Here is a 68231-nt window from a genome sequence, read left to right on the forward strand (position 1 = left end):
TATATTTGAGAGACAGAATGTGAGCAGGGGAAGGGTAGAGACATGGAGACAATATGAAACACAGAGCCCGACGCGAGCTCGAACGCATGAGCAGCAAGATCATGACCTGAGCCGCAGTTGGTCGGATGCTTAACCCACTGAGCCACCCAGGTGCCCCAGGCATTTGGATTTTGAGTCTGACAACCCCGAGTTCAAAAGCAGCTCCCTCACTAACTGGCTGTGTGTCCTCAAGCAAGTGAATCTATTTGACCTTCAGTGGCATCAGTTAAAGTGTCCTGTGTTACAGAGTTTGTGGAAGGATTAAATAAGAAAACAAATACAAAGCCACCGACACAGCATAGGCTCTGGATAAGTGTCTTCTCTCTCCACTCCTGCACAGCCCTGGGGATTTCCCCACAATGTGACCTGTAACATCCCTGAACGTGAACACACACCACTAGCACATGTCTCGGGTTGCATTTACATGCTGGTTTACACACACACACACACACACACACACACACAGCCTGTACAGTCGCACTTGGCTAAGGGCAGCCTTCCCCAGCAGGTCAGATAGGGACCTGGCTTGCTGATGATTGGACAAGCTGTAGAAGTGCCCATCACAGTGACCTGTCACATCAAAAGGCTTTAGGAAAAACCGTGTTAAGGAAACAAGGGGTGGCAATTGGGGGTAAGTCCACTGGCGTCCCACACCCCGCCCTGCCCCAGGAATGTGCCTCTCAAGGGATGCTGCGCCCACCTCTGCTGATAAGGCCCTGTCGTGCCCAGAGGTGGTGTGTCTGCAGCTGTGCTGTCCAGGAGATTGGCACTGGCCACGTGTGGCTTTTGAGCACTTGAAAGATGGCTGGTGTCCCTGAGGAGTGGAATTTTAAGTTTATTTCAGTTAAGTTAATTGAAATGTTAAAACTGATACTTGATTTGGTGGAAAACTTTTTAACATGTTTGGAACAACTTGTGTGAACCTACTTTTTCAACAATGAATTTTATGAAATCTAAGAACAGATCAGATCTTTCTGGTGAAAATTCAGTGAGATGTGCTATAAATGTAAAATATACACTGGATTTTAGAGACCTAATATGAAAAAATAATGTAAAATATTTCAATAATTTTAATATTGATAACATGCTGAAATGATAATAGTTTGGGTACCTTGGGTTAAATAAAATATAGTATCAAAGTTCATTGTATCTGGGTTTTTTTGCTTTTTAAACGTGATACTAGAAAATTTGAGATGACATGGGTGCCTCACGTTTGATTTCTGGGCAGAGCTGCTCGGGAGACTGGGACTCGGCAGCTGTGGCCCCTGCTCCCTGCGTCACCTGTGCCCCACTGTCTCTGGGGGCTTCCCTGAGATTTCTCTGCACAATATTGCTGTTTTTGCTGTCTTCTGCATTGGAGGGTGGGCAATGAGAGTGAGACCCTCTAGTACTTGACCCCCAAGTCCCAACCTAGTAAGCCGTGGATGGAGGGTTTTGGAGAGGAGAGAAAGGGCTGTGTGGGGGCTGGGGGGAAGCGTGGTGGAATCTTTCTGGTGCCTTATAAACTGGAGAGGGGAGGTTGTCAGGATGCTAAGAGAATTGTGAGTGTGTGGCGGGGGCAGGGTTGGAGGCTCAGGGGTACGCTTTTCTCTAGATTGTTGGATTCTCCAGCCTCCCTCTCCCAACCTCCTGTTCTCATCTCTGACCCACCCCCAGAAGCCCACCAGGGCCCCACTGGAGAGCTTGCCTGCTGGTCAAGTCTGGCTGCCTCCTGGATGGCGTCTGCTTCTCTCCCCTGTGGGGATAATTTGAGCTGGGAATCTTCTAATGAGTAGAGTCTCCTCGGAGCAAGGAGCAAGGAGCAAGGACGAGAGCAGCAGGAATCAGCAGGAGGCTGATGATGCTTGCATACTGAGGGGTGGGTGGGGGCCCTTGAGGGTGGAGGGGAGCTAAGGACACTGAGCAGATGCTGCTGCAGAGAGACCCAGGGCCTCGTGACTCCCCACTTCTCAGTCCTTCCTCCCTGCCCCTCCTGCCCCTTCACTCCTCCCCTTCTGAGATGCTGAAGCTGCTGCCTCTTGAATCTCTCCTTTTCCCTGGCTTGGCTTTGCCACCTATTTGAAGCACGCTCAGAGCAGTCAGCGTCTCCTCTCAGCCTGCCTCTGCGTCTGGGGTCTCCGTTAGACAGTAGCCTCTATCCAGAGACAGCTTCCCACCTGGGCTTCGCTGAACAGGGAACAAGAGGCCCCTGCAGAAGGGCAGTGGAAATTAACTAGGCAGCCAGATCCTGCTGCGGCCCCTTCCCTCTGCTCTCCCTACAGTGTGCAGTGCCCTTCCTGCCTGGTTCCTCCAAGCCTGGTCCTGCCGGGTTCTCGGTCTGCCTGCTGGGACAACTGCAGATCTGTGCTTTTGTTAGGCATTTTCTAGGAGTTCCCTTTGTACTTTCCCCCTAGGGTACTAGGGATCTGTGATTGGGGGATCCCAACAAGAACTGGAAAGTAGGGAAGGAGCCAGGTACCCCAGGCTGGAATTTCTTCAGAGGGATCCCTAGGAAGGTGGAGGATCCCTCCTTCTCTAACTCCAGAGTACAGGGAAAGGGCCGAAATGGAAACAGACTGAGAGTTTCTCCAGAACATCTCTGGGCCTCCTTTGGTGTTAAGCTTATATGTCGGGGAGGCTGCTGGGGTACATGCTCAGTGGGCAGGCAGAAAGGGTAGGAAGGGAGAGATTTGATAAAAATGAGGGGGGAGAAAAAGTGAAGTAAAGAAAACTCCAGATATCACATTAATTTAGACTGCTGCTATCATGGCCTTTTGGCAGCAAGTTTAATGATGTGACAGATGGGGCAGGTGCTGGAGGCCTCATGCAGACACAGCCAGTGTGCAGTCTACCCCCCCCCCCCGCCCCCCTGCATTGTACACTCACATCTTCTGAGCCTGAGATCCTTGGCCCTAGTTCCTTGCTCCTGGGGAGGAGCAGAAAAGAGACCAGAAAAGAGAGGTAGACTGCATGGTTGAGAAGCAAGCGGCGCTTCTCAGCCTCACCTCTGCAATAATCTCGTAGCTGTGGTTAGCAATTGGTACTGGTTGTTAAAGGGTGTCAGTGTGTGTGAACGAGTAGACTGGAGCCTTGGGGATGTTTCCTGCTTGGTGGAGGGGGGTGCAGGGAGGGCTAGACTGACTACAGGTCTACAGCTTCTGCTCCCATCCTCAAACTGCAAAAGCAGGGGGGAGGCAGACCTTCTTGAGAGGCGTCATTAGCTGTTGGCACGATGCAGGCGGGGGTGGGCCTAGGTTCTGGTTCAAGCAACCTTGGTTTTCTTCCCTTTTGGTATCCGAAGCTGTCTTGGCTGGAGCTCCGATGTGGAAGTAAAGGTCAGAAGAGCTTGGCGGTGACCCGGTTACCCCCCGAGTTCTTATCCCCTGAGGGCCGAGGTGCCACAAAGTCAAAGGTCATGTGATGTTTGACCCGGCCTTTGCCCTTGCTCCAGAGGGCAATGAGGCCAAAGCAGAGGGTCACCGAGGTGAGGAAGGGGAGGAAGCCAACTGCTAGCACCATAGCTACACCTCTGCTATCCAGGAAGAAGGGCCCTGGGATCCCTGGCGTGGTGATGTTAGGGTCAGAGAGAGTGCCATTTGGTGGTTCAACTTGGAGTACTTCGAGCCAGGTCCTCAGGGAGTCATTCCCAGCAACATTGCTGACCATGCAGACATAGGCTCCTCTGTCCTGCAGCTGCACCGAGCGGATCTCCAGCGTCCCATCCTCCAGGACCCTCACTCGCCCAGCCCTTCCCAGCCAAGGGCCCTGAGGCCTCCTCCAAGAGACCGTGGGCGCTGGGTCTCCGTCTCCGGAGCAGGAGAAAACGGCCTGCCCCCCCTCCTCTGCGATGACCCATCGCGGCCCAGACTTTCGGATCAGGGCCGGTTGGCAAGTGAAGTGCCCTGGAGGCAGGATGTCTGAGAACTCCCTCAGGCTCTTGCCCTGCATGTGCCGGGGGCTGGCACAGGCAGGGGGTGCCACACCGAAGTCCAGGTGCCTGCGCAGCCGGAGCAGCCAGAGGAGGCGGCAGTCACATGTCAGGGGGTTACCCGACAGCCGCAGGGTGACTAGTTGGTCTGGGGAAGGGAAGGCCGTTTCCTCCAGCGTCTGAAGGGCATTATCTGTCACGTCCAGGAGGTGGAAAGCGGTCAGGCCGTGGAAGGCATGGGCGGCAATGGAGGTGAGGCACGCTCCCGCCAGCCGGAGCTCCTGCAGCCGCACCAGGGGACTGAGGCTTCGGGCGGGGATGGCTGAGATGGGGTTCTGAGACAGATCCAGGACCCTGAGGAAGCTCAGGTGGCGGAGCGCTTGGCAGGGTACTGCGCTCAGATTGCAGCGGGTGATGGCCAGGTTGCTGAGATTGAGCCCAGCCAGGCTCTCAGGCTCCAGAGCCCCCAGAGATGGCCAGGAGTGGATCTCCAGCTCCTTTAGCTGCCCCAGCCCCCGTAGTGCCCCAGCTGGCAGCCTCCCAATATCCAGTTCTCGAAGCCTCAGGGCCACTAGTGCCGGGAGGCGGGCCAGGGCCAGGCCGGGCACTGTGCTGAGGTTGCAGCGTTCCAGGGTGAGGGTGCTCAGCTGGGCCAGCCCTGCCAACGCCCCTGGAGCCACGAACACCAGGTGGTTGTCCCCCACCTCCAGCTGCCGGAGGCTGCCCAGCTCCCCAAAGGCTCCGTCAAGGAAGAGGACAATGTGGTTGAGGCGGAGGTCGAGCAGCGTGAGGGCAGACAGGCCTGAAAAGACCCCGGGCCCCATGATTCGCAGCCGGTTGCCCTGCAGCCTCAGGGTCAGGAGGCTTTGGAGGCCATAGAAGGCCCCAGGCTCAAGGGTGGACAGCTGGTTGTAGCTGAGGTCCAGTTCCTGGAGCAGGCCCAGGCGGGAGAGCATTCCGCGCTGAAGCCCCCACAGGCGATTTCCACTCAGGTCCAGGAGCTCAGTGTCCGCCGGGAGTCCCCCAGGCACAGCCTCCAGTCGCCGAAGGGGGCAGAGCACTGCCCGGGGCTGGGAGGCACAGTCACACACGGCAGGGCACCCACCACAACTGCCTCCAGACAGGAGGAGCAGGAACAGGAGAGGGGGCCATGGGGGCCAGGCTTGCTTTGGAGCTGGACCCATAGCCTTCCCCTCTTCAGTCCTGGAATAGATGATGACATGGTCCTGTTTGGAAAGTGACTTCAGACGATGGTGACCCTGGACCTCCTGGGCTTCCGTAGAGGAGAGGGAGATTGAGCTACCTGTGTCAGCATCACCAGCAAGTAGGGCAGACCCAGGAACAGTTCTGGGGGACTGCCTCCTTGGGGGGCTCCTGGGCCTCCTCTCTGGGGAATCTCTGCTTTGCTCTCCCTCCCAGCCCTGGGTAACAGGCCGAGTGCCTCCTGGCTCATGGAACGTGAATGAAGCCTAACTTCAGCCGGGAAAGTTGTACGTGAATGGACAGGAAGCAGGGAAGTAATGTTGAGTCTCCCCATTTTCCTATGTCTGTGAGATCCAGGAATACCGCAGGTCCCTTCTCCCTGACACTTGTCTTCCCCAAGCTCTGCCCTCCGCTCTCTGCCCACCCTGTTGTCCCATGTTATCTATCCATAGCATTGTCTATCTGTCCATAGCTCAGGGGGAATCACATGCTTGGATTCTGATGGGAGCGTGGTCCTCACCTTGACGAAGTCCTCCAGGGCTGGGAAGTATGCTCAGCTCTGTGCCCCTGGACTCCACCTACTGCCCCTCTGCCCTTCTGGAGCCTGGCCCAGGGCCTGGGGCCCTGAATTAGCAAGACCCAATCTCCCTGAATGTCTGTGTGGATGACAGCCAAGCAACACGTTAGTCATGGCACAGGCTACCGGGGGGCACCCAAGTCCCTCATGAGAACCCTACGCGCAGCCCCTATAGATGACAGTGGTGTGTGAGGGACCCAAGGGATGCCTGGGTTTTGAGTGTTGTTGCTTGGTCCTCAGGCTCAGGCTCCTGTTATATCCCTCCTCGATAGTGTTTTGATTTAGTCCAACGTGGGAATCTGAGGGAGATCTCTTGTCCCCAAACAATACACAAGAGACAGACTGTGAACCAGGGAGGCATAGACAAGGAGGAGAGACAGCACCTGGCCAGATGGTGTGGGTGGGGAGCAAGGGAGCCCTTGGCTGGCACAGCTGATCTCTGGGTACAGGCCGTGTGCAAAGCATGTAGACTGCAAGTGGGTTTCTGGGAACCAAGGGCCTGGGCAGAATCAGGATAATGGCAGGTATCATGGCCACTGGGGACTGGTCGAGGTGACAGAGGAGAAGGGGCCCCATAGGTGGTGAACTCACTCTCACCTCACCGTGTTAAATGTCAACAGGGCATTGAACCATGGAGGGGAGGTGTTGGGACCAAGAGGTAAGTGATGCTCCCTAGGAGGCAGGATGCCTGGGTTTCTTTCTAGCTGCAGATCCAGATGGCCTTTGGGGCTTCAGGCTGTCTGTGCCCTGAAGGGTCAGCTTTCTGTCACACGCCCCATTTTCTCCCACGTGGAACTTTACGAGGTGGTGTGACTTCTTCCCATTGCAGGGTCGGGGGAGGGGGATCACATCCCTGGATCCTGACTGGAGTGAGGATCTGCACCCCTCCTCTAGAAGAGTTGTTCTGGCGCCTCTCCCGCTGTAGTAGCGGGAAACCAAAGAGCAAAAAGGCCCGGAGAGCAGAGGGATGTAGGACACCATCCTGAGGCTTGGGAGGAGAGAGAATGGTGTGGGGCGGGCAAAGGCAGCTGACCAGGCTCTTCTTGTCCCTAGACCGACCTGGCAGGTATCTCTGGCATGCTGAGAGTTCTCCAGGGACAGACGTGTCCCAGTCTCCCTCATTGTCCCTACTCCTGTTCTGAGAAGTCCACTCGACAGCTAGCTCTTTATCACTACCGCTGCAGCTACTGCTCCTCCTTTGTGCTCTGCACTCAGCAAAAGTGCACTGAAGCATGTAACCCAGCTTCCCTCCCTCCCCCTTCTGTCAGTTTCCTCTTAGTCCCCAAAACCTGCTGGCCCAGGGGCTGGGGGATCTAGGGACAACCCCTTTTCTTTATTTATAACGTGGCTAATTTAATCCCAAACTTCCCTCGCCAGTCTCCATGGCTACAAGACTGGCTTCCAGCCACTTTGCCGGAAGAAATGGGTGTCAGAACCACTTCTTTCTTTAGATGGGGTGGGGTCTTGGGCATCAACCCTTCAAGGAGTAGGAAGCTTTCTTCTTCTTGTCTCTATGTGGCAATCCAGAGACACATATGAACCTTTAAAGCAGACCTGACTGGAGACATGGGGACTTGCGTGGGGAGGGGGCTTTTAGGGGAAAGATTTCTGGAATTTCCATACTGATAGTGGAGAAACCCTTCCCAGAGGTAGAGGAAGCCCTGGGGAGACGGAGGGAGGTCTCTTTAGAGTCCTTCCCCATAGAGGTGTCTGGGACATTTTAGTTTTCCCATCAAAGTCCGGTGGGGCCAGGATCAATGGCTGGTTGGGGTGGGGTGGGGTGGGGTGGGGCAGGGGGGAGGGGCAGGAGGAGCGCAAACCCTCTAGCCTGAAAGGGACGCTGGTCTGGCCTTGTCTCTGAGAATATTGTAGAGAAGGACAGCTGCAGCTTTGGGACAGGAGGTGGGGGCACTTACCGGAGAAGCTGGAGGGCGGCATCAAGTTGGACACTGCCTCTGTCCAGGGCTGGGGGACGTCCCATTCAAGCTGCACCCCGGGCCGCCGGGCCTCACTCCCCTCACTGCCCGCTGCCCCGCCGCCCTCCCGCCCGCCTGCCCGCTGGGGCTGCTATTGCTGCTGTGGCCGCTGCTGCCAAGACCGAGGTAGAGAAAAGAGCCAGAAAGCATTTCTCCTTTTTTTTTTTTTTTTTTCCTCTGTCTCTTTTTAAACCAGGCGAGAATGAGTCTGCAGCAACCCTGTTGGTGCAAAATAAATAAATAAAGCAACCAGGGAGGGCTGCAGCAAGCGCCACTACAGGATGGAGAAGGGGAGGGAGCTCAGACGGAGACTTTGGGGTCTAGGAGGGGTCAGGAAGTGGAGGCAGCCAGCAGCTCTGAAAGGGTCTCTGGTGGACATGCTGACTCCCCTCTGGGGAGCTCAGGGACAAGCACCTTCCTCTCCCAGATGCGGCCTTTCAATCTAAATGCCCCCCATGGGTATCATTTTGTGGGGAAAGTTCTCCATCCAGAACATCTGCTGTGGTGCTTAGTTTGAGACTCCTGTGGGGGTTTCTGAGGAGCAACTCCCAAGCCTCCCTGGGGGCTGCTCAGAGTGGGGGCTTCGATCCTTTTGATGCTCATGGGTTGCTGGGCTGAAAACCTGGGTCTCCACACAGGAATGAGACAGGAGAGAGCAGCTGGTCGGTGGTCTGATTTAAGACCCTCCCCCCTCCCGGCCCCACCACACATGCCCCTGGCCTTTAAAATCATTTTATAAAGAATAGCACAAGTTAGGATTTATGTCTAGCCTATTAAACCCTCCCCTGAGAGCAATACAACCCCCTCCCCCGCATCACCTGCTGTTTATTCCTCAGAGGATGGCTCATAGCGATTTGTAAAGCCAAGCAAGAGAAGTTTTGGGGCAGCCTGAGAGGCAGGTGTCTGCCCTGTTCCCTGGTCTCCTCCCTGCTAGAGTCAGTAGTGCCCCATCACAAAGTGATGAAATTGTGTCTGTTTCCTTTCTCCATAATGACAGCAGGACTCCTCCAACGTCTGTCTGGGACCATCTGACTGACCAGTGTCCAGCCATCTCTTCTTCTCCTGGGATTTCTTGTGCTAGAAGACATCTGGGGCTGGGAATGGCGTTTGGGCCACCCCAGGTGTAAGGTTGGTGGACTGGAGCACCATGAAAATGTTCTGGGGTCCCTCAGGGTTGGGACTCTTTTCCTGAGGCCACTATGCACCTCTGAGCTGTGACCTCAAGGAAGACAGGGACTGTGTCAGATTAAATGTACTGCAGAGGTGCATAATTGCAGGTTGAGTTTGTGAGTATGTGTTTCACCTGTGCATGGGTGTGTGTCTCTCATCAGGTTTGTGTTGATCCCTAAAGTCTATTTCTAAAGTGCACATAAGAGGTTTGAGTTCTAACTCAATCTATGATGCTCTTGGCCTCCATTGTACCTTATCCCTAAAAATCCCATAAAATCCTGTAAAAGATTATCCCAGCCCCTTACCCCCATCTCATCCTTACCCTTCACATATCCAGGTTTTTTTTAGACCCTGGGTAAAGGGAAGCGTGCCCAACCACTTCCTTGCTGAGCTGAGAGGAAGAGGGAAGGCAGAAAATCTAAAGATCTGTGTTCATGTTATATACAGGTCCTTCTGGGCTCCAGCTGCCAGTCTCTGAGCTTGACATACCTCCCCAGCCAAAGCCCACAGGGAAATGCAATGAGGTATTTTAAAGTCCTGTTCTTAGCTTCTGAGCTCAGAGTTGAGTTCCATTCATCCAGGGTGTCCTGGATCCCCCTGGTGTCCTGAGGACACTGTGGTCCTCCTAGAGGTCCCTATGTGCCACCCTGGGCCTCTCAGAAGCTGGGGGTGAAGAGTCATGGTGAAGGAGACACGACCAAGCTGAGGCTGGAGACGGTGTTCCTTCATCCCTACCCTCTCTGGCTCTTGGCCCACCCCTGGGCATGCCTGTGGGCAGAAAGCCAGTCTGAGCAACCGCTCACCCCCAAAGAACAGGCAGGGTCCACCCTCTCAGAGCACAGGAAAGAAAAAGGTGAGGGTAGGAGGAGGGCTGGGGCGAGGGCCAGCGGGCTCCAGAGAAGGGAAAAGCAGTCCCTCCTCTGGGTCACTCGGACAGCCCCTCAGGTGACTCAATTTCAGTGCTGAAGAGTTCCTTGTAGAGTGGAGGGAAAGCAGCCTGGACCACGATGGGGTGCAGATGCTGGAAGGTTTGCAGCTTTTCCACGTGCTGGCTACACAGGCTCCGAAGCTTCCCCTTGGGTGGCAGCTGGACATGGGTTAACAGGGGGGGAGGGTCAGTACGCCAGCCTCCTCCCCAGAGCCAAGATCTCCTCTCGGCCCTCCCGGGCTAGGGCAACCCTCCTTGCTTTCCCCTCTGCACTTGGCATCGGAGGGGTGGCCGGATTCGATCCCATCACAGGGGAAGTATGTGTTCAGGAAGCCAGAGGCAAGCAAGGGCTGCTGCAGGACAGGTGTGTGTTTTCTGAGTGAACCCCCAATCACATTCCCGCTACTCACCTGGTAAGTGCTCCAACTCCCACTTTCTGCTCTTAAGATGGTTGGATCCTGCGACTCTGTTATGTACTATCACTGGCCTTCATTGATGCTGTTCTCACGTGGAATGCCTTTCCAGTTCTTTGCTTGGCTAATTCTTCCTCACTTTCAAGTGTCACCGCCTCTGGGAATATTTCCCTGACTACCCCTCCCTGGATTAAGGGCATTTCCTTTGGGCTTCTCTCTGTGTAGTAGCACTTAAACCTGATTGTAGGAAAACGGTCTCATTTGTCTGCCTTTCCACCCTGGGTCTAATCTCCTTAGGTAGGTTCTCTCCCTGTCTCCCTCTCTCTCTGTACCTTTTGTTCCTATCATAGTGCTTGGCACATGACAGTTGCTCAGTAACTATTTGAACTAGTTTCGAAGCAGGTACCCAACGCTACCAATACTCAGTTGGAGGGGAATAAAAAAGGCCTAGAGACCCAGGAGGAGACAGAGGTAGGGAGACCTTATTGAAGAAAGGCCAAGAAAACCATTCATCTTCTGCAGCTTCCTGTATAACCAAAGTAGGCTTGAAAAGACCGCTCTCCAGCTACCACCTCCTCTCCCACCACCATCTTAGTTTCCTAGGAAAGGGGCAGTCAGAGAGGACCAGGCAACATGGATCCCTTGATATCTTTTAGATTCATTCTTTTTTCATTTCTACTGCTTTACTTTGAGTTTGCCTGGACTGTCACAGTACCTCCATCCTTCCTTCCATCCATCCTTCCATCCTTCCTTCCTTCCTTCCATCCATCCTTCCATCCTTCCTTCCTTCCTTCCTTCCTTCCTTCCTTCCTTCCTTCCATCCTTCCATCCATCCATCCATCCTTCCATTCAATAAATGTTTGTTGAGAACCTACTCAGCTAGGCACTGTGATGGGGTGTGGGGATAGATCAATGGATAAAATAAGGTAGAATAAAATATCTGGCTTTATTAAATGCATATTCTAGTGAGGGAGCCAGAAAATATAATATGCCTGAAAATTTCTTAAAGAGCAGTAATGCAGGGTGGGGTGGAGGGCTTTTTGCATCAGAAAACCTCTCCAGAATGGAGGGATGGGGCAAGCCATTTGGAAAACTAGGGGAGGAACCTTCTAGGCAGCAGGAACAGCAGATACAAAAAGCCTGAGGTGCAACTGTGTGTGATGTGTTGAAGGAATAGCCGGGAGGTGACTGAGAGGGCAGGGAGAGGAGAGGAGGTGAGAAAAATTCAGGGTCATATTGTATGTGAGGCCAGTCAGCCATGACAGACCCTACAGGTGAGTCTCAGCAGGATGGGTGGCTATAGGAGGGCTGAGACTTATGCTGTGTGGCTACTGCAGGGCAGAGGAGGGAGGAGCAGGGGCCACTGTAACAGGCCAAGTGAGAACTGATAGCTGGGGGAGGTGGGGGGTGATGGTGGAGGGGGTGATTCTGAAGGTGGAGTCAGACCTGCTTTCCAGCTGCCCCCCCAGGGTCCAGTCAGTCTCTCCTTCCAGCCCATCCAACTGGACTTGAAGTTCTTTAGGGCCTAGACCGTTGTGTAAGTCATTTCTGTATCCTTGGCACCTAGCACTCACTGTGCCTGGCACATAGCAAGGGTCCATTGCTTGAATGATTACATAAAAGGTTCTTTTACACTGGTTCCAAATTAAATTGCCTAAATAATAGCTCTGATGATATCATTCCTCCAGCCCTCATGGCTCTCCATTGCCTGGAAATAAAGCCTTCACTCCTTAATATGGCACTCAAAGTCCTCTCTGATTTGCTACCTGACCTGATTTCCAGCTTCTTCTTGTCTTCTGCTACTTCCCTGCCCTCATCAGTCAGTGCCAGCTCCCAATCTTATGCTTCAGTCAAAATGTACTATGAGCTATTCCCCGTATATGTACTATTTTGCCTCCTTATTTTTGCTGATATTGTTCCCATAGCCTGGCATGCCTGTCCTACCACCACGAATGTCTGTTAAAATCTATCATACTTCATGGCCTACCTTAAATGCCACCTTCCCTAGGAAGCATTGATGACCCACTCTTTTTACCCCAGATTATTTTTAATCCCTATTCTATGCTCATAACATTTCCCCAATATCTCTTACCGAAGGAACTCATCAGGGGTGCGGAGACACAGTGGGAGAGCACTGGGATTCAATCTTGTATTTATTACTCGCCAATCATGCAAACGTCGGCAAGTCGCTTAAGTCTCCTCACCGCTAAAGGGATATTTGAATACCTGTCCTATTACTGAGTTGCCCTGAGGATGACAGCATGTCTGTGACAGCACCTTGTTAATCGTACTACTATCGTTATCACGTACCATATGCTACTCTGTACCAGAGTACCAGTACGAGCCTCTTCCTACCGCACTACGAACCCTCAGTGGGGGCAAGGATCGCTTCTCTGTAGCTTTCCATTCCATGGTGCCTTGCACAAACAGATACTGGGTAAGCGATGGCTATATTAAACTGAACTGATTCCTGGAGGCCCCCCCCCCCCATTCCAGGCTCTCTCATGTTCCATCTGTACGCAAATGGCAGCGATTGCTTGTCCCCTTGGTTTCCGTGCTGCTGCTGCAAGCTCTCTAACACCATATGGCACTCTGTCCCCACGGAGCCCCGGGGTCCCAGATCTCGTGCCAGGCCTGACCTCCTCCACCTTGGGGACTGCTCCTACCTTGGCCAGGATACCTTGGCGGTGGGTCTTGTAGAGATGGTGATGGAAAGCCAGCTCCAGGTTGTGCTGCAGCTGCTCTACTTTCCTCTTCTCTTGGAGCCCTGGCCGGTCTAAAGGAGGGCGCGGCACCATGGCGAGAAGAAGAAAGAACATGGACGTCAAATTCCCCCAACAGGGTGTGTCGTGTTGGGTATCTGTGCTGGAGCACGGCCTCCAGTGCGCGTGCACATGCGCATGTGTCCTGGCTTGATAATGAAAAGCTCTGGGGGGTGGGGGGTGGCGCCTGGGCGGCTCAGTCAGTTAAGTGTGGGCTTGGCTCAAGTCATGATCTCACAGTTCATGAGTTCAAGCTCCACATCGGGCTGTGTGCTGACAGCTCAGACCCTGGAGCCTGCTTCACATTCTGTGTCTCCCTCTCTCTCTCTGCCCCTTCCCCGCTCACTTTCTGTCTCTGAAAAATGAATAAATCTTAAAAAAAAAAAATTTTTTTTTTTTTAAAGAAGAGCTCTAGGGCCTGGGGCTGGGCTAGCTGTCTACAAGGCAAACTGGGGAGAGATAAGGCGGATAAGAACACCCAATTTCCTGATGCCCAAGCTGCCTTCTCCCTGATACCCTGATATTTCACATGGCCCCTTCGATGCTGGGATTCCACTATGGGGGGATGAAATGGAAGAGAGCCCTGCTCCCTGGCCAAGGCTGAGACCAGATGGGAGATTGCCTTGGTGAAGCCTCCTAAGGCCAGCATCAAGGCCTCTGCATCAGTTGGTGGCTAACTTCAACAGACAAAGCACCTTTTGCCCTGGCTCCATCAGATAGCCAGAAGTCATCTTTTTTTTTTCTAAATGTTAATTTATTGTTGAGAGAGACAGAGCGTGACTTGGGGAGGGGCAGAGAGAGAGGAAGACACAGAATCGGAAGGAGGCTCTGGGCTGTCAGCACAGAGCCCAACGTGGGGCTCGAACTCACAGACTGCGAGATCATGACCTGAGCCAAAGTCAAACGCTTAACCCACTGAGCCACCCAGGCACCCCACCAGAAGTCATCTTTTAAGTCTTTATTTCTAGTTCAAATGATTAGGTCTCTGCTCATTGGCAGAGCCAGACAACAGATCGTCTTCATCTGCAAACTCAGGTTAGTAGCTCAGCTCATTAGCCCAGGTTCTCCAAATACTTAGCATTCCCTGGCTCAGCCCAGCCCACTCCATTCCAGTGGAGAGGGTGCCCAGAGTTCCACTGTGACGGCACACAGTCTTAAAATTAGCTCACGCATGGGGTGCCTGGGTGGCTCAGTTGGTTGAACATCCGACTTCGGCTCAGGTCATGATCTTCCGGTTCGTGAGTTCAAGCCCCTGCGTCGGGCTCCATGCTGACAGCTCAGAACCCGGAGCCTGCTTCAGATTCTGTGTCCCCCTCTCTCTCCGCCCCACCCCTACTTGTGCTCTGTCTCTCTCTGTCTTTTAAAAATGAATAAACATAAAAAAAAGTTTTAAAATTAGCTCACGCAGAGCAGTGATTCTCAGATTTGGTGGCACACGACAATCACCTGTGGGAGGCTGTTAAAAATCCTGGTGCTCCAGGCTGCACCCCAGATCAATGACCTTAGAGTCTCTGGGAGTGGAGCCTGGAGAAGAATCACTTTTAGAGCTTCCGGGTGATCACAGTGTGTGGTCATGGTCACACTGGACACTCTGGCGTGAGCTCACAGGTCAGCTAATTTCTCTCTGGGATGTGGCTCACTTCCTTTCATCCCCACGGCTCCCTGGCCCCCCACTTGTCCCAACTCCACCTTGGGAGCCGTTTCCCCTTCTCAGGCTCCTCTGACCCTTCATTCTGCTCTTTAAAGCAGTTTTCCAGACTTAACCACATTTGAAGGTCCAGACCCTTCACTATCCCTTGCCCCCCTGCCACCCAAATGTCCCTTAGGCAGGCCCAGCAACACTCACTGGCGTTGATGAGCACGAGGGCTGTGTAGAGAGCAATCTCATCCTCAGAAAAGCGCAATGTGCTCAGGGAGTGGGAGAAGTCAAAGATGGAGCTGATGAGCTCCCCACAGCCTAAGGGACAGAAAACCAAAGGATTTGCCGGGTGAACGAGGCCACGGTGCCCGGGGACACCCACCCTCTTGATGTTTGGAGCAGAGGGGGTGATCTGACCTGAAAAGAGGATACCCTGGTTCTTGAAGCTCTAGGGGGCTTGCCCTCCCACCCCTCCCTCTCCATTTCCCCCTGCCCCTCACCCAAGGCTCGGAACAGCTCCGTGCCTCCGTATTTGCCTTCGAAAAAGACTGTGTGGTTGTCAGCATTGTAGGCCCGGCACATCCTGACCAGGACCACTTCCATTGCTCCTGGAGAGGGCAGGGACATGCAGGCAGGAGTCAGGCAAAGCAGGAAGCCAGCTCTGTCCCCCTCCCCCCAGGCCTGCCCACCCTCCCTGGGCACCTGCTTTGAGAAGCACAATCTGGTCATTCTGGCAGAGCTCCATAAAGCCTGAGAGCCTCTTAGCGAACTCCACCACGTACTGAATGGCCTCAGTGAGGCGGTGGGCACAGCGTTCCCACATCTCCCACATTGACTGCAAGGAAGGAGGAGGTCCCACTGTAGCCCGGTTTATGACCCTGTCACCCTCCCAAGCCCCCAGGAGCCCGGACTGATAAACATCAGGAGTGAGGTTCAGAACTTCCACACTGTCTGCTCTGGCATTTTTCAGCCTATTCTCAGCCCAGATGCACACTTGGGGTCAATGTCTGTCACGTGGTTGCACTCACCGAGCCCCCACCAGCAGCTGGCACCCGGTTAGCTGTCCATGGGGAAACAAAACCCATCTGAGATGCAGCTTTGCCCTCAAAGAGTTTGCATTTTGTAGGGGTGAGAAGGACACACTGACCCCTCTCCCAAAAAGACACACCCAAAGGTCTTGATAACCTGGAGAAGTGAAGGCTGAATGCCAAACAAGTATTTTTAGAACAGGTTGTATTGTGAGAGTGTGATGCAAAAGAGTGTAAACTTTGGAGCCCGGTGGATCCGAACGTGCCTTTGGCTCCACGACTTTGTGGCCCAGGAAAAGTCTGTGAACCTCTCTGAGCCCAGTTTCCTGGTCTGCTAAGAACCGAAATAAATGCCAAGCTCCCAGGTGGCTGTTGTAAGAATGGAAGATAATTTATGTGAAGCGTCCAGCACAGCGCCCGGCAGAGAAGGGGTGTGTAACATCAGGGTTCTGACTACTGTTACCATCAGAGGACGAGGAAGGAGAGTATGCCGAGGTCTGTACGCCAAGGTGTGGGTGCTGGAGGCGGTAGGATGAAGGGCAGGCAAAATGTTAACCAGCAGGGGCCAAGGAAGAGCTCTCATCCATTGGCTAGACACATGCACACACGCACACACACACACATACACACACACACACATGCACACCCCATGTTTCAAAGCGGGGACACCCTTGTGCGTTGCTCCAGCCCGCTCGCCTGTGCAGGTGGCCATCTCTGCACTCCCCCAGTGGAGGCGGGATGTCCCCCCTTCCCACGGGCTCTCCTGGCCTCACCTTCCTCTGGTAGCCAGCCACCTCCTCCCGGGAGAAGATGTTAGGGCGCTGTCGTAGCAGGTCCTCCAGTCGCAGCTGACATGTCTCTCGGTAGGACTTACAAACGTTCTGCACCAGGTGCTCTGGGGCCAGAGGAAGAAGGCACAGGCTCCGTGTCAGCCAGCTGCCACCCTACCCACACAAAGGGCACTCCTGGCCTGGCCTAACCCTGCTCTGCCTCCCTCCCCCCTTCGACCCCTCGGCTCCCTTGGGCTCAGGTTCGGTGTACATGGAGTGCTGGCTCGGGCCCCTCTCTTGGAAGCCCCTCCCTCATGGTCCCTGCCCTCTCCACCTCCCAGCTGCTCACCAGTCTCTGTCAGGGAGGCATAGGGCACCTCTGGGGTGCTGTGGAAGCTGGGGCTGCAGTAGCTGTCTGGGCCCTGTCCTGGTTCCTCAAGCCCAGGATGCCTGGGGTCCTTGAAATGAAGCCCACATGTGTCAGGGGGCAGCTGGCTGCCTGTGCCATAGAAGCCGTCTCTGGCCTCGGCCTTGCCCCGCTCGGGGCTGTGTCCCAGGTGGTATGAGGCCCCGTTGGGCCCCGCCTTGGCCAGGCTGCTGGGGCAGGAGGGCCCAGAGCCTGGGGCTCTCAGGAGGCCGGGGGGGCAGGCCGAGGCCTCAGGCAGGTCAGGCGAAGAGCCCAGGGGCAGCTGCCCATCTGGGAGTCCCACAGGGCATGCGAGGGCATCTGCTCCCTGGCCCCCCGCTGGCGGGGTCTTGGCCACTTGTCCCCGCTGCTGCTGTTGCTGCCGCTGTAGTTGTTTCTGCACTTCGGCGTGCAGGCTGTCCCTCTGCTTCTTGGACATGCGGCCAAACTTGACAGCTGAAAGAGGTCGGGGACCAAGAGTGTTCAAGGCAGGAGGACTTGGGTGCTGGGCGGCACCAACATGCATTTTGATCATTACAAATTCACTTGCTGTCCCCTGAATAGCTAGCACCAAGCACAGCTTCCTCGGGGGGCCCCCACTGTTGCTTGAGACCTCTGCCACCTCTTAGGTGTTTGCTGCAGGGCCGGTCCAGCCCAGGCGTTTTGGTCTCCCAGGCAAACTCTCCCGGCTGGAAACTGACTTCTGCTAATGGCATGAATCTGGACTGAGGACTCTGGCCTCCTGATGCTGGGGCAGGGGGTGGTCACGTCGGGGGCCTCGAGCTGTATTGGGGTCACCTCGCCTGTCTAGGAGGGTCGGAGGAAGAGGAGAGCTGAAAACACAGGTCTCCCTGTGGTCAGGCCTGCAGGCTCCCTGGTGACCTAGATACTCACCACAGCCCAACCCAGGCTCCGCGGCTTGTTTCTGAACATCCTCTTCTGCTCTCTCTTTCCTGCCTTTTCACTCCCCCCCCACACCCCTCCCAGGTGTGGGGGCACAGCCCCTCGCCCCGCCTGCCCCTTTGCACCCCAGCGTGTTTCCTTTCACTTTGTTATTTTGGGCGCTGAAAAGTGCTGACGGACTCTTTCTGGCTCCTCATCACCTCATGCCTCCCCCAGCCCCTCCCTGGGCTCCCTCTGGGTGGTGATGGGGGGCTGTGCTGAGGCGGGGGCGAGGACACGAGAAAGCGCCAGGGACAGCAGCCCTCCCCACGCTCATGACTTCTGGGTTGTTCTCAGGCCCACTCTGGCTCCCTTCCTAGCTACCATCCTGTGTCCTATCATGGGGCTGGCAGACCAGGAAGGGAGATGAGCTAGTACTGGAGCCATGGGGCAGCAGGGCAGCAGGGAGGATGTGGAAGCTGGATGGTATCTGGGCCACAGGTGAGGGGACTGAGGAGAATCCATCACAGGAAGAGGAAAGGGAGGAGTCGGGGATGTTGGGGAATGGAGGACTGTTCTAGCAGACCCTAAAACCGGGGACGGCAAAGTCCTTTGGTGAGGGTGGTGGGCCTACCCCACCGGGCACCCCCGTTGTGCATGGCCAGCCCATGCCCCACAGAAGGACGTTTCTACAGGGTAACCTCTGCCTAGCACAGCAGGCCAGGCTGCCTCTTTGGAGACTCCAGGGAAACCCCAGGGGGCTCCCTGCTTGGCCTCACCATCTCGGGACATGCCCAGTGCCAGGCATTTCTGCAGCCGGCAGTGCTGGCACCGGTTTCGGCTGGTACGGTCGATGGGGCAGTTCTGCTGGCGGGTGCAGGAGTAGACCACGTTACACTGCTGGCTCCGGCGGAAGAAACCCTGGGGAAGGCAGGCGAGGAGACCTTGGCTGTCTCTCCTGGCCAGGCCCAGCTCAGTCCCCAGTGCTTCCAGCCCCAGCTCTGGCCCCAGCTTTCCCAGATTCGACCCCCCATCAGTTTTCTCTCCTCCATGTCTTAGCATGATGACAGTTTGCCCTGCCATCATGTTCCCAGCTCAGGACAAGGCCCTCCTGTGCACAGGGCCTCCCAGGTAAGGCACCTCCCAAGCAGCTCCCTAGCTGCTTCAGTAGACCATCCCGGAATAAAGGCCACAGAACCCCTTCTCCTCACCTCGGAAGAGACTGTACGCGCGCACGTGCTCACCTTGCACCCCTCACAGGTGATAACCCCGTAGTGGATCCCAGACGACCTGTCCCCACAGATTTTGCAAGGAATCACTTCAATTTGTGCTGGAAGAAAGAAAGAACGGGAGGTCAGCCCAGGAGCCTTATCTGCCTCCTGCCCCCTCACTCGCCCTCACTCCAGCTTGTTCCCCTCTTGCAAGATGGAAGGAAGGGAAAAAGTGCCAAACACTGCTCCACAACAGGCCTAGGGGGGCCGTGTTTGGTTCGGTGGGGCAGCCGGGGGCTGTTGCAGCCCCAAGGGGGCAAGAATGCAGCTGCCGAGAGGCCACCTGTTCAGCCCTTCAAGTGGAAAAGCTCCAGTTGCCTCCCTCCCGCCTGGGGACCTAAGAGTCCTCGCTGCTTTACAACACCTGCTTCCCGCGCAGGGGGCTTCCTCTAGGCCCCCCTCCCCTACCAGGGCTCTGCTTCCATGGGAAGAGTGTGAAGCGTGGGGGCGGGGAGGGGGGAGATGTGGTGAACCAGCCGGGAGGCACTGGGGGCCAGGTACAGATGCCAGCCATCCTTGGCAAGGCAGTGAAGGCTCGGGGGTGGGTTGAGCAGAGGCCCCGGGGCCAAGCAGACAGGGTCCACAGAGTAGGGCCCAGGGGGTATGGAGAAGTGAGTTAGAGCCCAGGAGAGGGTTCAACAAGCCGGGTCTGTCAGATGCTGGGGACCCAGGGAGAGAATCAAACAGGGTGCTGAGGCCCCTGGCCCCGGAGCAGAGAGTGGGCAGCTCTGTGTGTATCAGTATATGAGAGTGTGGATGTTTACGTGTGCACGAGGGCCTCTGGGTCCCATCGTATGCCCACGCATCATGAATGCTAACTTTGGCTGGGACTAGGGACCATCTCATTTAAACTTTTTCCTTTCCTTTACAGGTGAGGGAATAGACCAGATGAGGTAAGTTTGCCCCAGGGCCAGGTCTACATCCTAGCTCCCCTGCTTTCCATTATGCTGTTCTGTGTACATGGCTTTTGGGGTACACACACCAGTGGGCATGTTTGAGGGTGTGTGTACACATGGAAGGTACACATAATTGTGAGCCATTGGGCATGTCTGCTTGAGCCAGCAGTCTCACCTGCACGTTGGCGTGTTAGTGTTTGTTCTCTGGGCCACAGGGCCCCTGACCTATACCTGGCTCCAGATTCTTCTCTCCTTTGCTCTGGCCCCGTCAATGCCCACAGCTCTCTCCTGAATTTCAGGGACCAGCAGTTGGCCTTCTCCCAGCTCGTCGTTGAAGAGGAGTTGGGATTCCCACTATGTCAGGGGGACTCCATCCCTCCCAAGGGACAGGGGTCTCTTGTGTGCCTTTGGTGTCCTGCTGCCTCCCCTTTGAGCAGGGAGGCTGGGGTAGAGCAGACCAGAAAAGTGGTCTAGGACTGTCCTACTCTGAGGGTCAGTGGAAGCAGCAGCTTGTCTATAGGGCAAACCTATATTCCAGTGAGCTTACCTCTGGCTCTGGCCTGGACCCTGGTCACACATATGCGTAGGGCCTCCCAATGTGAAGTGGGCGCCTTTACACCACCGACCCTCAAGCCGGCTTTGAGCTGAGTCAGAGTAAGCAGCCACCTCCTCATGGGGGACTGGGCCCATGAGTATCTGAAACCCCTCTGTGAGAAGTCCATTCTCTTCTCCACCCCAGCCCCCATCCGACTGCCCAAACCCCACACAGGAGGCTGTGATCACCTGTGGCGGGTGGGGGGGAGGGGGGGGCGGGAGCGGTGACGGAAAGTGAGCCTTTCAGATTCTTTCCAGTAAATTAGGAGTAGATTGGAATGCATGGAGGGGAAGAGAGAACAAGACGGGGGATTGGTAGCTGGAAAAGGGACAGAAAACATGGAGACACTGCATGTCAAGTCACTTAGATTCTCTAGGCCTCAGTTCCCTTGCCAGTGAGGCCGGGGTACAAATAACACTGTTTGTCCATGGGGGGATTGTAGGTAGTTTCGCAGGCGCAATGACATTACCTGTGGGAAGCGCTGTGTAAGAGGCAAAACTCTACATATGCTGTTACTACAGAGCAGGGCCAAAGGTGAAGAAGGCCAGTGGGCATTTGAGGCCTGATGGAAACACCCGTGCCCCATGGAGTCTGTGCTTGTGTCAACACCTTCCCCTTCAACAGTGTGGGTCTCCCTCTGTAGTGGCCCTCAGCCCAGAGAGGGGAGAAACCACCTTGGGTCACCCAAAAAAGTAAGCGGCAGGGAGATTAGGCCAAGCCACAGTGGGAACTCGGACTCCAGCCCAGCAGTCAACCACAGGCCTCCCTGCCTCTTCCCTTCTCCAAGAGCCACATCCGTGTGCGTGTGTGCACCAACCACACAGGTGACCCAGACACATCTCCCTGCCCTATGCCTGACCCACTGCTGGTCCTGGCCCCAGGAGCCTCGCGGCACTATAACCAAGACCTTATTCTTCTCATAGGCTGATGTGGCCAGCCATGGACCCCCTTCACAAATACCTATTCTTGAGGGGGACGCTGGAGTTTAGACCCCAGCCACCAGGCCAGCCACTCCTCAGGGCTCCCCAACCACAGTCCCAAGACAGAGGTACACAGTGAGAAGGAACACAGAGTCAGAAGTTCCGAGCTGGGAGGCTCAGACTCTTGTAGCTTCTGAGCTAGAGAGACCAAGAGGTTCAGGACTAGCAGACAACAGAGACTTAGAACCTGAGCTGGAGATGCAGGTGCAGAAACACAGAAAGACCCACACCGATGTTCTGGCCCCAGTGCCCTGCCCCTGGCCCTGTCTGCACCACCAGGCCCCTGCTCTCCCTGCTCCCTCCTTCCCCTGCCACCTGTACCCCTTTCAATGCCATCTGCTTGAAACCTCAAAGAGAAAGTCCCGTTGCACGCGCGAGGGGGACTTGTGGAGGCGGGGAGTGGAGAGAGCGGGGAGAGAACGGGAAGAACCAGCAGAGGTGGCAGTGAGGTGAACAGGAGCTGAAAGCACCCCGCACCCCTCACCTTCACAACCTACCCCCGAGCCCTTGCCTGCAGCAGCAGGTGATGGGAACCCAGGTTGGGGAGGGGGAGCTGAGTAATCACGGGATTACTCAAACGGTTGCCCTGGAGCCTGGCCTGCCAGGAACTTAGCGTCTAAGGGCCTGATGGTGCCAGGAACTTGAACCAAGCAAAGGTCAGGACTGTCTAGGCCAGCCCCTGCGGCCCCCGCTGCTTCAGGAAGATCTTTGCACCTCACTGCTGCTCTCTCCCAGGGCCCATCAAAGGAAACCCTCACACTCCCAGGAGAGAGAGGTGTCCACCTACAAACGCTCCTGAAATCAGCTAGTGATTACATGGCTCTAGCCCCCCATCAAGGGATCTTGTGAAAATTTTGTGAGCAGGTCCCTGCTCAGGTCTGAGGGCCCAGATCCTGCATATGGACAAGCTCTGCTTGGTGCCCAAGCTTGCTGGTCCTCAGTCTGTACTTTTGAGTAGCAAGAATTGAGTCCCTCTTGAAGCTTTTGTGCAGGGCTGCTCCTCCCTGGGGGACAAGGGTGGGGTTGGCTGTCTTTCCCCCAGCTCATTTTCATTTCTTCTCCTCAGCCTGTGAGGCCTCTAAAGCTGCATTCTGATAGGACACTGGGAAAAGAAAATGAACCCCTTCTCGATTGCTTCAGAGACTGAAGCATCCCCAGGGAGCTTGCTATGTGCACCTCTGATGTGGGGGAAATCCGGTAGTGAGGAGGTGGTCTTTCCCTCCCTCCAACCCCTCTAGTCTCACCCTTCCCACAGCTGTGAGATTCATTGATAGCGCTCTCTGAATGCATCCAGAGCCTGGCTCTTAGGAAGCCAGCTCTGGGCCTTGTCCAGGTGCCCTATGCCACAGAGAGGAAGTGGTAGGAGCAAAGGAGGGGCTCTAGCCCAGGGGGATCTCTCCCCTCAAACCCCAGAACCACTCCCCCAGCCCCCACTCTGCCACCCCGCCAACCCTGGTAGAGTGGATGCAGCCAGAGGCGCCCTGGGGTCCTTATCTTCTCTTGGTGCTTTGTCAGTCTCCAGATGGGCCTTCCTTCTCTTTCTCTCCCCTTTTCTCCAGCCGACAGGGGTTCAAGGGCGATGATAATGATAGACATAAGCCGTGGCTGAATTTTACTTGGTGCCAGGCTTCGCATACGTGTTTCATTAATGATTACAACAACCCTAGGGACCAGGCATTGCTTGTACTGTCCCCATTTTACAGATAAGAAAACAGTCGAGGAGGGAGTAAGTGGCTTGACTAAGGTCACACGGCCTAAAGTGGCAGATCTGACATTTGAACCCAGGTCTCTGTAATTCTGTAACCCAGGTCCCCAACCATTAAGCTATACACCCTGTAAGGATGAGATGCCCAAGTGAACCAAGCAAATGGGATACGGGACAAGGTTACTGGCCACAGGGGAAAGGTGGGCTGGGAACAGAATTCAGAGAGGACCCCCGGGGAACTAAAGCCGGGACTCATGCCTGATGTAAGGACGCCCAGGGACATGGTCCCCTCGCTCCCTGCTTTTCATCTGCCGTGCCACCTCCTCCTGCCTGTATTCATGTCTTGGGGCTAAGGTGTCCAAGGCCAGCTCGCCTGACCCAACAGAGCTCCTCTGGGGGTGTGGGCTGGCTTTCATACAATGTAGTAGGCCTCTGCAGGGATGAATGAGTGGACAGGAAAGAGGAATGCACCTCTTTTCTTAGCTTAGCTCCCCCACCCCCACCCCCATGGAGACCACAGCTCTGGCCAGGGGTCCCAGTGTACCCTAGCCTGTCACCAGCCTCCCTCCTTTCTCAGCTCTCCTTCCCGCAGCTTCTGCAAAGCTGGAAACCACTTTGGTGTGTGCCCCCACAGGGGAGCGGGAGGGGGAGGGGTGGCGGGGGCCAGGAGAGAAGCACTTCTATCTGCTGAACACTGCTCCCAAGGTAGGGCGAGGGTTTTCTGCTGATACACCCAGATCCCAGGGCTGAGAAAGTAGTGAAGCTAAAACTCAGGTGGGCGAGGGAGAGTCTGGGGTTCTGAAAAGCCACGAAAGACAGCCAGCCACCTGAAACCCCTCTGGGTGCCCCCGCCACCCCCGCAGTCTGGGACAGGAGAAAGGAGGGGAAACAAAAGAATTGAGTGAAAACAACCAGTGAATGGGGGGAGGGGATGAATCACCAGGAGGAAGCTCTGAGGAGTGGGAGCCCCAAGACACAGTCAGCGGCCTTCCCTGCCTCCAGGCTTGTGAGTCCTTTCCACAGGGCTCTGCTGTTCCAGGAGACCAGGAACCCAGAGAGACTCTGGCTGGGGTGCTGACGCCCTGCCCTGTAACCGACCCTCCCCCAAACACACATCCCCATCTTTTCTGAGCCCAGAGTCCCAAGACAGCATTGCAGTAGCAGGAAGAGTAGAGATTAGATCTCAGAAAGGACTGGCCGTGGAGGACAAGAGGAGACCCCAGAGCTGCCTTCCTTAGAGGGCTCTTAGCATAGGAAAGTCCCTGTTCCCTGTCTGAGTCAGGGGTACAGAGGCAGGGGAGATGAGGGGGCCCCCAGGAGGGCAGCAATACTGCTTCAGTGTGATGGGACAGGCTGCAGCGCCGTGGCCTCTAGGACCTTGGGCTAGGGGTATTTGGGATTCCAGTTAGGGATGGGAAGAGAAGAAAAGGCAAAGGTTCTGGGGTGATGCAGGGAAGGAGGGGGCCCTTTGTAAAGTCTTCAGGTGGTCCAGGGCTCCCAGGATAATAGCTGTGGCACCCTTGGGGACCTGGACTACTTCTGGCCCACAGCTCCTCATTATCATGACCAGACTTGGAAAGATCAGGGCACAGCAAAGACTGGCATGCGACCTCACACCTCCCCTTCCCCTTCCCCCTACTGCCCCATGCACACTCAGTGGTTGGTGGGGGGAGCTCATGCCTATTGCCTCCACACTGGCCGTGCCCTCAGAGAGAGATGACTAGGGCCACCATCCCTCTGTCTGGCTGGGAGTCTTTCTGGCTAATGGACATTTCCTCTTTGCTTAGCTGCAGCTCGCCATGGCAGGGAGCCCCTATCACCCTTCCAGAACCTCCATAAAATCCATGCCTCCCCCTTCCTGCCTTCCTAGACCCACTCAGTACTCAGCGTCTCCTCTCTGCGGCCCGTCCTCTTTCCTCCCCATCTCTCCCTGTTCTGTGTGCCTTTCCATTGTCTGTGCTCCAGCTCTGTGTCGGGCTTCACGCGGTGCTGTTTGGGTGGTAGTTCTCCACTTACAGCTCCATCAGGGCATCATTCTTTCCCCAAGTATTTCATGACTCTGTCCTTTGGGTTTGGCCTCTGCACCTCTCTCTATTTCCTGGTGTGTTTCTGCTCCTTGTTTGTCTGCCCCTCAGTCTCTGGGTGTGTCATAGTCCCCAGCCCCCAGTGTGTAGACTCTCCCTGGCTATAGTCAGAGAGCGCAGAGGTGGCTGGCACTCACTAGGTGTGTGTGTGGGCGGGGATGGGGGCAGCCAGGTAACCTGGGGCTATGAGATACCCAGAGATGTCCAGGTGAGAAGGACTAGTGGCATCTACCCCCAGATCGGAGGGGACCCCCTCTCTTATCTACCAGCCTGGATGGAGCTGTTGGGGGGAAATTATGTAGAACGGCCTAGTGGCTCCCTCCTCCAGTCCTGGGGACTCCTGTTCTCCTGCCAGGCTCTGAAACACACCCAATCCTTGCTTCCCAGGGTAGATTTACTGACTGGGGACCATTTCTGGGAAGACTGGTTTGCTAACTTTTGCTGCTAGTCTGAAGAAGCTAGAAGGAAACTGAAGCTCCAAAGGGTCCCTCTTCCTATGGAAATCTTTGGCTCTTTTCTTTGCCCCTCCTGACCCATCCCAGCTCATATACCCACACTGGAATCTCTGTCCCAAGCTCCTTCTCTTCTATGGCCTCTCTGTCTATGTCCTGGGAGAGTTGAGATGCCTTCACTAGCTTTGGGGGTGCTCACCTTGGGGACCAGGGCTCTCTCCTTGGTCGTGGGTCCTCAAGAACTGGGACCCTCTCCAGAGTTAGTTTTGTTTTTAAATTTAGCTCTTATTTTGCTTATGAGGAGACCAGAGCCCAGTGACTTAAGACTACGTGGCTAGTTGGTGACAGAGCTGGCATCAGAATCTGGTCTTTAGATTCTCAGCCCATGGGTCTTTCCAGGACCCAATATGGCCTCCCTTCTGTGGTTTGTGGGAAGACCCCAGGTTGAGGCTGGGCCTGCCTCAGGCCTCAGGCCACAGGGACATGGGGCTTCCCTTTTCCTCGTTTGCCCTGTGCTCCGAGAGGCCCTCCAGCTTTCCTGACGCGAACAGAGGGATTGTCTGATTTACTTGTGCTTGCTCTGCCAGAAGGCACAAGGACTGTACACATCTGCCCACAAGCTGTTGGCCCATGGCTTCACACCAGGAAGGGGTGAAACTGAAAGCTTTCTGCTCTGTCTCCCCTGCCTGATCCCCCCTCATCAAATGAATGAGGGAAACTGGGGACACACACACACACACACATACACACACACGCTGAGACCTGGATGTTGGGTTCTGACCCTCTCTATCTGCCGATCTGGCTCTCCTCTCCCTGTCCTGCTGCTTCAGGGCACAGCAACGCCTCTGGCTCCTCTTTGAACCCACTCTGAGGCAGGTTGGCAGCATGGAGGGAGTTGCTGCAGTGGGAGAGTGTGCCTGTCAGTCACCAACCTCCCTCTGCTGCAGCCCTGTGATCTGGGGTGAAGCACTGGCCTCGCTGGGGCTCAGTCCTTTCTTGTTAAACGCGGGGCAGAGCACCTCAGACACTCCTGCAGACCCTTTCCAGGGCTCATGACATACATGGTCCTCCACAGCCCCCTCTATTACCCTGCCCTAAGAAAATTGCCCGGGGAGTGAGACTCCACAGCTACTCCACCCATCTCCCAACAGAACTTGGCCTTGACTGGGACACACCCTGTGGTGGGGGGAAGAGCCCTCAGCTTTTCTCACGCTGTTCCCAAGACACCTCTCTGTTCCAGAGGCCCAGGGATGACAGTAGCATTTAGGCTTCCCCACTCCCAGGTGGCCCCATTCACTTACTTCTCATGATTGAGCCTTGGGCTTTGCTGCCTTGGCTTTCTGTCCTCAGTGGGGGGTGGTCCAGGGATGGGGCACAGCTGGCAGCTGGGTTGGGGGTGAGGCCCTCTCTGCCGAGCTTCAGCCTGTAGCTCCTCACCTAGCTCCCTCCCAGTTCTTCTGGGCCAGGGGGGTTGAAGCCACCACCACACAGGTGGCCGAGTGACAACCCCCCCACTCCATCCCCACCCCCTCTGGGGTGCAGCAAGTAGGATGACAGGCGCTGCACGTGGCCAATCTGGGCCTGGGGCAGGGTGTGAGGGGCGGGGCAGCCAATTGCAGGGGGCGTTGGAAAATTCCAAAACCACATGCGACAGCCACACGCGGTAAAAGCTGTTTCCACCCGTCAAGGTAGTTCTGGCTGGGGAGCCAGAATGGAGCTCACGGGAGCCTGGGGCCAGGTTCCTACTCCCCCTCCCGCTGAGGACCAGAGCCTGACCCTCTTTGCCAGGCGACTCCAGGGACAGGGATGTTTCTAGAGGTAAGTCACAGGATGTCTGCCCCCGGGGGGGCAGTGGCTGGTGCCACCAGAGACCCTGTGGACTGTCAACTGCCACCCAGTGGGGTGCAGTCTGAGAGGCCGCCCCACCACCCCACCCGCCATGCTCATGACCTCCCTCCAGACATGGCATATGCCCTCGGCTAGGGACTAAAGATAATAGCAGCAGTAATAATCATCAGACAAATATCCATTATCCACAGGTAGGGTTATTTCCTCAGGACCAAAACTACTGAAACTGGAATGCAGATAATGTTGGCAATGGCGATGATGATGATGGTGGTGGTGGTAATAAAATAATAATAATGTTTACTATGTGCCAGAAACGGCTATTAATTTCTTATGTGGATTATCTAATACTCACAAAATACTTTATGAAGTAGGCACCATTATCCCCATTTTGAAGAAAGTGAGACACAGAGAGGTTAAGTAACTTGCCCAAGGTCACACAGCTAGTTAGTGGTGGGGTCAGTATTCAAACTCAGGCAGTTTGGCCCCAGATCCCACCCGAGGGATGGGAGAGCTTCTCTGGTCCATCCTCTAGCTCTTGAGGATGTCTCAGCTTGGGAGGTTTCCTGGCACTTGAGGCTAGAGTTTATTGGCCTGGGGGGTCCTTCTGAGGGTCCCTCTCAGCCTCAGATCTGCTCTGTGGGGTACCTGGGCCTGAGGGTTCCCTCTTCAGGGCCCTTTAGTGATTAGGCCCTCTCTTGGTCTGGGAATCCCTCCTGGGCTCCTCCCTTCTTGGGACTGTCCTGGATCTCCTCCTTGGGTTGTCTCAGTTCAGAACCTATTTTTCTGAGGCTCTCGGCCTGGGGGAGTCCCTCATCTCTTCCGGATTCTCTGATCCTCTAAGAGGTCTCTGGTCTTGCCAGGCCTCTAATAGCTCCTCAGCACAGTACCTTTCCATGCTGGCCTTCCTCTGGCTCTCGGGGCAGCAGAATGCACATGCACGGAAGGCCTGTCACCCTGGCTTCTCATAGGACACTCTGGGGTGGGGGTGAGGGCTTGGTTGCACAGGCCCAGTGGGGCTGGGAGAGGGGAAAGGGGCGTGGTCTTGGTCAAGGTTTCTGTGGTAAGAGGTTAAGGTTGGGATGGAGTATAGGCTCCTCCAGTTCCAGCTGCTCCGAAAGTCCCCCTTCTTCCCCCCCCCACCCACATATGGTCCCTGGTTCCCATCCCCCGGTTCTTGAGCACGTCACTCCTTGACCTGCTTTCCTCCCAGGGCCCTGCTCAGCATTTCCGTGGGGCCCTGTGGCTAGGGGCAGGCGAGGCACAGATCTGGATTGTGCTGAGCCAAGCAACCCCCCACCCAGGAGGACGCAGCATCCTGGATAGCCCCCTGACGCCTGTCCGCCCAGCTCAAGGACGAGGGGACGCTGTTGCCCTCTGAGATGTCCCTGCTTGGAACAGGGAGGCTCTAGGCAATCTTGGCAGCCGGAGCAAGGTCAGTGAGCTCTCAGGAGGAACTGGTAGGCAATCCAGGGGAGTGCCATGGAGAAAGGCAGGTGGTCTCTCTTGCGCCAGAGTGGTTCTCATTAATGCGCGGACCGTGCTTCTGGAGGAGGCCTTTCCCAGAGTACCCTCGGGCGGTTAAGGGTGCGCCTGGACCTGATGGGATATAAGCTTTGGGACTGAGATTGGGTGCGTGCATTTTCTGGGGGAGTGGCCTCCACAAACTAAGGGGTTAGATCCCATGTGCTGAGAGGTCCCTAGAGGGGATGCTTCCTCACCAGTGTCCATTGGGAAGTCCTTCCTGAGCTCTAGCCTTCCTACATGCTGTGGCCTCAGTCTTTCGGGGTCCAGAGTGTCCCTGTGTATCATGTTTCCTACAGAGGTGAAGGTTTTCCTGCTCTCCAGCTCTGCACGGCCTGGCTTGTTCACACCTCAGGATGTGTTAACCACCAAGATGAACACCAAATGTGGCTCAGCTGTCGCAAAGCCCGGTGCAGGCTCCCTGAGTCCCGAAGGCCAACCCTGCCTCCCCCTGCTCTCTGTCTCCCTCCCTCCCGCTGCCAGCTCCTGTGCCTCTGTCCAGCACCCCTCCTCTTCTTCTCCCACAGGTCTCTTCTAATCCCTCTCTCCTTCAGCCTGTGGTGCTCCCTCTGACTCCACAGGCTTCCTCCTGACCTCCCATCACCCTGATCTTGAGGTTTCTTCACACCCCACCCCCGGCTCCCCATCTCCCTGTTTCCCTAGGTGCCACCTCTGCCTGGCTTCTCTGTCTCTCGGCCAGCTCCGGAGCCTTGCTGAGCTCCTGCCATCTCTCCACACCCAGCACCAGGTGCTGCCCCAACCCTCTACTCACAGCTGTGGGTCTTCTTTGCGGCCAGCAGCTCTGGAAAGAGAAGAGAGGGGGTCGGGGCCAAAAGTTGAAGACCATGGGCACCAGGAACACCACCCCATCACTGGCCCTATCCCACCCCATTCCTTTCTCCTGAACCTGGTGTCTGAGCAGAAGGTGGGACCATCCTGCACACACCCCTCTCTTCGCTCTATGCCCTTCAGGTCCTCAGAAGTGCTGGGCTTCTCACTGCCTCTGGGAGTTCCCCAAGCTCTTCCTTCTCCCTTCTCTCAGAATGCCCTTCCCTGACACCCTAGTCAGTGTAGCCAACTTCCCCTCATCCCTCAAGTTTCCAGTTGGAGAAGCTGTACATGCCCCTCTCCCCTCCCCTCATGCTGACACTTGGCACCTTGTATTTGATTTCCTGACACTCACCACATTGTTCCCTAACTGCTATCATTGTGTCACTATCCGTGAAATGACGCTTTCCTGCTGGTCGGTAAACCCTGTGGAGGAAGGGACTGTGTCTGTCTCGTTGACCTTGCTATTCCCAGAGCCTTCTGTGGTGCCTGGCCCATTAGAGGTGCACAATAAATATTCTGCAGCCAGAGTGACATCTCTGTGGTCTCTCCTTCGTGCCCGAAAGCACCTGGGAGTGCCAGAGGTGTGGAGGTTGAGAGTAAGGCCATGAGGATGTTTGGAGGAAGAGGATGGAGACTGGGAACACAGACTCTGCCCTCTGAACCCTGGCTCCTGTGGCATACCAGCCTGCAGAGGAGGGGGTCCCTTCCTGTGGCGGGTCTGGGCAGAGAGCAGACAGTAGGGTGCCCAGCGGCTTGACGTGGGGTGGGCAGGGATGCACACACCTTGGAGGGGCAGCTGCTGAGGAGCAAGCCTTTGCTTGCATTGTGGTGACCCGGTGGTGGCGATGGTCATTCACTTTGGCATTTATTGAACACCTACCGAGGGAGACCCTGGGAGGAGGCTTCCCCTGCCAGGTGTTGGTTGATTTCCTACAACCACACAACAGCTCCTCATAGAGCACAAGGCTAGCCTTTTGTACCAGAAAAGCCTGTAGCCCTGCCTTAGGCCCCCTCTACAGGCTTGCTCCCTAACCTCTGAATCTGTTCTGCTGCTGGAGTTTTCTTTCTGCTGGCCATTCCCCGACACCTCTCCACCATCCCCCTCACACTGTCCCTTTGCCCAGGAGATGCTCCCCACAGGCAGGTTTCCTTCACGGGGCGGGGTGGGGGTGGGGGGGAATGCACTAGAAGGGCTGGGCTCTGCTGGGGTGGGGTGGGGGAGGACTGCCCAGAGAGGGAGTGACTCCATCCGGCCCCTCCCCCTCCCACTGATCCTGCCTGGCCCCACCCAGCTTCCTCCCTGACGTGGCACCCTCTCTCTGGCCTCCTGGGGTGGGGGTGCTTCCCTGCCAAGGCGATGGTGTTCTTCCTCCACCAGGTGGCCCCGGAGCTTGCTGGCACTCACTCCCCTGGGTGCTCACAGCTGACCAAGCAGGTGGCCGTGCATTCTGCTCTGAGAGGGTCTCTGAATTATAGACTGTGGGTGGGGACAAGGACTGCCTGACTCTGTGCATCCCACTGCCCCCGGCCTCGTTCCCCACGTCCTCTGCACAAATGAAACCTCGCACCCCTGGGCCAGTGGGGAGAAAAGTGCCAGGCTAGTGGGCATGGGCAGCGAACAGGGTGTGGTTGCTTCCTCCCCCCACCCTTTGTCTGTCACCCTTAAAGGCAGGAGGGGCTCCTCCATTGGTGAATGAACAGAAGGTGGGGTGGCCAGCCTTCCATCCACTGCTGCTGTTTGCCAGCTGAGTAAAGCAGTGTCCCCACCTCATCGCAGGGGGCGCTGACATTGGGAGGGTCTGCCCACATTCTGGCCCTTCACTGGATCTAGCTTCCTTCACTCTGTTCTCCCCCCACCCCCCACCACCCCACACCTGTCTTCCTTCCCCGCTGCTCCCTTTCTTTCCCCTCCCTGTGTTTCCTGCTTATCCCCCTTTCTACAGTCTCTTCCTCTGCAGTGTCCCCAGCCCCTCCTCCTGCTTCTCCTTCAGTTTCCATCAGGACTGGCCTGCATCCCCTGCCAATCCATCTCTCTCCTTCTCTCTTGTCTTGTCCTCCTCCTCCTCCTCTCTTCTTGACCAGAGTCTTCCTCTCTCTCTCTCTCTCTCTCTCTCTCTCTCCTGAACCTCCTGACAAGTCCTTTCCACCTGCCTGCAGGGCCATGGGCCTCTTACCCTGAGAGGCTCGGTGCTGTCTCTGTGGGGCCCTGTCCATGGGGCAGCTCCCTTGGTGCCGTCCTTGCTGCCCCGGCTGCCCAGGAGGGCAGGGAGCAGGGCCCAGGGGAGGGAGGAGGGAGCAGGGAGGGAGCACCTGGCCTGTCAGCAGGCAGGGGAAAGGAGTGGCTGGCAGAGTGGCCTGGCACCAGGAGGGGACAAGGAGAGAGATCTGAGGAACAGAGTTTGGAGCTTTGGAGAGAAACAAGATAAGTGAAGGGAAGGAGGCCAGCATTTATTGATCACCTACTGTGTGCCAGGCCCTTTGCCAGTCACTTTAGAAACCCATGATTCTCATAGCATCCGCCATTATTCCAGATTTACCCATAAGCTATGTGATGCTCAAAGATATTACTGACTTGCCCAAGAACAATAAGTGGCTGCACTGTGATTTGAACCCAGGACTTTGTGACTTTGGAATGGTGTGTTTTCTATCTGAACCAAGATAGGTGACATGCAAAGGGGAGATGGGAAAGGGGTGGCTTCTCTGTGTGGTGGGGGAGCGCGGACTGTGACTCTTCTCCAGGATGAGGTCAGACTCCTCCCATGGTTCTTCAGTTCCTTGAGGTCTCTGACTGCTTAGCTCCTGCACCTGGCTGTCCTTCCCTAGAATTCTCTGACTCCCTGATGCCTCCACAGGTCTGTTGGTGGGCCGCAGGGCAGGGCTAGGGGAGTGTGCAGGGGCAGAGGAAGATGGGAGGGGAGAGATGAGGAGAGGAGAGATGCCGCGCCTGCACCAGTTGGAGGAAGCAGAGCCCCTAGACTGGGTTGGCCTGCACCAGGGCCGGCACTGAGGAAGGGCCCTACAGAGGGGCCTCGGGGCAGAGCAGGTCCTGGACGCCACTTCTCTCCAGAGTTTGATTAGCTGGGCCTGGCTCTCCTGGTTACCCAACAAGCCGGCTGGCCAGGGGCCAGGCTGCAGTGGGGCGGCTCCCTGGCACCTCCCCCTGCTCTCACTCCCAGCTGGTAAACAGCAGAGTGGGGGCCAGCCACGCCGCAGCACGTGGCACCTGGCGTGGAGAGGGCAGGCAGCTGTCTTTTCCCTCTCCTGCCCCCCCACCGTGCCCTTCTCCACTCCTGCCCCACTCTGGAGGCTTCACGCTCTTGCTACCATCAGCACCTCCATTCCTGGGTAGCCCCCCAGTGTCTCCCAATGGCTGCAGCTTGAGGGACAAAGGTTAAAAGTAGAGGACTCCCCAACCCTAGGATAGTGGGCAAGGGGATAGGGAGAGAGGAGGAATGGAGTGGACTCTTCTGGGGACCTTCTCATGCTGAGAGTCTGACTGTGTGTGCCTGTGCCTCTGAGTAGCCCGTGTCCTTTTGGTAAATGCATGGTCTATGCCTCTAAATATACTTCTTTGCACAGAACAGGATGCTGGTCTGCTTTGGGGGCTCTCCCCCTTGGGCAGGCTTGGAGTGGGAGGCAAAACTCTCCAAAGCACCCAGTGCCCCCTGGCAGACAGGAGGAGCCAGCCTGAGGCTGAGGGACAGGGCTGCAGGGGAGGGCTGGGGTCGTGTTGGACTGCTCCCCACTTCCTAGCCCAGTGATTGGCTTTGCTTCCACTCAGGATCCTCTGTCTGTGTCTCTCCCTGCCAGTTCCTCCCTGTCTACGGGTCTGTCTTCTGTACCTCTCCATCTTTTCTCCTCTTTCAGCCTCTCTTCCTCTGTGACTCCGGGTCTCCCAGGGTCTTTTCTGACATCCCAGTTGTGGGTACAGAGTGGAGGCCCTGGCACTGTGCCAGGTGGTCCTGACCACCCCAGATACTACAGGCATGGCTGTCTCTCCTAGCCATGCTAATTGTGCCACTGTGCGGGGTGAGGACGAAGTGCCGGGGGTCGGGGGTCGGGAAGACAGGGTCCTGGCCTCTGGGTCTTTGTGAGTCACGTGCCTCCTGGACACTCTCAGGTCTCTACTCCTTCCCTGCCCTAAGCATACATGCCTGGGGCTCTTTCTCCCTAGGGCAAGAAGGTACCATGGTCATCCTTTTGGAAGTCCCCCCCCCCTCCCCCCCCCCCCCCCCCCCCCCCCCCGCCCATGCCTAACCTTCCTCCCTCCTGCTCCAATCACAGCCCCTTTTTCTGGAGGAATCAGTCCTTTCAAATCAGGCAGTGGTTTTTTCCTCCGATGCATTCTTACATTCTTATGCAAGGAAGAGGCTGATAGGGATCTGAGAATCATTTCACCCCCCCCCCCACGTGCCCAAGTTCCCTTATCAGGCTGGGGAATCTCAACTCAGGGGGCCAGCAAGCAGCCTGGAGAGGGTGGAGGGTGGTGGTGGTGGTGGCTTGGAACTGGAGAGCAGTCACCAACTTGTTTTCCCTCCCCCCCCACCCCCTAAGCCACAGAAACCACTTGAAGCTCAGTGCGAGCCTGCCCTTCCAGGGGGGTGCCTGGGGGTGTGGAGGTGGAAAGTATATGTGGGGCCTGGGCAGGCTGCGGACCACATACTACCCCAGCCCCATCCTCCAAGGGCCACCCCTCTGGGAAGCCTGATTCATTGATTAGGACAACCTTTCCTGGGTCTTCTCTAGGAGGTCCATGCAGGGCGGGGGGTGGGGGGGGGGAGACCTCAACCCACCAACCCACTGGAGTGACCCAAGGAGGGGGTTGTCCCTCCTCCTCCCCAAACCATTAGAAGAAGCACAACCAGTGCTTTATAAACATCTGTAGATCTCACAGCCTCCACCCCTCCCCTTTCCTGTCACAAAGGCCACTGTGGGTGGAGGGAACAGCAGGAGTTTGACCCCAGCTCCTGGCCCTGAACTTTCTATGGTGACCCTGACTGTATCACTCATCTGTCAGTTAACATTTGTGGTCACTTAGGTTTGGATGCAGCAAGGAGGGTTGAAAGGCAGGAGCTCTGGTTTTTAGAGCCAAAAGACTTGGATAAGAAGGTGGCCTGCCATTTATTGGTCTCCAGTTACCACATCAGTAAAAAGGGGACAACAATAACTGTCCTGGAGGCTTTGAGGCCCCAGCTGTGTGCACACAAGAGGGGTTCTTAGGACCTGATTTGTCCTAGGGCATGTTTCTGTGGCTTTAGCTGGCCAGGAAGTTTCTCCAGGGACATTGTGGCCCCCATCACAGGGGCCGGCTGACAGCTTTGAACTGAGTGAATTGCTCTGTGAATTCCCACCTCACAGCCGCCTCTGAGCAGCAGGGTGGGGTGGGGCATCTGGTGGAGCCAGGGTCCTAAACCTTCCCTGCAGCCTGGCTTTTCCCTGACCTGCCTGTCAGGAAAATGGGACTAACAAACAATAACTACCTTACTGAGCGGTTGTGATGATTACTGGGATAACACAGGTAAGACACGAGACCTGGTACAAAGTACTGTGGTTAACAAAAGATGTTTTGGTCCATCCCTCTCTCTTTCCATTCCTATAGTCCTCCCTTCTCTTTATCTGACTCCCCCTTTTTTTTTTAATTAAAAAAAATTTTTTTAACGTTTATTCATTTTTGACAGAGGGAGACAGAGCATGAGCAGCGAAGGGGCAGAGAGAGGGAGACACAGAATCTGAAATAGGCTCCAGGCTCTGAGCTGTCAGCATAGACCCCAACACGGAGCTCGAACTCGAACTCACAAACTGTGAGATCCTGACCTGAGCCGAAGTTGGACGCTCAACCGACTGAGCCACCCAGGCGCCCCAGTGACGACTCCCCTTTTCTATGCCCCTTTCCTGCTTTCTTTTTTCTCTATCTTACCAAATAACTTTTTTTTTTTTTACATTTTACTTACTCATTTTGTAACTTGTTTGAACCTCATGTCTGTTTTGATCATTGCCTGGCACCTCGTGGGGCCTCCCTACCTTGTATTGCAGGAATGCAGGAATGAAAGTTAAAGGGCCTCTACATTTCTTTCCAGGGACTTTCAATTGGGCATCGAATGCAGTTGCTTACCAAAGGTTATTATGGGGGCAGGGGTGGGGTGGGGTTGAAGTAGGACAGTTCTAAGGACAGAGCTAGACCCATGGGTGACTTCACAGATTGAAAAAATTGGAGTGCTGTCATCCTAGGGCAGGAGGAGACCCCTTTCAGAGTGACCTGGTTGGGAACTTGCAGCTGGCACCTATATATTAGATAATGAGGGGATTAAGAGCCCAGACTCAAGCCATACTCTCTGGGTTCAAATCCTAGCTTTACTCCTCAGTAGATGAGTAAAGACCAAGGTCATATTGGATAACAATAGTACTTAACTCTCCTGGGAATTGCTGGGAAGAAGAAACTGAGTCAACAAGTTGTTGAACAGTTCCTTGCTTGGTGATAATCTTGGTAGCTGTTAGCACTTATTATTGCTTGGTCAATGCTACCACCTGGTGGACATCTGGAGCAAGATTTTACTGGTCTTGGGCTGGGGCAACAGGTGGGGGTACCTAACCAGAGGATGGAGAAGGAATCTGGGCGATCTGAATGGAGGTATGTGTGTGTTGTGTTAGCATTACACATACTGAGGGCTATCAGGATCCAGCAGGCTCTTCCCGCCCCTCCCTGCCCCCATTCAGGGCACCATGGAAACTGAGAAAGGGCCCAAGGGGGAGGGGGAAAGAAGCTGGTTGGCCCAGTGTCTTCTCCTCCTCCCTCCTTCCCTCCCTTCCTCCCTTTCTTCCCCTCCTCCCTCCTTCCTTTCTCTAAGCCTGGCCTGAGCCAAGAGGAACCTACTCCAGGGAAGGTGGAGAGAGAAGAAGGTCACTGCTGACATCGGGACATTTAGGTAGGAGGTAGACAGAATCTGACCTACATTTATCCATCATCCCCACCCTCCCCCTATTCACTGGGCATCCTTAAGAAGTGCTCTCGGGGCGCCTGGGTGGCTCAGTTGGTTGAGCATCCAACTTCTGCTTAGGTCATGATCTCGCAGTTCATGAGTTCGAGCCACATGTCGGGGTCTATGCTGACAGCATCAAGCCTGGAGCCTGCTTCGAATTCTGTGTCTCCCTCTCTCTCTGCTCCTCCCCCAGTCATGCTCTGTCTCTCTCTCTCCTTCAAAAATAAATTAAAAAACATTAAAAAAAAAAAAAGAAGTGCTCTCACACTTAGGTGGGACTCCCTCCCTATATGAATCCCTGGGACATTTTATCTCCATCATTCAGTCCCCACGTGCTGGTCTGACTCTCGGTTCCTGCTTTGCCTCCTAGGATGGCACAGGAATAAGCAAGAGACAGGACACCTAACTCAGCACTGTGTCTGATGTCTCCTGACTCACTCATCAAGATACAGAAATTTCATCTCTTTTCATGACAGATGTGGGTACAAGTGGGGAGTAGATGAGTGGAGGATTGCTGGAATCCCCGGAGATAGGGGGACTGGTGGGGGGCAGGGGGAGTGTGGCTGATGTTTGTTTCAGTCACAGAGCTTTTTTCTGGAGTGACTCAGTGATTGGAGGGCCCCCAGGAGGGGTGGAGGCCTTTTTGGACAGGATCTTAGGACCTACGCAGCCCGGACCTATTAAACTAGCTTCAGGGTCTCTTGGGGATGGAGCCCAGGAGTCTGCATATTTAACACACTCATTCAGCATTGCTGATGTCTGATTATTCTAATGCTTATTCAAGTTTGAGAACCACCACTTGAGGTCTGCTCCAACTCAGTGTGAACGCGCTTCTTCCATCCCTGGTACAGCCATGGCAGAGGGAAGAGAGTAGGCTGCAGATCTGAGAGTATAGGGTGCCAACAGGGGAGAAACCCTGCTAGAAGCAGACACTTTATTAGCAAAAATAAATACCGGCCAGGCAGCCTGAAAAGAACGAATACTGCAGATCGAGTGGAGGCCTCCTGAGGAAAAGACAGGTTCTCAGCCTATGGACTGAGATGGCCAGGCGCCAGGGAGGCCCCCGGACCCAGCTCTTCACCCAAGGGGGGCAGCAGGGCCATAAGAGGCGTCTCACACTCTCCCAGCAGGATATCTCGGCGGAAGCCCGCGCCCCGGTCTAGCACCTTGGCCCTCAGACTGCGGGCCACCAGGTCTGGCGGCCCCAGCCCGTCGAAGAAGAAGTCCTCGTTGAAGATGGGGTTGGCGCTGCACTTGACCACGCGGCTCCGTTGGCCGCGCGGCCGGCCGCGCGGCCACAGCCTCAGCACCACGCAACAGCCGCCGCCGCCGCTCCCGGGCCCGGCCCGTGACCGCGGCAGGCCCTCGGCGCTCACCAGGCGCAGGCGCAGCCGCCCGGGCCCGGCCAGGTACTCGGCGGAGAGCCGCAACTGGCCGCCTCGGGGCGCGAGGCGCAGCACGCTCTCCTTGGTGGGCCGCAGCCGGCAGCACGGGAAGTCCGGGTGGAAGAGCGGCAGCCCCGCGCGGCGCGGCGCGTGCGGGCTGGTGCGGGCGGAGCTCGCCTCCTCCGGGGCCGCCGAGCGCGGCCGGGGCCGGCCGGGGTCTGGCCGCGGCGAGCCCAAGGGCGACGACTCGGGCGACGAGGCCGTGTCGCTGTCGGGGGCCCGGCAGAGGCGCAGGTCCGGGGCGGATACGTGCAGCCGGGCGTGCGCCGGGGACAGCCCCCTGGCGGCGGCGGGGGGCGGCGGGTGGAACAGGGACTCGCGCCGGCGAGTGTGCGGGCTCTCAGGCAGGAAGGCCCAGCCTTCGCGGCCCGCCAGGTGCGGCAGCGAACAGGCCGCGGGGAGGCCGCGCCCAGCCGGGGGCTGGGCGCCGCCGGGGTCTGGGAGCCGGGGCGGGATGCAAAACTGCGGAATGCTGTCGGGGGTGAGGACGTTAGGACAGGCGCGCGCGGGCGGGCCCCGGGCTCGGGGCTTGGGGAGCAGGTTGGACGGCGCCCATCGGGGCCCGGACTCCGGGGCCCCCAGCCTGTAGCCGGCTTTCTCCAAGAGCCACATGAAGTGGGGTGAGGATGGCGGAAGTCCGAATTCCGCGAGGCCGAGAAGGTGCAATTTCAGCGTTCCAGGAGGGAAGGCCTTCGGAGGAGAGAAGAGGGCTTGAGGTGGGTGACGCTCCGAACATACACCGGGTGGGCCGAGCACTTTGCCCCCAGCGCGCGGGCCCCTCTCTGGGCGGGAAAAACGGGGCTGTGAAGCCTGGAGGCCTGGGGAGAAATGGAGGATACCGGACAGTCACATTTTCAGATGCAGGCCTCGGCAAATGCAGACTCCGCAGTTAGTGCTAACGGTGTTCACTCTAAAGAGAAGAAGGCCCAACATAACCACTAGAAAGAACTCTAGCTACTGTTAGGAGAATTAGAGGGACATTCTCGAATCACCAAAAGGTCTGTAGTCACAAACACGGACCCAGATCCCAAACTCCGCTTGTACATCTTGCTCCCCTGAAGAGGCATAGAGGCCCTGGGCAAGCTCATCCCCTTCTCCCTCGCGCGTCCTGAAGACGCAGACTCTCCTCCAAGATCTTGTCCGGGGTCCCCTTTGGCTGCCTTCCCCGCGCCTGGGCTCAATCCTCGTAAGACTGAGCCATCCTTTGGCCCCAGCCCCACCTGCCTCCTCTTGCTCCTCCCTCTCCTTTCCGAGCGGCTCGAGGCCAGAAGCGGACTCGCTGCACACCTGGCCGCTGTCCTGCGAGCACTCAGGGCCGTCCAAGGAGATGCACCTCTCGGGGACACAGAATCCCCTCCACCCCAAGTCCTGACTGTCCCGTTCCTAGCCTCCCCGCCCCGCCGCATCCCGAGTCTGCCGGGCGGGGCCCGGCCGTTGGGCCGCCACTCCCACTCTCCACTCCTTTTCTCCCCAGGAAACCACTGAGCACAAAGGCGGTATTGATTCTCCGCCACCCCCAGAGCGGCTCTCTCAGAGGCTCCGCTGCCGCTCGCTCACCGCACCCCCGTGCCCCACCCGCGGACCGCGGCGTTCCGGCCGTCCGCCTGGGAGCCCGAGCCCATTGCAGGCTCCGTCGGACGTCCGGGGTGCAGGCCTCACCTGTAGGCCGCCGCCGGTTCCTGGCCTCTGATCAGCAGGCGTTCAGAGCCAGGAGGGGAGTAGCTTCCTCTCTGGCTTGCTCCCCCAGTCCAGTCCTTCTGGGAGGAGCTGGCAGGGGCCTCCGCTGCCTACGTACGACCTCTTTTCCTGGATAAACAGAGCTCTGTCTCCACGGTCATCAGCCCGTCCTTCTTAACTCCTTCCTCCAGCTTTCTAGCAGCAAGCCAGTCCTGGGACCCCAGCCTCCTCTGCTTCCCCCGCCCCTGGGAGGGCTGCAGTGAGGAGGTCGTTATCATCGGGCAGTGGCCTCCACCACCCTGTGTGCTGCACTGGCCACACCCTAGCCCTGCCAGGTGAAACCCATCGCCTTGATCACACAAACCACATATTCTGCAAAGCCTTCCTTGCTGGAATCCTTTGACCACCCCCTCCCCCTCCCCCCAACACCCTGTGCGGTTCTGGAGCCATCACAATAACTTCCCAGACAGAGTGACTTTCTGTGACTAGTTCTCTGAATTACACTGGCCCAAGGAAAAGTGACCAGGATCCAAATGTCTGAACATAGAGACACTGACGACAAAGCTCCTTCTGTCCTTGGGCCAAGCTCAAGCTGGGCCTGTGCTCCCTGTCTTTGGCAGAAGGCTGTTAAACTGTGAACATGGAGGCTGCCTCGCCTTTCCTTCCCCTCTCCTGCAAGCAGATCCTAGGAAGCACAGGCCACCACTGGCAAGATGCGACCCTCAGTTTCACCCACCATCCTTCAGTCTCTCGAAGGCGTCAGGCTCTTTCCCTACCTAGGATCTTTGCATAGGCTATTTCCTCCCCTAGGACCACACCCCCCCCCCCCCCCCTTTCATCCTTCAGATCTGACAGCCTTCCATCTAAATTAGGGACTTCTGCGTGGCTCAGTTGGTTGAGCCTCTGACTCTGGTTTAGCTCAAGTTATGATCTCCTGGTACATGAGTTAGAGGCCCGCATCAGGCTCTGCACTGACAGTGTGGAGCCTGCTTGGCATTCTCTGTCTCCCCCTCTCTGACCCTCCTGTGCTGGCTTTCTGTCTCTCTCTCAAAATAAATAAACTTAAAAAAATAAATTAGGGACTTCTCTTGTATACTTTCACAGTGCCCCATACCTTTCCTTTCTGGCATTGGTCACAGGTTTTTTTTTTCTCTGTGATTTTTGTATGTGATTATTTAGTGTCTTACTAGACTGTAAGCATCATGAGGACAGTGCTTAGTACAAGCAAGTTCTTAATCAGGATTTATTGAATGAATTAATGACATTAAGCAGAATTATACCTGAATCAATTCAGTCTTCCATTCACTGTGTTATGTGCTGGGGATATATAGAATGGGGGGCAGTCTAAGGGGAGAGACAGACAATAAAGATGCAAGCAACAACAACAAGACAAATGGTGAAATGCAGGAAACACGATGGTATTTTAACATCTGATACTTGAGAGTTTTGAAAGAGCAAGTGTTTCTTTTATGGAGGTCCCTGGTGGCCCCAGACCCTTTAGTACTGACCCAGACCTTTTAGCTCCTCACTCAGCTCAGCCCTGGTGTCCTTTCTCGGGAGGGTGGTCTGCATGGAGTGCTGCAGCCAAGAACTCATGGCTTTGGCATCAGTCAGATGGGTTGAGGATCTCAGCTCTGCGATTTACTAGCTGTGTGATCTCTGTCATATAACTTAATCTGTCCAGGGTTCATTTTTCCCATCTGGAAGACAGAGAGAACATACCTAATCCTCAGAGTTAGTATGAGGACTAAGTCAGATAATACATGGGCATCAGTTCAGCTCACTTCTGCTAAAAGTACAAGAAAACAGAAAACCCAACTCAATCTGGACTTGACAACAAGACATTTTTTGCTTCTATAATAAGAAGTCCAGGTGTGGGGTAGGATTCAGACAAGTTTGATTCTGTGGCCTCATTCATTCATTCATTCAGTCATTGACTACCTACCATGTGCCAGGCACTGTGTTGGACTTGAGGATATAGCAGTGAAAAAAGAGATACATCTTCTAGCCAGCTGAAGTTGATGCTTTAGTGGAGGAAGAAAGATAATAGACAAAAAAAAAAAAAAAAAAAAAGTAAAAATAGTACAGTTTATTAGAAGGAAATCAGTGTTTGGGGAGAAAGTAAAAGTAGGAAAGGATTATAGAGGAGCATTCAATTTTAAATGGGGTGGTCAGGGATGGCCATCTTGAGAAGAGAACATTTTAGAAATGACATGAAAGAGAGAGGAAGGTTATCTGAGGGAAAAGCATTCTGGGCAGAAGGAATTACCAGTGAGAGGCTCTGAGGCGGAGGCATGCCTAGAGTGTTCAAGGAGGCAAAGCAGCCAGCATAGCTGGTACAGAATGAGTGAAGAAGAGAGGGAGTCAGAGGGATAACAGGGACAGATGCTGTTGGGGCTTATAGCCACTGTGACAATTTTAGCTTTTACTTATAATGAGCTGAGGAGTGACATGACTTGACATGTATTAAAAGAGTTGCTCTGGCAGCTGTGTTGAGAACGAAATGAAGGGGATAAAGGCATAATTAGAGAAACCAGATGGGAGACTATTGAAATAATCTTTGTTCAAGATGATTGGGGCATGACTCAGGATCTGGATCTATTCTGAAGCTAAAGCCAATAAATGGACCCATCCCCATCTGAAGAGAAAGAGAACGATACAAAGTTTTTGGCCTGAACAACTGGAGGAATGGAGTTATCATTTGCTGAGAAGAGAGAAAGTTTAGGAGCTCAGCTTTGGATCTATTAAGTTTGAGATGCGTGCCAGACATCTAAATGGAGACGCTGGGTAAGCAATTGGATTTATGAACCTGGAACTCAGAGGAGAGTTCCAGACTGGAAATATAAATGTGGGCACCAAGAGAAATGAAGACGGAATTTAAAGTCACAAGACTTGAAGTGTAGGTAGAAAAGAGTAAGGGTCTGAGGCTTGAGACTCAAACTGAGTCCTGGGCATGCCAATATTTAGAGGGGAGAGGAGGAGAACCAGCTGTGCCAGATGCTGTGACAAGATCCAGTAAGGTGAGGACTGAGAATTGATCACTGGATTTAGCAATGCAAAGTCACTGGTGACTTTGAGAAGACCAGTTTCAATGGGGTGGCAGAAGCAAAAGCCTGGTTGGAGTGGGCTGCTGAAAGGTTAGGGGAAAGAGAGAGCAAAAACAATTCTCTTGAAGGATTTACTAGAAGAGCACGGGGGAATGGGGTAGTGGCCGGGGGTGGGAGGGAGTGGAATCAAGAGAAAAAATTTTAAATGACAGAAATAGTGGTGTGTTTGTATGCCGATGGGAAAGATCCCATAGGAAGGGGAAAATTGGTAATGTAGAAGAGACAGAGGAGAATTGGTGCAGCAATATTCCTGAAGAAATAGATGTCGTGTGTGAGAAATCATTCTGGGAATTGTCCTTTGCCTGCTGTGTAAACAGTTCACCCAGCTACTGGGGAGAACATAGAGTAACTGGATAGAGGTAGAAGGTGGAGGAGTGGGTAGTGGGAACTTGTTTACTCTGAATGCTTCTAATTACTCAGGTCACCAGCTGAGAGTGATGATTGATGGAGGAGAAGGTGGCTTTAGGGTTTGAGTAGAGGGGACCAGGAAAGGAACAGTCACCCAGGAGGACAGGGGACTGGATGCTCTAGGGAAAATGCAAGATGGGTCCTGGGTAGTACTGCAGGCTCGCCTTTAGGAGAGCAACCATGACTTTATGCTGAGACCGGGCAGCATGGCTGCAAGATTTTTCTCTAGCTGTGCTCAGCTGTACAGATGTAGGGGGAAAATGGGCAGAGATTTGGTTTAGGACTGTTGCTCAGTGGTTGACGATTCAGTTTCCGGCTCCCTCTCTCCTTCCATTTCCTTCTCTTGGTGGATGAAATCAGGGGTGCATATAAGAGTGCACACCACCTGGGCTGCACAGTGTGGGGACTGAGAACTGATTACAAATAATCCACAGCCTGGCTGTATCCGTCAGGGTCTGGTGAGGAAAACAGCACTTGCTGGGTAGTTCAACAGAGGGAGTTTTAACACAGGGAACTTGTTACAAAGGTATTGAAGAAGCTAAGAAGGCAAATAGGATGGTGAGGACTGTCTACCAGGATCTGGAACCATGGAGACACAGGCACTACTTGAGTCACCTTTCAAAGCAAAGAGAAGGGGAGAACTACCCTTACTTCTTTCTACTTTCCGCCTTCCAGTCGGCCACTAGGGCCTCTCAAAGATAGGTGGCAAGGGAGACTGGGAACTGTAGTTTGTATGCACTAGCCCTGCACAATCTAAGGCAGAGTAGGGGAGGGGTGGGGATCTGGGAGCCATCAAACAAATGACTGGCACACTGAGTAGTCATAAGATGACTTAATGAAAACAGTAAGATATCAGACCTGGAAAGAAATGATTTGCCAAACAGTAGCAGAGTTGAGACTAGAAGCCAAGATCTTCTGTCTCAAAGAGCATTGTTCTTTCTTATACCCTAGAGGTCTTTGGATTTGAGCAGAACTACTCCCTTGAATGAGGCCCAGAGTGCTGCCTCCTCACCTCCTCCAGCACCATCACTGCTGCTCCTGGGGGACATTACATGTGACTGAGGGCCCTCATCTCCTTTTTCCTGCCACTGCCACTGTAGAGGCACACCTGGAGGATGGGGCATTACAGAGTTCATCTGGGTTGAAGCCTGATGAAGAGGCAGGCAGGGCACAGGCCTTTCCTCCGGGTAGACAGGCAACAGTTACAGGACTCTCTGGGCCTTTGGGTCTCGCTAAGCTGTCTGTCCCATGGCCTTGAGGGGTGGCCTCAGGTAGCATAACTTGGCCACCAGTGCTCACTACGGGTGCTGGCAGGTGAGGGGCTTGGTGATCTACTGTGTCTGATAGCTCTGGCTCCTTACCCAGGACCTTTGATGAATGATCTAGCTTTGCAGTTCCGGGAAGGCCTTAGGGGTCCGTTCTTCAAGAGCTGGTATGAGCTCCCAATGTCTCCTGCCTTCTTGAACTGGTTGTTCTTACAGCTGTCTTATTTACTCTTCAGTTCTCTTGACAGTTGACATAGGCTTCTGGAGAACACATATCCTCTGCTGTAAGCAGGAGAAGCTGCCACGTTTGTCTGGATGGCCAGTTCGATTCCACTCCATCTACTTTTACAATAGTTGCATTCCAGGTAAATTTGTTTTAAGTGTGGAGGCAGCACCTCCCCTGTTTCTGCCTAGAAAGCTGCACAACTTGGCCTCCTGGAGGGGAGGGGTGTTTGTCAAAGCCCTAGAGCCTAGAGATGATGACAACATTTCACTTACCAGTGTCCCTGCTCACCCTCCTGGTCTTATCCAGTGAAGCCTGACACTCTCAGACAGGTTGTGGGGCCTTCCCACCTCTGTAGATTTCTACCTGTTTCTTTTAGAAGTATCAGATGCATCTAATCTATTTTAAGATGGAAACTTAAGTACAACTATTTTGTTTTTATTCTTTTCCTTGACTGGAAGTGTTTTAATGACAAATAGGCTCTCCTTGACTGTGAATACAGGTCCATCAAGTTTTTGGTATGCACTGTGTTTGTAGATTATCAGGGCAACTGTAAACACAGAAAAATAGGGTTTTGATGTGAATATATGAGGGGGGTGGAAAGTTGGCTGCCACGAGATTTCTGGCTATGGCCTCTGGTATGACTCTAGCTTTTGAGGGCCACTGGGTCAAGGCCCTTCAAATCTAGGTCCACCAATCTTTGACCCATTATTCAAGATTGGTGGCTTAGAAAGTGTGTGGTCTAATTACTAGAAAGAGAACCTGATTTCCTTACCTCCCCACCACTGCTGACTTTGTGTACAACTCTCTGGCCCTGTTCCATGCCACAAAAGGGTCCATTCTCTCTGATCCCCTGAATCCCCAGCCCCAGCCCCAGATCCTGGAACCTCAGCCTAGGCCTGAACTTGAATTCTTCACTTGCCAGGATAAGGGTTTGGGCGTAGACTGTTTGTTTCTCTGATGATCCTCCTCTCAGACTGAGACAGTAGTTGCTGGCTACTCACCAATCCCTTTTCTCTTTCTTCCACAACATATAGTTAGACCATATTCTCCAACCAACCAACCTCTGCTGTTTATTGGGGCCTCATGACTGAGTTCTGGCAATGGAAATACCTTGAAGCTTGGCCCCCAAACACCTCCCTTGTGATTCTCTCCTCTCCCATCTGGTAACTGGATATCAACACCCAGGATGAGTCTGGAAATTATATGTTGGATATGGCAGAACTTTTGTCAGCCAGATTCCTGAATGACTCCTATACACCAACAACTGGACTTTATGTGCGTAAGAAGTCCATTCTATTTAAGATATGGATTGTGCTATGGAGCTGTAAACGTTTACCTGTTTTAGTATTTGGCTTCACCACACCTAATAATTAACAATCATTTGTGATATGCCCTTTGGAATTCTCATTCTTTGGTAAAACTTCTCGAGTCCTTGACCTCTTCCTGGGCATCCCCTGCACCCAGTTGTCTTAACAGAATCCTGCCATCCCTGAGGAGGATGCTCGGTTTTCCACTTCTCTCATCTGTAGCTCAGATGGAGGTTCTGATTTCTCCTGGATGACTAGTGCCTCCCCCTGTCTGTAATCTTCTCCATGTCAGACCATTACTCTGGCCATGTTCTCTTTTCTCCTTTACCACTGTTTCCTCACCTGATTTATCAGCCATTGTCCCGTGGTCTTGCCAGCTGGCTCATGCCTTCTCCTCACCTCAGGTCAGTGCACTTCCCTGTTTTCCATCAGCACCTGGGCCTTCTGCATGCCTTGGCCCACATGGACCTGGTTGGTTTGTTCTCCTGATCCCCACAGTGGCCTATCCCAATCACTGCCCTTCCTCCAGACCTCTCTCCCCACGGATGGCCTTGCCTCCTGTTTCACCGAGGAAGCTGAGGTGCTCTGGTGTGAATCCTCTCAACCTCCCATCCTGCTTGGTATCAGAGTCACTGATGCTGTTGCCATTTGTGCTCTTGATCCATCTCTAAGACCAGACAGCTGTTCTGTTGGATGATGCCTCTCTCTCTCCTAGAGTTTCAGCCTCTCTCCACTGGCTCCTTCCAAAGCAATTTATAAATACACTCAACCCTCTTTCTTTAAATAACATTGACAACAACAACAACAACAAACAAAATTCTTAGAAAGAATCATCTAGAGTCACTTTGTCATTTCCATCCATTTTTCATTCAACATAATTTGGATTTTGTGCCCACCTTCCGGCAAAGAAGACCTCACCTTCCTTACTGCCAAAGGCAAAGGACTGTTTTTAGTTCTCATCTGTCTTGCTTTCTCTTAAGCATTTGACACTGCTGACCTCTCCCTCTTCAGAATAGTCACTCCTGTCCTATCTTAGGCCTCTAGTGGCTCTTTGGTCCTCTGCCCCAATGTTAACCCTTTGTGTGACCAAAGGTTCTATCTCTGAGCCCTTCCCTATCCTTCATTTCTTTCCCCTCCCCTCCCATCACTCTGTAGACTTCTCTCCCAGTTGTCCTGTGTCAGTTTTCATATTGATGACTTACAAACCGAGTCAGTTGTTCACCAGTCTTCAGCTCCAGACCACAACATCCAGGTTCCTGCTGGTGCTTGCCATGTGGCAAAAGTACCACAGGCACGGCAGGCTCAATGTGTGAGAAACTTAACTCATTGTCTACCCCCACCTCAGAACTGCTCCTCTGTTCTCCCAGCAAGGCCACCCGCCATCCCCAGGCCAGAAACTTGGAGTCATTCTGGAAGATTCTTCTTCACAAATCCAGTACATATAATAAGTGGCAAAGTCTCACACTCTTGTGTGTGTAACATTTTCCATCTCTCTCATTGTCAAAGCTCTGACTCATGACAGAGCCTTCCGATCTCTAGCTGGGGGGTTTGCAGGGGCCTCCTAGCCAGTGTCCCCACCGTCAGGCTTGCTGACTCCCCCTTTACTGCCACCAGAGTCGTCTTCCTAAAAAACAAAACTTTATGTCTGCCCCCTGCCGGCCTCCACGTTAAACCCTTTAAAAGCTTCCTTTTGCCTACAAGACAAAGTTCAAGTTGCATTAGCCAGGTTTGGGAAGGTTTCCATGGTCTGTTCCTGCCCTGCCCCCTTCTCTTTCCCTAAACTCCTGCCCTACTCAAAACCTTGCTCTTCTCCAAAGTCACTCTGCCCTTTTACCCCATTCCTTTGCTTTTACTATCCCTTTTGCCTGGAGAGTCCTCCCCTCCCTTGCTTGCCTGGTGAACACCACTCAAGTTTTGAGACTCAGTTTAAGCACTGCTTCCTCTAGAAAGTGTTTTTTTTTTTAATCTCCTTTATAGAGTGAAATTGACCCCTCCCTTTGTGTCTGTACTGCATCCACGGCAGGAGCCAGGGTGGGGTGGCAGGAGCTGAGGGCCCCCTGCTTGTGGCCTGCTGTTGTTCACCTCAGCACCGGGGCTCTGTCTTTGTCTCTCGTTACTGTGTGCTCGGTGCCTCACCCAGGGCCTCGATGTGCAGGTGCTGAAGAAATCTCTTGGTTGGTGATGATGGGAAAGTGGGTGTGTGGGGGGTGCTGGCAGGATCTTGGCTTCCCACTACAGAAGGGTCTTAGCCTGAGAAGGAGTTGTGAATCTTTATTTACTCAGAGGAAAGTGCCCTCTTCTTCATCTCACCAGTCACTTCCTGGAGACACCTCCTTGCTCTGCAGTGGGTCCTGAGCAGGCACAGTGACTGTCACTGGGACAATTCCTCTTCCAGCTGCAGCTGAAGGAAAACACCTGCAGGAGAAGGGCAAGCTGAGTGGCAGGAGCTGGATGTGGTGCACGGAGCATTTGCATCCTGTTATCTAGTACCCGATCCTGTCCTTGTGGTACAGGTCCAGCCACTCATACATAGAAAAAAAAAATCCTAGCCGGGTTCTCCCTCATTTCATCAGAGTCTACAGCAGGTGCCCATTCCCACTCTAAAAAGCTGGACCTCAGTTTGGGACCGGATCCTCAGTATTCTTCCTTCCATTTGTCCTGAGGGTGATGGTGGCAGGACAGAGTCTGGGCTGAGGCTGAGAACCTCCTTACCTGAGGACTTGGCATAGACTCTCTGCTGGTCCCTGCTCTGGGCGATGCAGGACATGTAAAGCTTCTGGTCCTCGATCTTTTCCACGTCAACATTCAGCACAGCCAGAGAGCCCACAGGGATCAAACTGAAAGAGGGCGTGGCTTAGCCCAGCCATCATGTGGCTTAGCCCAGCCTAACCCTGGCCACCATCCCTTCACTCCTCTTCACTTCATCCTTCTCTTCAACCCACCCTGCCCCAAGAAACAAGTGGCCCAGGGCTCAGGGCCCATTTGCAGGCTCCTGGAATCTGATGGGAGAGGCTGTGCTCTGGCCAGGGACTAGAGGAACAGTTTAGCAGCAACTGGGGGAGGAGAGTGGCAGACAGGGCTCCTGCACCCAACACTGAGAATGGCCAGCCCTCAGTGATAAAAAAAGGTGTGACTTTGGCCGACATCTCAAGGATTCATACTTACTTTTTGAACCTGATGTTGAGGCTTAGTGTGAACAGCCCCTCTCCAGCCAGGTAAGCAGTTTTAGAGAAGGTCTCATCCATCATGGCGGCCAGGGACCCTCCATGTGCAAACCTGGGGGTGGGGAGAATAAGGCCTGGGCTATGGGCCTCCCTCTGACCCCGACCCTGCCCATGGAACCACCTTGCCTGTACCTTTCTCCAGGACGGGAAAGGAAACAGAGTAGGATCCCAGCTGATCAAACTGGCCAAAGTCACTTCAGCCTTTCTCCCGTGTTGCTTCAGCATGTTAGCATCCCCTGACACAATTATCTTATTTTGCCAGGAAAATGTTGGGCTTTTTTTTTTTTTCTGATAAAGTTCATGGAAAAACATTTTTCTGATTCATCACCTAACTGCTGGCAGCAATTGCCATCATTTGGAAAGGTGCACTCATACAGGGGAGGGGAAAGTCCCTGTACTTTTTGGCTTGGGCTTGGAGGCGCAGCCTGGGGTCAGCCCCCACCTTATCTGTCACTATAGCCAGTGCCAGGGCCAAGCCTGAGTTTTCAAGGCGGCTAAATGTGAAATGTGACCTCTGCCTTCTCTAGTGCCTTCCGAGCAGCCAGTAGGCTGTCTGCAGAAAGGGCCTGCTTCAGCAGGATGTGCAAACTCTTGCTTTACTTAAAGTGAGAGAAATGTTCATTCTCATGTAAACTGACCTGCATGCCAGAGCTACTTCACTGTTGGTGAGGTTGGGGAACATAGAAGGGTGTCCAACTCTAACAGATAGCACAAAACGGATTCAGGGTTCTCATTTTCAAAAGCCTGGTTCTCCATGGACCAGCCCAGCTGCCCCACTGTGCTAGCATGGATTCCTCTCCTGTTCTCACCACCAGGAGGGGAGAGAGCTGGGGGCCATGGAACCACACACCCACCTGGTTTGACTCCACCTCTCACTACCTGTTTGATCTTGAGCAAGTTGCTAAATAAATAGTTGAGCTGCTAAATTGCTAAGCTGTTCTGAGCCTGTTTTTCCACTATAATTCGTGAATAAAAAGAATTCCTATTAAGGGGCCTGGGTGGCTCTGTTGGTTGAGTGTCCGACTTTGGACACTTCCGGTGATGATGTCTTGGTCTGTGGGTTTGAGCCCCGTGTCAGGCTCTGTGCTGACAGCTCAGAGCCTGGAGCCTGCTTCAGATTCTGTGTCTCCCTTTCTCTCTGCCCTTCCCCCGTTCACACTCTGTCTCTCTCTCTCTCAAAAATGAATAAATATTAAAAAAATTGAACAAAAATAATTCCTATCTCATCAGATTACATGAGGTAATGTTTACAAAACCCCTCGTGTACCTCCACATTGCTTGAAAGAGGGATAAAGGAGTTGATGCTGAAGAACCCCAAACCCACTCTTTCCTTATCCTCACTGGCCAGGCAGGGGCCCATTGGCAAGTGTGTGGATTCTGCAGGATAGCCCTTGGCAGCCGGTAACCTACCCCTCCTAATTACCTATGGGCTGGGTGGGTACTTATGACAAGATAGAAAATATATATTGGTGTCTGCCTCTGATTCCTGACACAGTGCTGCTGAAACTCTCGTAATTTCCTGGGTGATGGGACTGTCTTGTTCTATTGAGGCAACTCTGGGCGTGCTCCTGGATGGCTCCTGGATGGGGGCTGTCCCCAGAAAGACCAAGCTATGATTAAAATCTTGGCACTTTCACCTTCCCCCACCCCATTCTCTCAAGAAGGGAGGAGGGCTAGAAATGGAGTAAATGACGGATCATGCCTGTGTGAGGAAGCCTCCATAAAATCCCAATGGTGCAGGGTTTGGAAAGCTTCCAGGGTGGTGAACGCAGGCACAGTAGGAGGGTGATGCACTCTGACTCCACAGGGACAGAAGCTCCAGCATGCATTGGGGACCCTCCCAGACCTTGCCCATGAACGTGCTTCATCTGACCATTCTTCGGTATCCTTTATCAGACCCTTTAATAAACTGGTAAACATAAGTGTTCCCTGGAGTTCTGTAAGCCTCTCTAGCAAAGTAATTGAACGTGAGGAGGTGCAAGTAGGAACCTCCAAATTATAACCGTAGGGGCCAACGCAAGCCACCACAAGATGGGCCAGTTTGACACGAAGATTATTTTAAATAATTTTTTAAATGTTTTTAAAATGTTTATTTATTTTTGAGAGAGAGACAGACTGTAAGCAGGGGAAGAGCGCAGAGAGAGGGAGACACAGAATTGGAAGCAAGCTCTGGGCTCCGAGCTGTCAGCACAGAGCCCGATGAGGGGCTCAAACTCACGAACCATGAGATCATGACCTGAGCCGAAGTTGGACGCTCAACCCACTGAGCCACCCAGGCGCCCCTATACACTATTATGTTTGATTTCCTCTTGTTCATCTGTCTCACATCAATATGATTCCTCATCCAGCTAGAAGGACCCTTGAAGGCAGCAGGAAATTCTTGCTCCCCAACATGGCCAAATCAGACAGAAGTCGTGGGAGCCTGGGGGCCTGCTACTTGTGATTGACATCTGAAGTGGGGGGCAGGCCTGTGGACTAGCCCTTACTCTGAGGGATCTGATGCTCTCTCCAGATAGATGGTGTCAGAATAGAGTTAAATTGCAGGACACCCAGCTGGTGTCACAGAATTGCTTGGTGTGGGGAAAAGCCTTCACCCGTGCGGTGATAAGAAGTGTCAGAAGTAAAGTGTCCTGTGTGAGCAGTAAGGAGACACACAGGAGAGAAAGAAATGGTAGAGGAGAGCTGGGTTTTTCCCTACAGAGTAGACCGAACTGGGTGTTTCTTTCTATTCAGTACTAATCTCTTCTCTGGACCCCTCAACCTACTGACCTCAGTGTTGGATGGTCCTCCTCTGTCTCTCCTGCCCCACATCCATGAGCCCCTAAATAAAAGCTACACTTCACCCCCTACTTGGGGTTTTCCTCTTTAGAAGGAAGGGGATCCCTGACCTGTGCAGGGCTCTGACCTAGTCCCCCAGTGTCAGCATGCATTAGTATGAAAACCAGTGTCCCCATGGAAGACCGCTTTTGTATTGCCAAGGCGACCAAGGGCTGCAGTCTGAAACCATGGCCTGTGCTGACATCGATTAAGATCTCCGATGGGGCACCTGGGTGGCTTAGTCGGTTAAGTGTCTGACTTCGGCTCAGGTCATGATCTCACGGTCCGTGAGTTTGAGCCCCACGTCAGGCTCTGTACTGACAGCTCAGAGCCTGGAGCCTGCTTTGGATTCTGTGTCTCCCTCTCTCTCTGACCCTCCCCTGTTCATGCTCTGTCTCTTTCTGTCTCAAAAATAAATAAACATTAAAAAAACCCAAATCTCTGAATTTAACGGCTACTGAGTCCCTCTCAGGCCTTGGGACCCTAGAGCTGCCTCCCCCTTTCTCCCTCTGCCTTGCAGGGACTCTGGCACCAACAGCTTTCAGCGATTGTTTAAAGAAGGAACAGTGACAGAGCAGAAGGCAAACAACCACGGACTTAGTGGCACAGTGGCCTTGGGCAAGAGGCTCAAGGCTAGCTTGATTTCCCTTGTGGAATTTATGTCTAGCAGTCTATTTTTGAAGACAGCAGAACACAATAGAGAGATCGGTGGACCCAGATTAGAGTCCTGATCTGTCCTTGATTACCCGTGCTCCTGCGGGCAAGTTACCTTACCTCTGTGTGCCTCAGTTTGTCCACGGGTAAAATATGAAGTTTGGGTAGATGGTGTCTGATAGCTATATGTGCTGTATGGTTCATGAGTATATACAATATTATAGTTTTCAGCCACTTAGGCAGATGGATATTACTGCCCCAGGTTTCAGGTAATGAGGCTGAAGGCCAGAAGTTAAACTGCCTGCTTGGGGTCCAAAGGCCAGCAAGGCAGAGCAGGACTGGAAGTCTGGCTCCACATCTTGTCCTCTTCCAAGGTCACCACACCCTTCTCTCAAAGTGGGCCCCAAAACCACCTTCTTATTGGGAAATATTCAGATCTCCATAAGGAGGCTCTCCTTGTCTGAACAATGGGGACTGGAGCAGACGACCCAGGATGTCCTCCCAGGCATGATGTTGAGACAGAAGCCCAGTGCCCACTACCCCCACCCAGCTCCTTAAGGAGAGGTACAGACTCCAGGGCCTGGTGTGTGGCTAATCCATCAACTGAGCAAGCCCAGGAAGCAGCTGAGGATATCCACCCAGGCCTTACCCTGGGGCCCCCTCCAGGTAGGGGCCAGGTTGGAAAAGACAGATGGACTTCTTCTTGGACGGGTGGAAAAAAATGACATACTCGTAGCCTTGTCCTTCCACTTGGAGGCACCTGGTAAAGATGCGCCAGTCGCTTTTGTCTGGGGAGAGACAGGAAGGGCTGTAGCTGGAGGGGGAGTTCGTGATTGTATGGGGCCCGTTGGGATGCAGGGCCAGCCATTCAGCACCATGTCTGGAGCCCTGTCTCAGGCACAGGGTCTAGGAGAGAACCAGAGGACACCCAGGCTCTGCAATCTGAGAGTGGAGACAGAGCCCTCTTCTCAGGGATCCCTCAGTCTGGAAGGAGGAATAGTCAGGAAGTTCCCTGGCTGAGTGTAGAGATAGGATCAGGACCAGATTAAGACTTTAACAGATCTTAAACACTGAAAATTTAAAATGTAACATGTAATTCATATATAATTCAAAATAACAAACAGTAAAATACTAAACATAGTCAAATAGGAGTGCTGGCTGGCTCAGTTGGTAGAGCATGTGACTCTTGGTCTCAGGCTTATGAGTTCAAGCCCCATATGTGTGTAGAGATTACTTAAAAATAAAATCTTTAAAAAACCCAAAAAGTAAAATAAGTGCAGAAAAGTCTACCAAAGTTCTGGGTTTTTTTCCCCCCAGAAAGACAACGACAACAACTACATCATTTTTTTGATGAATACCAAGTTCTTCGAAAAAAAAAAATTATTTTGGTGACTCTGCCTTGTTTGTGACATAAACCTAAAGGTCATCTGTCTACTGGACCACCCATTCATGAGTAGGCAGGAAAACCACATATGTGAATGAGACAAGAAAATAGGGACACCCTCTGACACACACATATGCGTGCACACACAGGAAGAAAGACGAAGGTGGAAAGTTCTATCCATCTGGTGGGTGTTTTGGGAGACTGGCTATGGGCCCAGTAGAACAAGGATGGTATGCCAAGGCCTGCAGTGAGGGTGGGGACTGGGTGGAGAGGATGACTTGGGATAAGGCTTGACAATACGGAAGAACACCAGGTAAGAAGGCAGAGGGCAAGGGGGCTGCTCTTGGCTGGGAGCAAAGGTAGCCACTTGATTATATTCTCTTGGATGGGAGGTGGGGAGCTAGAGACCAGAGAGCATACTCTTCTTTTCGCCACCTGCTGGGGCTGAAAGTATAAGGAGTGGGGCAGACACAGAAAGGACTTCCAGCTGAGAACTGGAAGGGAGTTTGTGTATCTCCTTCCTGAGGGTGGAGAGTCAGTGCAGGGCAAGGGATTGGCTGAACCCCCAGGTGGGCTGGGTGTGCCCAGGGGTCCTCCCAGACCAGCCCTTACCTGAGGTAGCTGCTAACCCGAATGGGAGCTTGAGCCCCTGGATGTGGTCTCTGTTGGACTTGAAGGAGGGTAGTTTGATCCAGCCATCAGTCTTGGTCTTCTCCAGAAATTCCTGGTACAAGTTCAGCATGTCTGGACACCAGCTGGCATTGGGAAGGGCATAATCCTTCAAATCCGTCTTCTCCAGGCAGAATCTTGAAACCTGGGCAGCAAAATCAGGGAGACCAAACAGCTTCCTGGGGGAGGGAGGCTGCTGCTTGGGCTGTGAGACCTGTAGGTGATTTGCTCCTGGGTTCCTGGCTCCTCAAGCCCTTCCACCAGTGTTGACATACAAGAAACAGCCCATTTTCCTTGTAGAGGGTTTGGGGACACCTGTGGGTGACTGGCAAGGAGATGCTAAACTGTAAAGGAAGGGGAAAAAAAGGAACCAGGGCTGACAGGTAGAGGCATACTGCTGTGTGGCGGTCCCGTTTAAAACCTGTGAACTCTCCTTTGAGGCTGAGAACTGCTAGTCTGAGCCCCATTGTACAAATGGGGAGACTGAGGAAATATGGCTAAAGTTTCAGGGAATAAAACTTCCCATAATAGCGAATACCGCTCCTATTAATTGAAGCTTGTGAGTGTGAGAACTGATGGTCAGACTAGAGACACTGTTCTGAGACACTGTCTACCCTACGGGATGCGACCACAGCTGTTGAAGACCACTATTACCACCCCCACACCTGAGGGGCTACTCCAGCTCTGACTACAGCTGTGAGTGTGCCTGGGCAGAGTAGTTCCTTTGAAACACGGTTTTGGCACCCACAGAAGTGTGATACCATCTGCGAGACAACGTGAGCCCTCTATGGCATTGAAGGCTCACGGATCAGTCACTGCTCTGGGCAGTAGGCCAGCTGCTTTGCCAAACCACACACAGACCCCTCCATCTGGAACCCCCCAACTCAGCTGCAGTGGTCTGTGTGCCACAGAAGGAAAGCGACTTGTTGGTGGCCACACAAGATTCAGACCAGGACAAAAGTGTCCCAGTGGTTTTAGTTTTGGATCCTGGCTCCTTGGTTTCTTTGTCTTCCTTCCTCCCCACCTTCCTCCCTCCTTCCCTTCATTCCTTCCTTCTGTAATCTCTGGGCCCAACATGGGGCTCAAACTCATGACCCCAACATCTAGAGTCGCATGCTCTACCAACTGAGCCAGCCAGGAGCCCCTTGATCTGGGTATTCCAAGAGCACCTTCCCTTTGCCAAATCAAATAGCTTCCCACCACACTGCCCACCTGCCCATCCATGATCTGGGAAGTGGAAATTTGGAGTGCTCTTTATGCCTTAAGCCCCCAAGAGAAGGGCCGCCTGCCTGGCTGAGCTGGGAACTTACTCACCAGGGAGTCTGTGGAGGATCCAAACGCTGAGGTGCGGTTGAGTCTGGGCAGGACATGGGGGGCTCCAGGAAGGACTCTGTGGTGGCCAAGTCTTATTACTGCCTGGAAGCCTCTCCTTATCATGGCTGAGTGTGAGGATTGGGGCTGGTGGGGCTGCTGGCAGGCTCTTAAGGAAGTAGCAAAGTGAGTGAGTGCTCTTTAGCTGCACCCTGGTGCTGTTGGTACAGCCAACTCTAAGACAAGTCTCTCTCCCCTTCTGTCACAAGGTTTTCATCAGCAAGCTTCTGCAGATGATTAGGCAAGATGGGGCTGGTTTGACACAACACCCACAGATGCTTGGGGCCTTTAGCTGGTCCCAAGCCCCACCCAGCACTTGGGGAGGGGCCAATGCTGTTTGGGCATGAAGGTTTAACAGGACTGGCCTGAGTCCAGAAAGAAGTATTTGTTAACGAGGCAAAAAAAAAATACATAAAGAAATAGCATATGGTACATGGAGCCTCAGAGGGCTGCCCTGAAGTGTTTGGGGAACAATCCAAGAAGATCCCCAGAATGATAATGGAGGTCTGTCTCTTGATTGGAGGATGTTGGGGGAGGGTCTGTGTGTGTTGGTGGTGGTGCCTTTGGGGCATGTGGTCTGCAGCAAGACCATGAAAGCCCTAGTATGGTCCTGGCCCTCAGAGAACCACCTCACAGCTCTCAGTTGCCCCTTCTGATGTCCCAGACAAGGGGTGGCACGGAGAAGCCTCCACCTGCTGGTCCCTTGTGGGGATACACACGAGAAGGGGAAGATCTTAGAGGCAGAGACAGAAAATCATTTGGATGGGGCGCCTGGGTGGCTCAGTCAGTTGAGTGGCTGACTTCGGCTCAGGTCATGATCTCACGGTCTGTGAGTTTAAGCCCCGCGTCGGACTCTGTGCTGACAGCTCAGAGCCTGGAGCCTGCTTTGGATTCTGTCTCCCTCTTTCTCTGCTCCTTCCCCGCTCATGCTCTGTCTCTCTCTGTCAAAAATAAATAAACATTAAAAAATTAAAAAAAAAAAAGGAAATTATTTGGAAGGAAGCAGCTTAGCCAAGGTGCTCTCATGCTTTGGGAACCCCAGGGAAGAGGCTGTGTGCTGAGGGTGAGGTGGGGAGATGGGCAGTAGTGGCCTTGTCACTGGCAAGCCTGGAAGAGAGGTGGCTTTCAGGGGATAGGTGGGAAGAGTGTTCAGCCAGTGTCTGCAGGCCTGTGGGCTTTTTTGGTGATGATATTTGTTCTGTTGAATTAAAACTGCCAGTTTTCAACTATAAGTCCCAGTTTTTAGTTCATTGGAGAAAAGCATGTTCTGAAGGCCAGAACTGTGCGAAGGTAGATGATGATGATGATGATGGTGGTGGAGATGATGATGGTGGTGATGGTGATGATGGTGGTGGTGGTGGTGATGATGATGATGGTGGTGGTGGTGGTGATGATGATGATGATGGTGATGGTGGTGGTGATGATGATGATTGATGGTGGTGGTGGTGATGATGATGATTGATGGTGGTGGTGATGATGATGGTGGTGGTGATGATGGTGGTGGTGGCAGTGATGATGATGGTGGTGATGATGATGATGGTGGTGGTGGTGGTGGTGATGATGGTGATGGTGGCGGTGATGATGATGGTGGTGATGGTGATGATGATGGTGGTGGTGGTGATGATGATGGTGGTGGTGGTGGTGGTGATGATGATGGTGGTGATGGTGATGATGATGGTGGTGGTGGTGGTGATGATGATAATGATGTGGTGGTGGTGATGATGATGGTGGTGGAGATGATGATGATGATGGTGATGGTGGTGGTGAGTTTTGGCAGTTTCTGAAAGACCAAACAGATTTAATAGGGAAGTTTACAGATTTTGTCCCACCTGCTTTCTGTGTTTGGCTGCCCCAGAAGACTAGAATATAAATATTTTCATTATGTCCTGTGAAGGTTTTTTTGCTTGTTTGTTTGTTTAAGAAAAGTTTTACTGGGGCACCTGGGTAGCTCAGTTGGCTGAGTGTCTGACTTTCAGTTCAGGTCATAGTCTCGCGGTTCGTGAATTTGAGCCCCTTGTCAGGCTCTGTGCTGACAGCTCAGAGCCTGGAGCCTCCTTCAGATTCTGTGTCTCCCTCTCTCTCTGCCCCTCCCCTGCTCATGCTCTGTCTCTCCCTCTCTCTCAAAAATAAATAAACGTTAAAAAATTTTTTTTTAAATTAAAAAAAGAAAAGCTTTACTAATGTGTTATTATTTCAGTAAAGTTATTGCAACAGGTGTAAAAGGCATACATTATCACAGGCTATAAAGTAACAAAGGAATTTTATACAATTAAAATATTACACAGACTGATGGGATTTACTGAATAACTAACAGATCCATAAAGGAAACCAAGTCTGAAATATGAAATCCAGTAGCACCTAGAGTATCTCTGAAAGTAAAACTTTTAACTGTTTCATTCTTTCCTAATGTATTTTTTAACTTTCTCCCAAATACAGTGCTCTCAAACCCCAAAGATGAATGAAAGGCGTAATAAACCCTGAAACCAAAAACATATCGCCAGAAGAACTATAAACACGGACTCGGACTTAAGAGTTTTAGTTGGAACTCACTGAACTTACTGTACTTGAACCAATCCTAGGATTTCTGTGCACTGAATACTGTATATGAGGAAGGTCTCTCAATCATAAGGTTTGCCAGTAGGGACAAGTTAAAAATTAGGAATATACGGTATTATTCCTATCAAATATTTTTTTCATAATTTATGTTTATAACAAAACTATAATTAAAATATTTATTATACTTGCTTATTACACATTCAGGGACAGGGCAGGGACATTTATGTGTTTGACAGTTTAGCATCTACTTTATTGTGCTTACTTATTTTTGTAAGGAACACGCAACACATACTACATCCTCCCAACATTCAAGGTAATGCAATAGCAAAATTCTCCAAAGAAAAATAACTGGAAATTGCACTAAATACTGTTTTAATTAGGAACAATTGCTATAACAAAACAACATTATGCATTATTTTTCCAATGAGCTTCAGTTGGAGAAACTGAACAGCAGAAATCGATCTTTAAGATTTTGGTCATGCAAAACTGGTAATTCTCTGAGATCTGGGAGATGCGTCAGCAAAACCAGACACAGACTACCTTTCACCAAAATCCTGGAGAAAAGTATTTTCTGACTTTGGGGGAAAGAAGACTGAACTCTGGCTAAGATGGGACTTGCTGAAGTCTCGAGCCACCTGGGAAGCTGGCCCCAGGAATGAGAGAACCACCATCCTGGTGGCAGATGAGAAATTAGCTTTGTGTTGAGCTGCCTAATGGCTTATTTTAACAGCTGTAAAAAAAAATATTTTTTTACATTTATTTATTTTTGAGAGAGAGCACAAGTCGGTGAGGGGCAGAGAGAGAGGGAGACACAGAATCTGAAGCAGGCTCCAGGTGATGAGCTGTCAGCATAGAGTCCAACACGGGGCTCAAACTCACAAGCCATGAGATCATGACCTGAGCTGAAGTTGGCCGCCCAACCGACGGAGCCACCTAGGTGCCCCTCAATGGCTTTGAATAAAAAAAAAAAGTGAAATGCTTCATTGTGTTTTCTCAGAAACTAATAAAAAGATTACAGAGTCCTACACAGTTTGGAGACACAAAGTGGATGCTGAGTGACTAGAGGTCACTCCAGGTGTGGAATTTTAGAAAGTTAGTCCTTGGGGTAAATGGCGCCGTTGCTCTGGCAGCAGAGAGGAGGTAGGGGACACTCTGTGATCGGCCAGTGGATAGATGAGGGTCCCAGCTGGAGGAGCGATCTTTAGTTCTAGGTTTATCTCCCACTGCTCACACCTCTGTCTTCATAAATGCTGATGTCAATAACTCGAAGTCCTCTCTCAATAGGATCTGTCGGGGGAGGCCTTGGAAAGCATATATCTTCTCACTCTCCTACTGGGACGCTGTCTCCAGAACCTTCTCATAATGGGTTTCCATGCGTAAGAATATGGGGAAGCCAAAACAGCCTTCAAGATGTGATTGGCCCCCAAGCTTCTCTGCTTCTGCATAAAGGTTACTTAGACTTCGAATTGTTTTTTCAAACTGCTGCCTATCAATCCGGCTCTCCTTGGTCTGGAGCTGGCAGTGTGTGGTGCTGCTGTCGTCTTGCTGAATGAATACCTTCCCAGACACTGGCGCCTGCCGTGACCTCTTGGCGAGGACTGGCTGGGCCTGCCGCCTCCTCGGCCCTCCAGCGGCAGTCACACCGCCTATGTTGTCCTGTTCTGTGAATGTTTGAATGAAATTTATTCAAAGATGCGGAAACCAGGTTTCTCATCGTTTCAAGTCTCTGGGTCTAGCTAAAAATGCCAACATTTAAAATGCAGACTTTTACACAAAACAGGTCGAGGATCTCCAGATAAGTAGAAGGATCTGGGAACAAGTCACCTTTATGCCTATGCAGCAGCTGTTGGCTGGAGCCAGACATCATGCCCTCTGGCTCGTCCCAGGCCTCCCCTGGTACCTGGCATCCCTCCATTCCCTTGCCAGTCTCTATGTGTGATACTTGATTGGGAGGATGGGACTCGAGGAGGAAACAGGAGAGAAAAGAGGAATCTTAAAGAGGGTACATGGACTGTAGAGGAATCGGAGGAAAAGGGGAGTAGGAAGAAGGAGGGGCCTGATCCCAGGAAGGTTATCAGGAGCCTCAGGTTGGCAGGTTTATCCTGATTCCAGGAAGAATCAATAGCTGAACCTGAGAAAAGAAATCCTTGTTTCATTGCCCGAAAGCTACGTGGGATCTAGCTTACCACCCATGCACAGCCAGACTTCCCTTGTAGATGGTACACCCCAGTGGGATCAGCATCTCTTGTTGCCTGACTAGAAAAGTAACACCGTCTGTGAAGTAATAGAAAATATATATAGTGGTCTCTGCCCCTGGTTCCTGAACACAGCTCCTAAATCCATAGGAATTTTCTGGGTGATAGGAATGTCTTTTGTTCTAATGAGGCAACTCTGGATAATGAGTCTCCTGATAGCTTCAGGATGGGGGCCAGTCACCAAAAAGACCAAACCAGAATTAAAAGCTTGGAACTTCCAGTCCCTGTAGGTTTTGAAACCCTTTGGGAGGGGTGCCTGGGTGGCTCAGTGGGTTAAGCACCAGACTTCAGCCCAGGTCATGATCTCATCGTTCGTGGGTTTGAACCCTGCATTGGGCTCTGTGCTGACAGCTCAGAGCCTAGAGCCTGCTTCAGATTCTGTGTCTCCCTCTCTCTCTGCCCCTCCCCCACTCAAGCTATCTCTCTCTCTCTCTCTCTCTCTCAAAAATAAATAAACATTAAGAAAGAAAGAAAGAAAGAAAGAAAGAAAGAAAGAAAGAAAGAAAGAAAAAGAAAGAAAGAAAGAAAGAGAGAGAGAAAGAAAGAAAGAAAGAAAGAAAAAAAAAAAAGAAACCCTTGGGAGCTTCCCTGGTGTAATCTGAAACCAGCCCATAAGGGAAGGGCAATGAGAGACCCAAGAAAGAGGCAGGCCACGCCAGGTTAGCAGGTGGCAGTTTTAAGAAGCAAAGGGAACTTATAGGAGAGGCTAGTCTTGGGCAGCAGCAGGACAAGTGGATCCCCACACCCACCTGCCACATTTTAGGTTGAGAGAGAAAGTCCTTAACTGGAGCCAATCATGTATACTATGCAGGCGTTTTCAAAACCACATCATTACTCAAAACTGTGTCCTTGGAGCAGCCTCTAGGAGTAGTAAAGGCAAGTGGAACCCACATTTCAAGGACAGGGGAGGGGGTGGGGACCTCTGATCACCGGGGTCCAACTTATGGGTCAACTAACAGTCATGTCTTCTTGATGACCTTCCCCAACAGGTCCCACCCTCCATTCTTCAGGAAGGGGACAGGGGCTGAAGACTGAGTTAATGATCCATGATGTCTATGTGATGAAGCCTCCATAAAAGCACTAAAAGTACAGGGTTTGGAGAGTTTCCAGGTTGGCACACCCCAACTCTATGGGGATAGCAGTTCCTGTGCTCAGGACCCTCTCAGACCACATCTCTTCACCTGGCTGTTCATCTGTATCCTTTATCATATGCTTCATTATGTAATAAACCAGTAAGCATAAGTGTTTCCCTGAGTTCTGTGAGTGGTTCCAGCCAATGATCAAATCCGAGCAAAATGGTCATGGGAACCTCTGATTTATAGCCGAGTCAGACAGACATTGTAAGCAACCCAGGAACCCACCACTTGCCATTGGCATCTGAAGTCTCGTGGGACTAAGCCATGAACCTGTGGGGTCTGCATCTAACTCTGGTTAGTGTCAAAGCTGAATTATAGGACATCTAGGTGGTGTTGCAGAGACTTGCTCGGTGTGGGACAAGGCCATGCATCTGGCGTGAGAAGTGCGGTGCAACCATGAAGGAGAAACACAAGAGAATTTTCCTGTAGGCCTTCTCCCACTTGAGTTGTTTCACAATTTTTGGTTAAATCAACTGTTAAATATTTACATCATTATGATTACGAAAGTGTTGTTCTCACACTTGCCAAGTACCAGTTATACATCCTTTCTTGTATAACTTTTATTTTCCTTGAGTTGATGATTACCAAAGTTCAGCTGGATGCTACTGTCCAGGGCAATACGAAAAACTGAAGGGGCTGTCCAGTGGGTCAACCTCCATCTCCCAGCTGGGTGGGAAGAGATCCAGAAGACAGAAAAGAAAAGAAATAAAGACCTGGCAATGTCTGTGATATTTAAGAGCAGTACAATGGGATCAATGGTATGACAGATTAAAGGTGACTAGAAATAAAGACATCTGAGGACATTTATGCCGATGGCAAAACCATAGGTGTGATCCTGCAGTCAGTGGCTGGAGTAGAATGAAGGAGTTTGTTCTAGGCCATTTAGGGACAGAAAGACTTGGAATGTGGAGAAAGTGCTACTTTCTCCCCTTCTGACTCCTTTCCCCACCATTCCACACATGTCATGGATTCCCCGTGCAATACTAAGACACTTGCAGATGTGGGCTGGGAGGTCAGCTATGCAGGGAGGTGGAAAGGTATTGGCCGGTGCCTCGAATGGGTTTTTTTCCCAGCATGAATTTTGGCCCCAACCCTTCTTCTGTGTGAACTCAGCTCAGGAAAAACAAAGAAAACTCAGCTCAGAGGAAAGAAAGCATCTCCCCAGACCTGGACCCCCTGGAGATGCAATTAGAAAAAAGAAGAGAAGTCAGTCAACATTCAGCATAATTCAGAACTCCCGTTGGATTTTGATTTAGCCTATTTGCCTGCTTGGTTCACTTTCTGTTTGGGACTCATGGGGGAATGTGGAGTCTGGGGGTTTCTCTCACTGCGATATGACCTGTCCCCAGAGGCATATCCTGGGCCAGACCTGAAAGGTAGGTGGTCCACAGGAGAACCAGCAGTGGTGTGCCCATCAATAATTAACAACCACTTCCTGCGGGGGTGTGGTGGGGGGGACCTCTAACTGGTAGCTTTTGCCAACTTCTGTGGTAGAAATATTCCCACAGCTGGCTGATTTCAAGCTACCAGTGAAACCACTTACCCTGACTGTGAGGCAGGGGAAAGATGTATACAGTTGGCTCCTGCAAGGTGGTAGGAACTGGCTCCAGCACCCACTGATCTAGAAATTTCTCTGGTGTGGCGCAAAGCAACAGAGGTAACCAAGGCCTGGTAGTTTCCATGGATCACTTCCTGGTCTCAGGATCCTTTCTTCCTTTTAGCAGCTCCAAAATCTAAATTCATAGCCACCCCTGTCTCTTTGGGAGTTCCCTTTCATCATGGAGTAGCCCTTAGTCTCCCCAGCCTTCCCTCCTCCCTTGCTCCCACTAAACAAGTTCACAGGACACTCTTTGCTTAGAGATACAACTGTAAATCACTAAGAGGAAACAGAAAAAGATTAACACTTCCAAAAACCTTACAAAATCCTCCTCAGTTTGGGGGCCCTGGAAGCCCTCTCAGACCATTCCAGACATGTGGTGGAGCTCCCTTGATGGGGGCCAGCCGGCTCCCTCCTGTGATGGTGGGTTCCCGGCACTTTGGAGTGGTTTGTCAGGGTGGCCCCATCTGGCCTTCTTGGATGAGGCAGGGACTTCCCTACTGGACTTCCTAGAGGTCTATGAACTCATTTCTTCCTGAAGACTTGGCTCTTGGGCTCACCCCTGCAATTTCTAGTGGGGTCCCAGACTGCTCGTGCCCTCTTTGTGACTGATCTTCAGACTGCTCAGGCTGGCCCTGACCTCAGGGAAGGGTGGTTTCTTGACCTTCTTCTGAGCCAAGGGTCAGGGGCCAGGCTGAGTGATGGGAAACTGAAGGATGCTCAGAGGCGGCCATCCTGGTCTTGCTCCACTCAGGAGGTGCTATGAAAGGACACAGGCCCAATTACCAGCTTTCCTAATTTCTCCGGAAAAGCCAGTACAAATCCAGGCTTTTATGTTATGTGAAACCTTTTTATTTTTAAAGTTTATTTTGTTTATTTTGGGGGTGGGGAGGGAGGGAGGGAGGGAGGGGGAGAGAGAGAGAGAGAGAGAGAGAGAGAGAGAGAGAGAGAGAGAGAGAATCCTAAGTCGACTCCATGCTGAGTGTGGACCTCCCATGACCCTTGATCATGACCTGAGGCAAAATCGAGAGTTGGACACTTAAGACAGAGCAACCCAGGTGCCCCAGAAACCTTCTAACTTTTAAATGTTGCAACTAATTTATAAACATACTGCTGGAGCCAAACTAGACGTCTCTGACTGGATCTTGTCTGGCAGGCTACTGATCATGCCACCTGGTCATAAGCTCGTTCCCGCCCTTCCTGCTCTTCTGCCCAAATCCCATCTCTCTGACTACCCCCAGAGCAGTCCTTCATTTATGGTTTCCTCTGGGAGGTATCATCCTGAGATTCATTGTACACCCTGGACTCCCACAGCCGGCCTTCGGAAAGGAAAATATGTGTCGCGTATTGAAAGTGATAAATCAGTTGCCTTGGCGTTTTTGCTTCATCCAGTTGTTAAGGGTTTTGGCCTGCGGGTGGGATGGGTGAATGAGCGGCTTGGGGAAATGCAGAAGCTTAGCCTCAGACTAGCCAACATGGCGGGGGGGGGGGGGGGGTGAAGAGGAACCCTGTGCTCACCAAACCTGGGCACAGGATGGAGCTAAAAGAAGCGGTTGCTAAGTGCTGTGCCCAGAAGGGCCCTGAGCGGGTGCCACCCAGAGAAGAATAACAGAGGGTGAACAGGGCTGTGGTGGAAGGCCCGGGGCCCAGGGGAGCTGGGTGGCTGACAAGCAGGGGCTGGCTCCAGGTGCCGCTGCCCGGTATGATCACTGCACTGATGGTGGGGGTCCCAACAGAGTACAGGTAGGGGATGTGCCAGGACTGATGGAACCTGAGCTCCCCTCCCTCCAGATGTGAGAGCCCCTCCCACAGCTCAGCTGGAGTTACCTATTTGTGAACTACCAAGAGGCAGAGAGCCACGCCCTCGAAGCTCAGAAAGTGACAAATCCTGAATGGGTGTGTGGGCACACTCAGGGTGGGGCTCACAGTTCCCAGCGAGGCCTGTACTTGAAATCCCTTCTTCTTCAAACCTAGACAGTCACTTGAGAGGTGGTACCTTCAAATCAATGGGACTACATGGTATCACTGGCAAATCTGCCTTACTAGTTTGGGGCATGAAGTAAGGTCACGTTCCATTTCCAAAACACATCAAATGGCTAACACTGCTCCCATGATATCCTGAACCGTTTCTCCCCTGAAAACTCAGAAACGGGTGTCACTGTGTGTTGAACTGGCTCCGTGGCCAAGCCTGTGAGCCCTCCAAACATAGGTGATGGTGACTTCACCAGCTTCTGGGGGGTGACCAGTGCTCTGCTTTCCTCAGGTCACGGCCATCCTGGTGGCAGAGAGTGTGTCAGTCACATGGGCAGCCAAGGCCTGTGGCCCTGACTGGGTGGCACTCCTACTGACCAGTCACAGCAGGGGCTAAGGTGAGGTGACATGTGAGGTAACATGTGAAGGCAAGTCTTCTTCAGGCCTCCAGGAGGAACCTCCTCTAGGCCTTGGGAGCATGCTCACTGGGTGATTCAGCTGCCCAGTGCCCCAGAGGAGGCCTTGAACAGTGCCCTCACAGGGTAGGCTCCTAAGGCTCTCCCACCTCAAGCTCCCACCTCTGTGCTTCTCAAGCAAGGAACCCCCTCTTTTTTGGGCAACCTCCCCTGCTAACCCCTTGTAGCCACCCTTCTCCACCTCCCTTTCTCCCCAGCCGGGCCTCAGACCTCCACTTAGTCCACATGAGGGAGGCCCACTTACTTCTCCAAATGCTGCCCATCTGTCACTTGAGTTCTAGAACCCATAAACCCTGGATGATTAGCATCTGAAAAAACCAGTTCTTCCTTTCCTGGGGACTAGTAGGGCTCCATCTACACATCTCTGGGAGATGACAGGAACCATTCCATTCTTTGAGTGTCAGGTGAAGATTCAGTATCATACTGAGCCAGCCTGACCTTGGATTCCTTCTTCGACGCCAGGCTGTCCAGGAGTGTCTGGCGTTGGGGCTCTGCCTTGGGTTCTGTCTATGAAAATTAGTAAAGAACCTGTAGAAAGATCCTTTCCTGAGGCTGGGGCTGCTGGCTTTCAGTGGGCCATGGGAGCTCAGGAGACGCGGGCTCTTTAGAGGGCAGCTCTCCTGTCCATGGCTGGGCATTGGGCACTGGGCACATGGCATCACCACTGTGCCTTGGTGGTCCTGTCAGCAAAGAACAATATTGTAGCCGCTCTGGTGTAGAGTTCCTTGGCTTAGAGAAAGCCTTGCTCCCTCCCTGGGGCCCTCTGCTAGTCTGAGGTGTCCTGGTTCCTGGACACTGTGAATGCCAGTGCTTTACTCCCTGCCCCTGCCTTCTGCAGCTCCAGAGACACCTGGCTGTTATAGTGCACACATACACAGGGGCAGGCACGCCCACCCTCACAAACGTACTATGCATGGCCACACACGCTCATATATGTGCACATGTGCTCACACAGATGCACTCACGTATACACAGATATGGGTATATATACATGCACACAACACACACATGGGTTTGTGTGTGCATGTCTACCCATTCACATATGTAAATCATACTGTACACATGTATATGCAATGTATACACGGGTGTACACACACTCACAAACACATACACAGATATGGCCATACACATGTATACATTCAGAGATACGAATGCACATGTATGGACACACATGGCGTTTGCATACATACTCCCATGCATACATGCTCACTCGCACACTCACATAAACACCACACATGTGCACATATTCACACACATGCATACACACTCACCTGTTTACATATTGTGATATTGAGAGGTATTGTGCCATGTATTGTTCATCATAGTTTAAAGTTTTGCTTCTCTTTTAAGATGTAAATATTTTAAATATTCCTGGCAAAAAAACCCAAAACCAAAAACAGTAAATATTCCTGTAAAGGGTCACACTGGAAGCAGTTATTAGTTATTTTATTTCTTAGTTTAACTGGGAACCTGAAAGTAGGTTTTGATGAGAAGGGGGACAACAACTCCGAGTCTGAAATTATGGAAGTAACATTTCCTTGGAGGCACAATTTTGTCAGGTACCCTGTCCCTGAAAGGGCATGGCTAGACCAGACAGAGTGACTTCTTTGAAGCGGAACTCCTACAGAGCTTCAGACTGTCTGATTCTGGAGGTGCCTCCAAAAGCTTTTGGTCTAAGTCCCTCACCTTAGAGAGGGAGAAACTCAAATTCATTGAGGTTAATCAAGTCTCCTAGGTTGTGTTTCCAAAATAGATCTGAATCTGTCTACTTCTCTTCCCTATGATCCACGTGCCCTGGATTTTATTCCAGGGCAAGACTGATTACT

The 68231-nt window shown here is 52.9% G+C and overlaps 4 protein-coding genes and 1 pseudogene across 6 annotated transcripts; all 5 read right to left on the reverse strand.

Moving 5' to 3' along the window:
- Positions 1-1228: 1228 nt before the first annotated feature.
- LINGO4 (leucine rich repeat and Ig domain containing 4) lies at positions 1229-9142 on the reverse strand. Of its 2 annotated transcripts, XM_027056148.2 has the most exons (3): positions 7643-9142; positions 5670-5805; positions 1231-5149 (listed from the first exon to the last, which is right to left on the reverse strand). In XM_027056148.2, the coding sequence occupies exons 1-3, from the start codon at positions 7662-7664 to the stop codon at positions 3355-3357; spliced, it is 1953 nt and encodes a 650-aa protein (XP_026911949.2). In that variant the 5' UTR covers positions 7665-9142; the 3' UTR covers positions 1231-3354. The 2 variants fall into 2 exon arrangements, with proteins under 2 accessions (XP_026911950.2, XP_026911949.2); XM_027056149.2 differs by lacking the exon at positions 5670-5805 and having other exon boundaries at positions 1229-5149.
- Positions 9143-9284: 142 nt separating this feature from the next.
- On the reverse strand, positions 9285-31755 carry RORC (RAR related orphan receptor C). The gene is made up of 11 exons (XM_053214817.1): positions 30667-31755; positions 29825-29854; positions 18945-19030; positions 18480-18621; positions 16762-17274; positions 16416-16537; positions 15317-15449; positions 15115-15222; positions 14822-14932; positions 12880-12989; positions 9285-9959 (listed from the first exon to the last, which is right to left on the reverse strand). The coding sequence occupies exons 1-11, from the start codon at positions 30734-30736 to the stop codon at positions 9798-9800; spliced, it is 1587 nt and encodes a 528-aa protein (XP_053070792.1). The 5' UTR covers positions 30737-31755; the 3' UTR covers positions 9285-9797.
- A 6025-nt stretch (positions 31756-37780) lies between these two features.
- On the reverse strand, positions 37781-40386 carry C2CD4D (C2 calcium dependent domain containing 4D). The gene is made up of 2 exons (XM_027056147.2): positions 39965-40386; positions 37781-39123 (listed from the first exon to the last, which is right to left on the reverse strand). Exon 2 carries the CDS (start codon positions 38915-38917, stop codon positions 37889-37891), a length of 1029 nt encoding a protein of 342 aa, XP_026911948.1. The 5' UTR covers positions 38918-39123; positions 39965-40386; the 3' UTR covers positions 37781-37888.
- An 8160-nt stretch (positions 40387-48546) lies between these two features.
- THEM5 (thioesterase superfamily member 5) lies at positions 48547-57344 on the reverse strand. 2 transcript variants are annotated; one of them, XM_015078027.3, is made up of 6 exons: positions 56358-57335; positions 54987-55188; positions 53640-53778; positions 49461-49571; positions 49008-49132; positions 48547-48710 (listed from the first exon to the last, which is right to left on the reverse strand). In XM_015078027.3, the coding sequence occupies exons 1-6, from the start codon at positions 56478-56480 to the stop codon at positions 48667-48669; spliced, it is 744 nt and encodes a 247-aa protein (XP_014933513.1). In that variant the 5' UTR covers positions 56481-57335; the 3' UTR covers positions 48547-48666. The 2 variants fall into 2 exon arrangements, with proteins under 2 accessions (XP_014933513.1, XP_014933519.1); XM_015078033.3 differs by lacking the exon at positions 49008-49132 and having other exon boundaries at positions 56358-57344.
- A 1313-nt stretch (positions 57345-58657) lies between these two features.
- Positions 58658-60647, reverse strand: LOC106979425 (golgin subfamily A member 7-like; annotated as a pseudogene).
- Between the last annotated feature and the right edge of the window lie 7584 nt (positions 60648-68231).

Source organism: Acinonyx jubatus, chromosome C1 (assembly GCF_027475565.1).
Source record: "Acinonyx jubatus isolate Ajub_Pintada_27869175 chromosome C1, VMU_Ajub_asm_v1.0, whole genome shotgun sequence".
Lineage (NCBI taxonomy): Eukaryota > Metazoa > Chordata > Mammalia > Carnivora > Felidae > Acinonyx > Acinonyx jubatus.

Excerpts from the sequence above, each read along its gene's own strand:
- LINGO4 (XM_027056148.2), bottom strand. The coding sequence starts at position 7,664 with ATGCCGCCCTCCAGCTTCTCCG. Across the intron at positions 5,806-7,642 it reads GCCGCCCTCCAGCTTCTCCG|ACATTCAGGGAGATTGGGTC; the intron begins GTAAGTGCCCCC and ends TCATCCACACAG. Across the intron at positions 5,150-5,669 it reads CCCTGGAGGACTTCGTCAAG|GACTGAAGAGGGGAAGGCTA; the intron begins GTGAGGACCACG and ends CATCTATTCCAG.
- RORC (XM_053214817.1), bottom strand. The coding sequence starts at position 30,736 with ATGACCATCGCCACCACCGGGTCACCACAATGCAAGCAAAGGCTTGCT. Across the intron at positions 19,031-29,824 it reads CGCAAAGAAGACCCACAGCT|CACAAATTGAAGTGATTCCT; the intron begins GTGAGTAGAGGG and ends TCTTTCTTCCAG. Across the intron at positions 9,960-12,879 it reads GCCAAGGTATCCTGGCCAAG|CTGCCACCCAAGGGGAAGCT; the intron begins GTAGGAGCAGTC and ends ACCCATGTCCAG.
- C2CD4D (XM_027056147.2), bottom strand. The coding sequence starts at position 38,917 with ATGTGGCTCTTGGAGAAAGCCGGCTACAGGCTGGGGGCCCCGGAGTCC.
- THEM5 (XM_015078027.3), bottom strand. The coding sequence starts at position 56,480 with ATGATAAGGAGAGGCTTCCAGGCAGTAATAAGACTTGGCCACCACAGA. Across the intron at positions 53,779-54,986 it reads CGGGTTAGCAGCTACCTCAG|ACAAAAGCGACTGGCGCATC; the intron begins GTAAGGGCTGGT and ends GTCTCTCCCCAG. Across the intron at positions 49,133-49,460 it reads CTCAACATCAGGTTCAAAAA|TTTGATCCCTGTGGGCTCTC; the intron begins GTAAGTATGAAT and ends GCCCTCTTTCAG.